At 40.5% G+C, this 72,089-nt stretch overlaps 1 protein-coding gene across 1 annotated transcript; it reads right to left on the bottom strand.

Moving 5' to 3' along the window:
• Window positions 1-28,961: 28,961 nt before the first annotated feature.
• On the bottom strand, window positions 28,962-50,809 carry OLFM4 (olfactomedin 4). The gene is made up of 6 exons (XM_066571444.1): window positions 50,729-50,809; window positions 48,443-48,520; window positions 44,697-44,849; window positions 38,464-38,676; window positions 37,408-37,561; window positions 28,962-29,755 (listed from the first exon to the last, which is right to left on the bottom strand). Exons 1-6 carry the CDS (start codon window positions 50,807-50,809, stop codon window positions 28,962-28,964), a joined length of 1,473 nt encoding a protein of 490 aa, XP_066427541.1.
• Between the last annotated feature and the right edge of the window lie 21,280 nt (window positions 50,810-72,089).

The raw sequence follows: 72,089 nt of genomic DNA, 5'->3' as shown, positions 1-72,089 counted from the left end.
AGCCAGGGGCTGAACCCATTCAGAGGCTGAGCAGCCTGCAAAGCCCGTACCCTAAAGGACACAATAACAGGAAAATAATGCATAGGAGAATGAAGGAGCAAGGACAGGAGTGCATAGGAGACACTGTGCTGATGCCAAAGGGAACGTGATTGTCATAAGGGTGGTTTTTTGACCTCTAAGCTATCAACCTGATCATTTTCTCTTGGGCTAAATATGCTTACAGCTAGTTTCAGCAACAAGCAATTCTCGTGCCAACATCTGTAGCTTATAGATATGAAAAAAAAAATAGCCTCCTTTTAAAACATTGATTTATTCTCCACAATAAAATAAAATTATGGTGTTGCTGAAAATAACAGCAGCCCACAGTTCTCAAATACCTGGTAAAAACAATTTGGCTGGCTGACCTCTCGCCTGTGTTTCCTGATTATGCTGTTACTAAAATCTAGTTATAATGATATTTTCTTTATTAAATTATGTGCTCCTGGCAGGTGTGCTTGCTTTTGTAAAGGACAAAGAGTATAATGCATGATCTCAATGCAGTTAAACATCTAAATCCTCTTTAAAATACACATTGTATAAAACAAAAATAATGCCAAAATGAAAAATGTACATGCATTGAATGAACTAAGTTTAAAGTAGGGGTTGGGGTTTTTGTTTTCTCTTATCATTATTATGTTATGCTGCGTATAATGATATTCCAGACATCATCAAGGACTTCGCACAAAATTCTGCTTTTATGGAATAATTTTTTTCTACCCTCCAGCTGAGAAAATGTCTTTTAGTTTCATTTAAATCTGATCATTATTTTCCTTCCCATTCTGCATACATACTCCCTGACACAAAATCTCTCAACAGAAAAGTGAATGTACAGACAATTGCAGTGTTTTGTTTGAAGACTTATAGTACATAATTCAAGGTTTAATTCTTCTAAAAGGCAAAACTGACCAATTTCCAATCTTTGTCTGAAAAATCAAACTTTTTCTCCAGAGTGGTCTCTATCAAAGAAGCATCAAAGGCAATATAAAGCAGAATTTTTCCTACCAATGTCATCTATTGTATAACAATTCTCTGTTGGATCTATATATACAGGCATGTACATATGTATAGACAAATTCATACCTACTAGAAATGCTTTCAGCAAATTTAGGAGGGTTACATCAGCTAAGATCTTGACCAACAGTTTTGTGTAATGCAAATTCAATATTCTGAAATTGCAATGATGCAGGCTCTTCTAATAGGAATAATTATGTTGGCAAGCCCTTCCTAAATGGTAATGTAATAATAGTTTCATTCTGAAATCTGTAAGAACTGTCCTCAGGGGAAGATCAAGGATTCACAGCAGCACAGACAAAATCAAATTTTACTGTCCCAGGAATGAGGACAAATTCTTGCAGTCTCAGTAGCGGATAAGGAAATGCAGTGCCGCAGTAGCCCCGAGCCCCGCCCTGCCGCAGCCAGCTGCTGAGGATGCAGAGGAGCTGGCAGGTGGAGGTGGCCATGCAGGCAGTGGGACCATGGCTAGCCACTGATGGGGACATGGATGTCCACCAGTCACAGCATTCTGAGTTGCTCAGGAAAGACTATACCAGCAGGAGAAATCTGCCCTGCCCCAGGTGAGCCTGCATAACCTCATCTTATGAGTCCAGCAGTGCAGTAGCCACTATGACACCAAAAACATCCTTCTCATTCCTTCCCTTGCTTTCCTGGCATGATTTTTCAGCTCCCATGCCAGTCCTGGACATGTCTGACCCTGCTGAAAAGTGCCCCAGAGCAGTTCTGTAGAATAGCTCTCTGGCAAACTGAAGCATCTTGATCAAGCAAGCACCACTTCAGATGAGAGCAAAATGCTAAAAGCATTTAACAGCCAAGCAAGACTATCAGACAAAGCCATCTGACAGAAGTGACCAAAACCAAAGCACACACCAACCCTGGAGGAATTTATTTCTGCACTGAATCATCTCACTTGCCTACATCCAACAATGACATAAACCAGAGCCATGAAAACAAGCTTTCTTAGGCCTTCTGAAATGTTTGAATCTCGGGGTTTCAGCTCAGTCTGACCCTTGGTGAAATCTTGACATCTGCAAATACAGGCCTTTCACATGCAAATAGAGGGATGTAAATAGGGAGCACAAGCATTTTGGAAATGCTTTGACATACTGGGCCCTTAGACCAACTTTTTCTGTGGTCACTTTTTTCTCAGTAGTTAAGAAATGTTAAGACATATGCCATGCAACATTGTCAGGGATTCTTCCCCTCACTACCCATGTGCCTAATGATTTAGATGGAAACATATTCAAAAGGGTCATTCACCAATCTCCCTGCAGGCTTAAATATTTTCAACTCAGTGTCAAAGGGTACTTGAATGGGAGTGATACTCTGTCCAGTCCTTTTCACAATACAAATCATCCAAGCCATGCAAGCAGAGAGTGGGTGAAAAAACACAGACAAGCCTGATTTTATTGTGAGGTTTCTGTGTTAGCACCCTTGTGCTGGGAAAGGGCTCTGCTCAAGTTCTCCTGTGGTGATGAGAGTTGCCTCTGTATAGAGCACATTTCCAGACCCTGTGTCCCTGTAAAGGCAAGTGCATGCCTTCAGCAGATAATTTAGATTTTCCCTGCACAGAATCCTCTGTGCAGCCCTCACACCCCACTCTCATTCCAGGTTACAGTCCGAATGCTAAAACGACACCCAGGTCTTTGTATGCTGGTTTAATTTTGCTCTTTTAGATCTGAAATTGTCAAAGAGCACTCTTAGAGACTTGCTGTAATCTCATAAGCAATTATGATTTGTCAAAATTACCTTGGTCCTCTTTTTGGGATACTGGCTTAAGTTACTTTCCATCTCATTCCAGCTGATTTCCTTGGTCAACACATGGACCTTATTATTCAATAACTCCTAAATCTAGTTAATTTAATATTATTGAAGTGCTGGGATTGGCCCAGAAAAATTATATAGTCTGATTTTGACTTGGATTCCAATTTCCTCCTTCATGGAACTCACAGCACTTATGATTTCACCAGTTGAAGAGCCTTTGGCAAGTCAGTTTATTTTTGTTCTTTTGATATCAGATTTATAGTCAGGTCACTAAGAGCTTTAATGACTACAAGGTCTTCTCCAGGGAAAGTCTCTCAGTAAGAAAGATTTCTTGGAAGAGTTTTAACCTTTCTTAACCACAAAAGCATTGTAAAATTTCATCTTAAGGCAATATGTGACTGACAGTTTTTCCATTTTATTGCAATAATCTTGCAATCCTGCTTTACAATACATCTTAATCTTCCACTTCCTTCTGCACTATTGGATTGAGATCACCAACATCAATAAAGAAGCAGAAACAGCATCTACTTATATTTATCAGGAGGAAAGAATTTCTGTTGACAGTGATGAAGAAAGATTAAATTCTTGTTCACTTTCAGCCTATTCCTAGGGATTTTCTGATGTATTTTAATCTGATGGATTTTTGCAGGACCTATAAACAAACCAAACTAAAAATCAAAACAAAAAATACTGCAAAGACCCTACTTAACAAAGTTTTTTCTTCAATTCACTTGGCATGCCCTGACCCTTTCTCCTTCCTGCTAGCTCTGCTGTGATCTTTTAGAGCTGGTCAAAACATACAAATTTTTATAGCACCCAAGTTCAAAGAATAGCATGAAATTTCTTTAAAGTATTTTGTTTGCTTGCTTTACTTTCCTTCTTTCCTTACCCACTTGACCACATTTTCATTTTCTGTGGAAAGCTTCTGTGCAAGAAGAAAACCAACTTTAAAGAAAGTTGGTTTTCCTCTTGGTGGACTAAGGTAATCAGGCCTCTTGTCAAAATCTGGATTTATTTCCCAGGAGACATAATTTCCCCTGCTGTGCGTGATCCCATAAGGATGAACTGGCCTGATAATTTTATGTTCTTATTTTACAGAACACTTACCACTAAGGTAGAGGGGCAAAGTGTAATTTTACTGTTTCAGTCTTGCAGAAGGGGAATTTAGGCCAATATTAAATATCATCTTAGAATATCATATTCTGTTGTAATAGCCTGAAGAAATGTGCAGTTGGCTTCACAGTCAAGCCTTAAGACAGCAATACTTCTGTTGGTTTCACTGGTGCAGCAAGCAATAGATACAGCTGAAATCAGGAGTTAAAGTCAGCGAAAACACAGCCTGGAGATTCAGTGGGGAAAAAAAAAGTGAGCCTGGCTCACTGCAACTTGCTACCTCAGGTAATCATTGTCATTTCTACAGGACATTGTGTAATAGGAACATATGACAATGGAGTGTCCTGACCAAGAAACATTTTGTACCCACATTATGTAAATGTCAGACAGAAGAAACTGTGGCTCCTGCATAGCCAAAGTTTGTGTTCAGGCCAGAGGATCTCTCCAAGGGCTTTAGAAAGCCTTTTGGACCACTAGAAGTGGACCTACAGGCCTCAGGGGTTGGTGCAGAAGGGTTCTGGCATCCCAATAAGCATATCTCTCAGTATTTCACTTACAAAGAGTTCTAGTCTGGTTCTATGGACTAAGTGCCTGTCTGCAGCTCGTCCATTAATAGGTGATCTCCTCAGTCATCACTTCCAATTCAGTTCCAAGCCAAAATAATCATGAATTGATCATGAATGCTGAGATCACTTCACGGTAGAAATCAAAGCACAGAACATGATGGAGAGTTTGCTTTTAAGGTTATGGAGAACTGTTGGAGGTTCCCAAGCAGTAGAAACACGTTCAGCTTACTAACTCCAATAATGTATTTACAGTAGGTAGTGCCTATCACACCAATGACTCCTTCAGTGGTATTAATTGCAATTTGTTATGCATGCATTCATTAGGCCCATTCCTCCAGATCTGGCTGTGCTCTGCTTGATTCAGCACCCGGGTGCAGCATAATTTTCCTTGCACTTTCCGGTGCCTGTACTCATCATTTCAGCCCCTGGCATAATTAGATTCCCCGTTGAGAATTACTGATTCAGTCAGAGATTGCTCAAAGCAACAATGATCCACCAGTGCTCTTTCCTTTAGGAAAATTTATCTCAGGGTAAGCTTGGTTCTGCACCAGCCAGGGATTACTCCCAGCTTGGGTAACCTCACAGCAGCTTGAGAAGGACAGGATCAGTTTGATTGCATATTTCCAGGTTATCATACATAATATGTCACTAGCTGTCGTTCTGATTTGTTAATCACTGTATATCAGCAACAGACATTAGGCTTGTGTTCATCATTCCAGATTAAATCTAGCAACACACAAAGTTCTAGTTTTGACTTTTTTTCTTACAGCTTGTTAAATGTCACAACCCTGTGTGAAACACTCCCTTACTTTTTTCTTTTTTTTTTTTTTATTTTGTCTCTATTCTATTCATGGGATGATGGGATGATTTCTGTAAGAATGTAAAGATGCAGCTCAAACAGAAAAAAGTGCCTAGGAAGCTCAGAGCATTTGAAATCAGAAGATGAGAAAAGAAACCATTCTGCAGACTTAATTAAGGCTTTTGCTAGCAGCAAAAACTATAATGCAACATGACAGTTATTTGAATGATTTTGCTTAAGATGACTATTGCTTTTCATTATCTAATTTGACATTAAGGTTGGTGCTGTATGTCTAGCCTGCAAAACAAAAATAAAAGTTAATAAAACACATGCTAGAAATAGAAAACAAGTTCAGAGGGAATGCTCTGGGGGTTAGGCCTTTCTCGTGCTTTAGGGAGAAATATACTACCATACCCTTGTCCTAATTTTTTCAGTGTGGTTTAGAAAAGGCCTTATGGCTAATATGTCACATCTAATATAATTTGCTATTTCTGCCTTGCATATTATTGAACCTTACTTTTTCATATTATAACTGCTCTGCTAGAAGGGCTATAGATAAAGTTGTGTCAGCATTTCATTATTAACACTGGCTTTTCAGTGCTTTTCAAGTCAGACATTAACATAATTCTCATCCCTGGCTTTAGACTGGTAGATATTTCAAACATAGGTGAGAATCATTTGGAATAATTTTTAAAGAAACATTCTGGCCTACTTTTTATCCAAAGATTCATTTTTTCCTCTCAACAGGGAAAAAAAGCAGGATTTCTACCAAGTGCTGGAGTTTAAACCACAACAAAGGCAATTTCTCCTGGTGGTTTAACCTTCCAGGATCTCTTCTTCCTAGTTCTCCAAAGTATGCCAAAAGACTTTTGAATCATAAAGTCTGCCCTTTGCAGGTGCTGAGTGCACCTCACACAAAATGAGGAACTAGTGGATCACTCAGACTCAAGAGTGTGCTTTCACAGAACAGGGAGCTGTCTCTGCAGAATCTGTAGATCCACACAATTGCCACACAGTTTAGTTTCAGGCTTGAAATTAAAGATTAAATGCAATGTTGTCCTAATGATAGCACTTCTAAATAAAACTGCTCATGAAGGTTTCACTGCATAGGAATAAATGACCAAATCTTCTGGGACTTTTACTTAAAACACAGCAAGAAATAAATAAATAAACACAGTAATTCTCCCTTGAATTATTGAACAGTTGAATTGGTTAATACCATCAATGCCAGCTGCATGAAGAAAATAAATAAAGAAGTATTTTTAATGAAGAAAAAAGGCTCTTGTCTCAACTGTGTGCCCTTCTCTTGAGCAACGTAGATGCTGAACTGGAATACTGATTGATAGGTAATTAACAAAACATATCTAATTTAGCTGATGATTAAAGATCTAAGTATCTCTTTCAAGTGGATTAAAAGAAATTCAAATATAAGTATTTCATTTGTGAAACTGTATTGCTTAAGTAATTCTGTATTAATTACTTGCAAATGAGGTATTTTTGTTTCATATGCTTTAAACCTCAACAAATACCCTTAATGAATTAACTGATAATAAGTGTCTTTTTAAAGCAGATCAGATACTAATTTGAAGTAGCTTAATAGGTTCTTACTGCTGATATTGTCATTACCTTTTGCAAACATCAGCAAAATAAATTTTTTCCGTTTTTTTTACTGTCGCCTTTTACTATTTTCCATTAATGCATTAACATTAACCCTACATTAAGGAAGATTTCATTAGTTTATGTCTTCAGTATGATATTTTACAGGATAATAGCAGGAGGCCTTTGTTCACATAATGCCAATGAAAAGAACTTGTGCCCCTTATTGAAGGACAAATTAAAGAAAAAAATACCATGTCTCTATAAGTGAGTTGGGAAACAAGGTATGAAATAATAGAGTGGCTGAAGTTGGAAGGCACCTCTGAAATAACCTCATGTGACACCCTGATGAAGCCAGGGTTGACCTAGCTCAGGGTTTGAGACTTCCTCAGGATTTGAGATCTGAACACCTCTGAAAACAGAGAATCCTCAAGTTCCCATGGAGCATTGTAAGAATTTAATCTTCTCTGCCTTTCTCCATGTATTTTCTGTCTTCCTTTGATGGCTTTCACTAGCCATCCTGCACCTTCTGAGGCAGACCCAGAGTATTCAGTGCCCAGACTCTTTAGATGTTCCATTCACCGATGTTCCATCTCACCTTTCTCTCATCACATCCCCCTCTAAATTTCACTGTTTATGTCTTGGTTTCTGTATCACTTCTGAGTAGGTACTATTGCAATTTCCTTAACTGGAATAATGGTTTTCTGACATCTTTCACACCCATTAGGTCAAGGTCAGGATACTTCTAATTCTGTGTTCATATTTTTCACTGGGGTCCTCCTCTATTGTTAAAATACCACATATTCATATCAGCCTTTCTCATTCTCAAAGTTACATTCTAATTTGCAATTAGATGTTGACTTAAAATGCCTAAAATGTTATGAAAAAAAAGAAAAAAAATTAAAAGAAAACAAACACAAACCCCCCAAACCTTCTGGCCAAAAAACCAACTCTGAATACTGTTAATGAAAAAATGTAATTATTTTGGTGAAACCAAGTAATGCTGGCACATGGAATTTAAAGCCCCAGTGTCTCGTGCTTCAGTTCATGGCCATACTCTACTTCCCATTACATAAACATCTACTTTGAGACAGCTATTTAGCCAACCTTGATAGTTAGTAGAAAGCTATAATTGCTCCAGAGAGGGATCCAGCCATTTTACGATGCTTGTCCCAAGGTGCTATTACTACATATGCTTTTCTCTCTTTGTCTCCACTCATGGGCATCTCCATCCTTTTTAAGATCCTGCTGTCTGTCTCTGTGCTTTAATAGTCATTGACTTCCAAAGATCTTGAGAGGATATTTCTAACAAGAAATATCTTGTATCATCAAGTCCCTTGGACCATGCTGTTGGCTATTGTTCCTAAACACAGCAAGTACAATCTGTGAAACTGGTTTGGCAGAGCAGATATGTGTGAAATGACAACTGAAAAGTCATTCTGCTCAGTCAGGGAAACTTGGGGGAAAGAGAATCAAGGCCAAGACAGAAGAGAAAAGGAAGGTGAAAATGCTGAAGGTGAAAAAAGAAGTATGGTTGATGCAGACAAGCAGAATAGTCTGAGCAAAGAAAGACATGACAGCAAACAAGTCTGAAGTGTGCAGAACAGCTTTAGATCAAAAGAATAAAACAAAACTCATCCATCAACACATGACATGACAACTGCACATGGAGAGAAGGATGTGCAGCCAGAACAATGAAAAATTAGGCTGAATATGTCTAGCAATTATTGCTAATTATCAGTATATCACTCCTAAGAGCACCACAGTGATTACACACAAAGATGTGATAAATTGTTTAGCACAAAAAGGAAAGAGATGAAGCAAAACTGTTCATTACTGATCCTATAAATATAAATTCCTCATATGTCAGTCTGTGTCCTCTGACAGACTCAGCCAGAAGGTGCATTCAGAGCAGACAATCTCTGAGTGCCATCAGACAGGCAAGATACACTGGTTGGAGGTAAAATGGGACCACTTTCCCAAGACCTCTGTCTGGTACAATGTGCATCCACCCACCCTCCAAAAGAAAGTGAATATAAATCTGCTGCCAATAGACTGCTTCTCATCTTTCATGTATTCCTTCACAGGCAGGATACGAACCTCTGGGATTCTGTGGCACAAAGATACTGATTAAACACCTTTATTATGTAGCTCACAGGCACCCCTTGGAGAGTAGCACTTAATTGCATGGTGCAAGAGAAAGAGGACAGAACAGGCTACCAGATAATTTGGGAGAGTTTGTCTCTGCCCCCCCATTCACGCCAGTGAGAGTGACAAAGGCACCTCCCCACTGCCATGGGGTTCCCACTCTGAAGGACAGGACTGTACACTGCATCCTTTTATAAGGAAAGCTAGACAGCACTGAAAGAGCACAGTAGAAGGGAAAGAGAGTATTCAGTTCTCCCCTCATTTAATACAGTTTATCACATGTGCTGTCTCACTTGTTTACTACCTGTATCTTCTGGAGGAGAAGATTCATTTCCAAAAAACTACATAGATAAAAATATGATACTTTTGAAGGGGAGATATTAACTACACTTCTGATAAGAACATATATAAAAACCCCTTTTACACTGATCTTCCTATGATTTCATTGATGCCTTGAGTGTTTTATTTGAAATGTTAGACGTTTCTTAGACAGAACTATAAGGTTTGGCTTTTAGCAAGACAACCAAGGTTTTATTCTTTTAATCACTGTCTGTTGTTCAATAAATGTCAAATTGTTCCTAACGCTATATTCTAGCATGTGAGTTTTTCATTTGATTTTGTGCTCTGTGTTCATTACTGGCAACTGAGAGCTTGCCATGTAAGATTTTCATTCCTTACACTGTCTTGATTCCTGTAGGAAATAAATATACACATGCATTTATACACAGACAGACAAGCATGGAAAAGATGGGCATGCTTTTCAAAGGAGAAAACATACAAAATTGTTCTTGCAGTGGTCACCGTAACTGAGGACCCCACCAAGAATATAAAAAGAACAAGATAACAACAAATCCCTGCAAGACTTTTGAGAAACAGAATTGTTGTTCTGCATGTTTCAATCAGAAAGATAAAAAGACATTTTAGATGGATATACTCTGTATGTTGCAGTGAGGTTCAGGGTGCAACCAGAGGACTGTGTCTGAGCCACTTAGAGAAAATAAATCAGACATTGACTCAGAAGGTGGTTTGGAAGTCATGGAGAAAAGTCAATACACCCTGAAATACCGTGTAAGTCCAGATTGGTTGGACTGTGATATTCAATATAAGAAGGTTTTCCTCTGATCACAGCGGAGAAAGCAGAAATGAACTGCCTTTGATGAGCTTCTGCAAATGTCAATAGAGAAAGCAGAAATTCTATGCTGCTCCCTGATGTGGGACATCAGGTCATCTGACAGTGACTGGTTAAATAATAGGAACACACTGTTTTCCTAAAGAGTTTTACAAATATTTCAGGACTCCCTTTCTGAAGAATTTTCTTTGCAGTCATCAAGGAGAGGTGAAATACCTTTCAACTGTCGGTGTGCTGTTAACAATTTGAGCTCTACATGACACATTTGATTGCTTGGGTCAATTCTGAAATACCCTAAAAAGCCTTGGGAAACTATATAAAGCCAGTTGGGACAGATTCAAGGTTAGAAATACAGAACACCATGATGGGTCACTATAAAAAGCATCACAACTAGTCAGGCTGCTACTGTTTAGATCCTCTGTAAACTGATTAAAAAAGAAAACCAAGATGTCTTGTGAATGTATGCAAGAAAGTAAATGCCAATTAGCAAAATTCAGGGATGAAGCTGGAGCTCAGTATTAAATCTAATTCTGGAAATTGATGCAAGTTGGAAAAAGGAAAACTTACTGCTGAGCTACCAGACAGGAAATGGATGTACAAACATGAGAACAGGACTTCTGGCATGACAAGAGACTGTTCAGACTAGAACCAGCAGCACACCACAAACAATCCAGTCTGTGTTGTTCTTCACAGACATTTGTACAGCCTTGAAGATGCTTTTATCCTCATTCTCTTAGGTGTTTGACTGTCCTTCCAGTCAGAAAATCTTCCTAACTCCTGATCATACTGGTTGCTTGCTGTAACTGAAGGCTGTGACTCCTGGTGCTATGTCCTGCTGACGTGTAAAACAGCTCATTCCTTTCTCAGCTGGTACAGCCCTTTGCCTCCTCTCAGCATCATCTACCACCAGAAAGAAAAGCACTGATAGAATATGATTCTTTTCATACATTTGCACAGCTAAGTCATTCTGAAGTTATTCAGGTGGGCCGCGATAAAGCAACACTTTTCCATTGTGACATGGAAAGAAGCACCAAACATAGAGATAAGAGAATAATAGCAAAGCAATTTCTCAAAGATAGCCAAACACCCCAGCTATTTTTTTACTTGCCACACATACAACTGGTCATCAGATCAAAAGGAAAGGGATTTGATATGCCACAAAGCACAGCCAGGTGACAGTAGCCGTTGCACATGCCAATAGCAGCAATGAAATGACAATTGTATGGTACACACAATAAAAAGCACCATAGAAACAGAAAGCACCACCAGATAAGACTTCATTCTTTTCCCTGCCTTTGTAGCTGAAGTGTAGCCACAAACTAGAGCAGGCTCCTTTTGTACTGCTGTAGGAGCCTGCTCCAAGGGTTGGTATATTCAGGATGTAGCAAAATCCATGTTGCCTTACCTCTCTCCAGCCACAAACTGTTGGTGATTTCTGTCCAGGTCAGTTGGTGGGCAGAACTAAGTCCTACAACATTCCAGAAATGCTGCTATTCAATGTACACAGCTGCTGACTGGAACCATGGCCAAGGTTTTGCTGAAAATATGAGCCAAAATTCCAATCCAGCACCTATTTACATTAAATTTTCAGAAATCTTCCTGAGGCATCTAAACACAATGATGGTTTCTGAAATGAGAGATTGCATGGGTGGAAATAATAGTGGCAAAGAGGAGGGGAAAGGTCCACAATTATTTTACAGGAAGATTTTAACATGACCTGTATATTGGGATTTGGAGAAAGGATCCAGGTGAGATAAGTATGATGCCCAGTGGCAGACGAAATGAAGAGAGCTTTAGGGGTGGCACTAAAAGCTCCTTTTTGTCTGCATTAAGCTTACACTGATGGCTTCAAAAACATAATTGCTTCTAAAATAGTCAAATTATGCATTATCTCATAGATTTTGATTGCTTTTTCTGCCGACAAATAATTCACAAAACAATCCAGATTTCTGCAAATGTACCCACTCAAAGCTTAGCAAGTGGTCTAAAAACAGATCTTTTCAGCACAGAGAGAAACCTCTCAGCCAGCTCAGGTCCATTGGTAGGTCAGATAGATAGATCTTCCACTAGACAGTCATTCTCTCTCACACACATACACACACAAGTCAGGACATACTATCCAGCTCCTATATTATGGCAGCCTCCTGAACGTTTCTCAGCTTACAAGAGCAATTGCCATGGAAATGTTGTGACAATCCCCTCAAGGCAAATGAGTGGTCTACACAACAGCATTTCTGAGCTCAAGAGGTCCCTTTTCAAGGCTATATTGAATTGAGTAAGTCACACCATTACTGAGGCAGTCTCAAGACTGGCAGTGCAAAACTATACAGTGATTTGCCAGCCTTAATCGCTTTTCAGCTCTATGCAGCAGCTCTCTGGAAGTCCTGAGACATGCTTTTCCAACACTTCCACACTATAACTGAAGCATCCATTGTTAAGGAGCTGTTTTCAATTTTTTTTAGCAGTCCCTTTTGTGGCAGGGTCAGCTTTTTAAGGACGGCTAGCACTCCTTTAGTATCAAAAGGATCCCAGTTTCCAAGAAAAAGATCTCACAAATTAAAAAGAATTAAAAAGATTATTTAAATAATGTAATACGGTATTATCACAGCTCAGATTACGTCTGTCTTCTTTCCTCAGCAGGGCTAACCTCCTCTGCCATTTCACATGGCTTTCAGGGGTTTAGGATTCTCTTTATTCTTTCCCTTCTCTACCTCTTCATATCCTTTCTTCACTCAAGGTTTCTCCCTCCTGTCATTTTTGTGATACGTAAGTGTTAAAAATTACTGCTTATTGTGACCTGCTGTGCAACATCATCTTCCCACTGCCCTAGGGCTGTTATAACCTACCACAGATCAGAATATTTTCTTATGACTTTTATATAGGAGAGACTCCAGTTTTCAGTCATTGCTTATAACCAATACTTCTTTGAGATCAAAGGTCAGGAGCACTTGAACTGAGGAAGGGAAGCTTGCCAGATATATAGACCAATTGCAGGCTCTAAGACTCCCCTCTGGGGTCTGGTTCAGTGCCATCTCTCTCTGTAAGGGAGATGCAACTGCTCTGTAACTGCTCAACAGAAGAGCAAGAATGACAGTCTGGGAATTTAGGAGACTTGCTCAGGGACAGAAATGATGTAGGATAAGCAAGAACAGGACAAGGACTTTAGTTCATGGTATGTGTCAATGCTGAGTTTGAGGAAACATACCCATAAAAGACATTCATTCTTCTCTGATGTGTTTGCTGATGTGCCCAACAATGCAAAGCATTACAGTGACAATGTTGATGTGGGGATAACCTTTCTGTTAAGAGCCAGGCTGAAAAATAATTCATTTCCCACTGGCTGCCAAATGGCCATTTCCACAGTCACAGCCCATAGTATGTAGATGGAGACTTTTGTATTCAAACAGCACTTGCACACAACCTGCTCAGCCCTGTTAGGAATACATACTCTCTTAAGGAGAAGAACCATGAAGATGACAACAAATGTTAGTAACCTGCCCATAAGAAATTGGTTCTCCTAATTCACTCCTTGAAACTGCCTCCTGCATTGTCACCAGACCAGTCCCTCCTGACCAAATGACAATCACTTCCAACACCACAGCCCAAGCAGAAGCTGGCTACCTCTTCCCACTCAACAGAGTTACTCTCACCCCTCCAGTGCCTACAAAGCTTGTGTTTACCCACATCAAGGTGGGCAGATCTGAGATGGTTATGATAAGCTCCATGATGCATGTACCCTCTACCCGCACAAATAGAGATAGTCTCAGCTCACCAGGTCCACCACCATTCCCTATTTCTCCAAGCTGTCATATGCCTGGTCCCAATGTAGCCAGACTCGTGAGGAAAGTGCAGGTCCATCTTAAAGTTATAAGCCTTCTCAGCTGTCCCTTCCTACAGAAATGTGTAGCTCTGCTTGCTAATTATAATCAACAGGCGTGGAAAGGGAAGTGGAAACTTTTGTGACCAAGCTTGGACCAGTTTCAAATTTGCCTTGCCTGCCCAAATGCAATACTGTTTTTCTTGAAAGGCTCATTGCTAATATTATAATCCACACTGGCAAGTAAATGTACACATCGCATTGATTACTGGAATGACTGAAATGAAATTACTTGCTCATGCCTTTCTTTCTTATCTCCACACATGTAATTTTCCACTCTATTGTACTTGCTCTGAACTCTGCTTTGAAGAGTTTTTCCATTTACTGAAATACTAACCAGTCACAACAATTTATTTGCACTTCTATTGTGCCTGCCTCCCCTCAGAGAATATCAACACAAATTACAAACATCAGTGATTTTAGCCTCCATTCACTCCAGCAACATAATCCCCAGCCTACAGATGAGGAAACTAAAGCGTGACTTGTCCAAAGTCATATAGGAAACTCACTCCAGAAATCCATGGTGTCTTAAGGATGCTGGAGGCCATGGCTACTGTGGGCATGTGCATCAGAAACACTCTCTGTACGTGCAGTGAGGCAAGCTCCCTGGGCAGGAGGTGTGGATTCACTCCATCTGAGTCTCCAGTCTTGCAGTGCCACTGCCCAGAAAGCCCGACCTATTTGGCTGTCAGACTGCTTTTGAAGGAGAGACACAAAACCTGAGCCTTATGGCATCATAACTAAAGAAATCACTGCCAAAAATAAGAACCTAATTCCTGCACAGGTCCCTGCCAGCTGAAGTTTTTGGCCACACTTAAGAAAGTCATGTGCACATCAGCAGAAACTTCATTTCATTTTCTTTTTCTCCTAGAGGTGTCTATAGTCCTTCTGTCCCTAACATCACCAGTGGTCTGGAAGCAATGTCATTAAACAATTAAAACAGAATCCACTCAATCATCTTGGCTCATATGTTGAACTTTGAATGTTAGGCTTATGATGAGGCAGATCTCCTAAATTTTGTTTCAGTCCCTAAATAACAAATATGGAATAGTGAAGACTTCAATAGAGAAGTTATGCACCCAAATCAAGTGACCAAATATAGATGGACTACATAACTTTTTAGATTTTTTTCAAAAACATTTATCATTCCCAAATATTTACATAGATGTCAGCTTTATAAATACTTAGATAATTACTATGGAAGGATCATTTAAACAGCAGCTTAAAATATAAGCTAAAGTTAAAAACATAAAGTAGGAGAACTAGACCTTATCTTCATCTTGCATGCCAGGTTCAGCTTATTTTGGTTTTCCATTCAAGCAGAAACACTGTCAATAATTATTTCCTTAGAAGTCAAAATTATTTCCTTAGAAATCAAAATTATTTTCCGTTCATGGTCTATGCAGTAAAAATCATCATACAGCCAACATTTTTAACACAAATACCACGGGAGCTGAATTTTCAGTCATTCTTTTACAATGTGGAGTCACAGGGAATGAGTTGTCATCTTCCTCTCACAACTGAATTCACACTGTGCTAGTTTTATAAGTTGCCTGCTCACACATCAGACATGGATCTATCCTGAAAATATAGGTGAATAATAGATTTGATAAAATATGTTGTTTTCACATGATAGAAACTGTGTAAATTTGATTTGCATTTATTTGACATTTCATTTGAAAAAAACAGGAGTGAAACTTTCAAAATGGCACATTTCATTTCAACACTTTCAAAAGGAATCTTTTGCATTTTTTATTTCAAAATCGCTTTTTCATATCAAAATTGACCTCATTTAAAAATAAGGCTATAACTATATAGGGAATGGGTGGTTTTAGTTAGCTACGCATTTTAGTCATGTCACTATGAAGCAATCATTGTTTTGGGGTCCTGCATCTCCCCCCAAAAAAGGAGACATGCTCCAGTTTGATGTGAGTTTAGCTAGCTTTTTTTTTTTTCCTCACAGTTTTTGTCTCGGCCTTAGGTAACATTAATCTCATTCAACTTAATTCCCCCCAAAAATGCAACAGTGGAATTCAGATATCTATGTGCAGGTGTCCATGGCGCCAGTGTCTGCATCTGAGGTGGGTTTCATCCAAGAGCAAAAGAGAATAGAAGCAACAGAAACCACAAAGGTACTGGGCACAACCTAGAATAAACATGTACACCTGATTACTAAGGAAATCTGCAATTTCAGTGACCATGACAACTGAGGGACCTTTGTTTAGGTACAGTTGCCACCCACTGTAAGCATCTACAGAATGTAAGCATCTAAGCCCTCTGAAGTGCCCTAGGGTACATTGCCTTGCCTCTATCTGTTCTAGGCAGATGCATTTCCCATGGCCCCTGTCACAAGTACCTCTTCTAGGGCACCTCAAACAGCCCTAAAAATATCAGGGTGGGACACAGAAGTAAACCCCACATGTTTAATCTAACCTACCTAACATGAAAGAACACTCCAGAATGTTATCTGGCCTACCTATTTTAACTATTTCATGTTTTCCTTAAGGAGAAGGTGAATCAGCCAGGCAGTGTCTAACTCTTTCTATGGATAGTGCATATTCAACTGGCTTAGAACAATATATGTTTTAGATTGAAAAGGTGCATAAAATAAACTTCATTCCATTTGACTCATGTGGCTTTGCAGTACAATAACAAGGGTGAACTTTGAATGTTCACAGCAAACTCGTCACACTGAGAGGACCATGAATGTTACACAACCAGTCACAACAAGCACTTCATGAGCTATTCATTAATATTTTGCAAAGAGGAAATGTGGGTTCAGTTTTATAATTAAAGCATCCATGCCAAATCATTTGCTGTGTTATAAGAAAACTACTCATTATAGAGTCATAACAGCACTTAGTTTCACTTGTGGAAGCCCAGGCACTGTTCTAAATGGCACTTGGGGGATTCATGTTGCCAGCTTCAGGCATCCCAGCGAAGCTCCTAAATTAGGAGCCCAGTTTCCCTGGGCTCTTTGCATAATCCACAGGGAGAAAACAAATGGAACCAATCTCCCTGTAGAACACTTCAGTCTCAAACACCAATCCATTCTGCAGGCTTTTGAGCCCTTCCAGCCCTATAGATGATTAAAATCATTCATAAATTAGTTTGTGGTTGCTCTCACATGGGTATTTAGGACCTTGCAACACACCCTGGGGTATCATGACTATCAGATTGGAAGCACAGACTCCTCTGGAATTGCTGTGAGGACCAGGCACAGCTCCTCTGACAGCTCTAGACCTAAACTACATTAAAGTCTAAGTGACTTCCCACTTCACCTCAAAGTTCCCAGAAGTTTGTCCTTAATTACCCATGCACACTAAAAGGGAACTCTGTTTTGAGGCTAAGTATTTATTGACTGCCTAAAGCTCTATTGCAGTCCAGGATTAGGCAGACAGGTGACATTCAGGAGACTAAGTCTCTTGGAAAAGCTCAGTGTGTGCTGGTCTGGCAGAAATTCCATGGGAAGTCAAAGGTCCCTCTTGCTGAAAAGGCTCTTTGGTGGCAGATGAAAAATGTAATGTAACGATTTAACGGTAATATTTGAAATTCACTTCACTGTGTTTAGACTTGTTCCCTCCACAACTGCCTCCCCCTTGTCTGGACTGAACAATCCCCATGACGTAACTATGGAGGTCCTTGAGATGTGTACCATATTTGGGACAAAACAATGCTATTATCATACAAATGATTCTGAAGAGCCTGCCTCTTGTGCAGGCTACACTAAAAAAAAATGAATGAAAAAAAGATTAGATTCTGTGAGATCCTTCCTCGCAGGAACAATGTATTGTAAAGCAGATTTGCTTCATTTCCTTCAAAATCCCTCAGATAATGCAGGACAACGCTTTTCAATGGTTCCCACTATAAGCGCGGCGTGTCTGAGTAAATGGGAACATGGTACACTTCAGAAATCATTGTAAAGAATTACTGTTTATCTGGATAAGGAAGGGTAGTCTTAAGACCTGATTATGCCTACTGATCCAAATGCATTGAAAACTCTGTTCTCATTTTCACATTCCTCAAGTAGCAAAACTTGACATCTGTGCAAAAACTGTCCCACCGAACAAAAAATATGGCTGCTAGTGCCACTAAAACAGCTAGAGTTTGTTGCTAATGAAACTTTCACCACATTTTTATCTGTCCTTCAGAGGAGTTTGTGGTTATCGTTTTTTTAAAGTTCCCACAGGAAATCTCTGTGGTTTTATCTGCACTTGGAGGGTCATGTAAAAGGTTGGAGCATGTTTGAATGCTGAAGAAATTATTCAAAATGCAGATTTGTAAACTAGGGCTGTTATTTACTCAGAACAATTGAGCCTGGGCATAAAAGCCAGGAAACACATATACAGTGAGAGGGCTAGATGCCAGCTCTATGTGCTCACTGCCTATCTGTGGTTCTGAGCACCACTGAGCATCTCTCAGTCAGTGACACTAATGAGGGATGAGGATTTTCAGCATCTCACAGGCTCTGACTGCTGCAGGGCTGTTTGGATGGACCATTCCAGAGTGTGCATGCCTGCTACAGTTCATGGAAATACGGCAGTGGGGATATATTAGCTTGCACCTGGACTTCTGCTCTAGCTTTAAACACATGGCACTGGTTCTCAGTGCTGTTATTTGTTCATCTCTTTAACACTAGAACTGCCACAGTCACAGTTATCCTCTGTAATTTGATAGTATCCTGGCAACTATTTTAATTGAAGGACGACATCACCAAATGTTCCTAAACAGTCTTTCCATCCTGTAAAACACAGCTGATGCATCCCTGAAAGATTTGTACCTGTTTCATGGAGAGAAATGCTGAAGTCAATCATTTGGTCATTTGCGTAGTGAAATCAGTTGTCGACTGTCGTAGGGAGCAGGCTGCAAACGGTGCTGATTTCATTATGCACAAAGAGCAGGTATTGAAATGATTCAGCATTCAGGCTCTGCCTCCTAAAGATTGCCCACCACACAAAGCAGAGCAATATAATTGTTAAGAATGGAGGGGTACATTTTCAGAGTGCTTTGCTCAGCAGTTTATTCTCCTGACTCTGATTAAAATTAATGGGAGTCATGCAGCTGAAACCCCATGGATTGCTCATGGTTTGATGACACAATGCAGCTGCAAACGAAGGCAGGATTGTGAAGAGTCAGGTACAAAATGGCAATTTTTGCTCCATTTAACCATAATCTCTTTTCCAGCTCTCAGCACATTAACCACTTTTCTGCTGATCATGTCTGAAATGTCTAAAACTAAGTGGTGCTCTTTAGAGTGCCCTATTTCAGCAGTAAAACTGAGACCTTGTCAATATAGCCACTAATACCTATGGTAACACCTATCTTGTAATTCATTCCCCAAAGTAGAAAGAATTTTACAATGTAGATTGATGCAGGATGCTTTTCATCCTTTTGCAGGCTGCTAATAATTCCTTACTAAGATATGTGAAGGATTAACTCCTGGGAATGCTCCACAGGTGCTACTGTTAAATCCTGTTTAGTGCATTGCTCAATTAACAAACAGTATTTTTCACTGTGTGAAATAAACTTGTATGATTTATGGGTACAAAGTAATTCTTGGCCAAATATACACCATGAATGTTGTGAACAAGCAAGCTATAAACACACACTATTTAAAGGTAAAATTTGTAAAAGCTTTCTTAATAAAGTACTTAACTTCCAAGAAATTTTGGTTAAGTCTTATTTCTCTTGAAAACTGAAAGACCAGAAGCCTTGTGGTCTGCCCTTGTTATGTGTTCACCCCCAAAAGCTTCTCAAAGCCAAATAATTCAAACTCTTCCTTCCCATTTTATAACAAACCTGTGTCTGCCACTTTCACTTTTATCCTGTAAATATCATCTTTAGACTACCTTGGACACAGCACTTAGGACACTCAGCCCAAAACCCACCACAGGCTGGCAGTGGAAAAACTTCTTGCACATGTTTTACAGATACATTTCATATGGAATTCTGTTTCCCAAGATGGAAAACAAAACAAAACAAATAGTATATCCATATGATATTCTTTGAGCCATAGAAATCCCAATGTTGGAAGCTGAAGCTATGCACTAACGGAAGATCTCTACTCATAAATATCCAAGGATGAGAAACCATGCTGCACTGCTATCATCCACACAGCGTTTCTTCACTCCCTGTCTCTGCTCTCCAAGCAGATTTCTTCAAAAATTGGTTATGAAAGAGCTGGGGATCTCTCACCAGTGTGTCAGTCTGTGTCATTTGAACTCAGCCCTATTCTTCTTGCAATATACATAGTGCCAGTTTTTTTCCTGAGGGTTGCAACAATGGGTTTCTGTGATCTGCTTATGAATCCACCTCCATTCCCAGGAGGAACAAGTGCACTTAAAAAGCCATTTATTTATGAATCTAACTACATTCAAATGCTTTTAGGAAGGTTGCTTTGCAACAGAAAGACATTCCTTGCTCATACTTCTCCATATAGAAACATGAAGAATTAACACTGGATTAAAAAAAAAATCAACAGATAATTTTTTTTGTCTTAAGGCTCTTATGCCATGACTATCACCCCAGATTCCAGACATCACTCCAAGGATCAGAATAAGAAAAATAATTTCCAACCTCCTTGAGCCTTTTTCTGTGCTACAGATGCACATCTGAATCTCTCTGGGCCACTTCTCTTACAGCTGATACAAAGGGAAAAGCAGGAATTATTTTGAGCTACAGAAAAGGGAAAATACTTTCCATCTCCAGCAGAGAACAGACACACAGTTAAAGCCCCCAGGCCCTCAATAAGAAGACATCAAAGAATCACTTCCAAAACATAATCCGTTGCCAAAGATTTGCACTAAGAAATCCCAGGAGCTGGTGATGCCAGGAACAGTGCCATTCCCCATCCTGGATCCTGTCCTTCGTGGCAGGGCATGGGGTGAAGCTGCACAGACTGCACCCCCAAGTTTTTCAGGGAGTCATATTGGTCAAAAGGGAAAAAAGTCTCAGTAGACAAAGGCCCAGGTGCACACACTTCTTTTGTCCTACAGAAACCTGACTGTCCCCCATTCTGGAAAACTGCAGATTCTTCCAAGGAAGAGAAGCAATAAAAGGAATGTTTTGCAGATAAAGAGATCTTTCACAACTTACAGCTGACTTTTCCTCCTTCCCCATTTTTAAAGGCATGGAATTTTGAATGAATATGAGGATTATTATTATTATATCTTCCATTCCTCACACTGAAGTTTCCAAGTTAAATTACTGCTAGTGAAAGACTGGGTGGCCCACAGAGGAAAACCACTTTATGAAGAGCTAACCATTATTATTCCTATTTTAAAAGCCAGACTAATCTTTTCCTTTTTCCTAATCTTTAAAATAGACCAAAATGGAGATGCAGAAAATCTTAAATCAAGCTGCATTTTATCACTCCAAACTTTCCTGAGTTCCAAAGACTTGGCATCTTTAACACCACTGTTACTTGGGGGTATTTTTCATCACAATAAAACAATTCAGCAGAGAATGTTTCCATTCAAAATATTTCAAATTGCATTCCTGTCAAATATATAAAATGTCCTGCATTATGCATAAGAAGGATTTGTACCTCAGCTTTACTAACATAAAACAATATTTCCAGCATAGGCAACTAATAGAACAGGTTAATGCTCTGAGATCTCTTCATAATACAGATGATAATGATTTGAGCAGCCTGTGTATGTGCTTCCCACATAAACATCAAGAACCTGAGCTCTTTTCATCAATCTTCCCAACAATGATCTTCTATCACATGGACAATGGCAGCAATCTTCCATCATCTCGGTCTTTCCAGAGTATTCTTGGCCCTCCCTGATTACAGGTCAGCAGCTAATTAATTGAGTCACACAGATGCATGTAAAATGAGCCAAGAACCCAGGAGGTTAGCCAAACTGCAGCTCATGAGGTAAAAGCACAAAATTTATTCCCACCCACAGCTGCAGAGTGTCCGGCACTGAGGAAGTCACCTGTCAATGCACCCACACCACACTGCACTGAGGGGGGCTCATCAGGAATTTCTAAACAAGCTGGGTCATTTCTGTGGCAGAGTGCTTGCACTCTGGAAGCCAGTTAGCCACATTAGCATAGCCTGCTAGCCAAGTGCTCATGTTAGCATCTGCTAGAACAGCTATCCTGTTCTTCAGCTTCAAGAATCTGCCTATACTGCCAAATGAAAGACAGCAAAGAGGATTCTGTCCTTGGTCCAAAAGGCACTGGCAACTTTGCATCATCACAGCTGAGTGACTCAAGTGTCACTATAAGGATTTGCACTGCAGGGCATAGACATGTCTGCAGCTCCCCACGTGATACTGTGAGAGACCTGAGCTTCTCACAGGAGGATGCAGAACAACCAACAAACACACTGAGCCAGCCAGAAGAAAATGCCAAAGAATGAAATCTCCCAGCAAGCTGGCACTGCCACACTAGGAGTCAGAGCCAAACCCCATACAAATCCACATATCCTTCAACTCTCATTACAGCACAGAAGGGAATAATACAGGTGCTGGGATTTGGGTGAAAATTCTCCATTTCCCCTCTGAAAACTGTATTACTGTGCAAGCAGGAATGCAATATCCCTGGGTCCTAAGGGATAATGACTGCCCAATTCTTCTGCACTTCTCTGAGGAAGAAGTGCTGGGCTGGTTCCTCTACAGGGCAGCTTCTGTGTATCTCATGCACACCATTCATGAACATCCAGTGCAGGAGGCAGGCCATGGGACCCTCCATGTTCAGGATATTGCTTGGGCTAGGGTATTAGCCCTATCTTCTTGGGTTTTTTTTCTCTTTACATCTCCTTAATCCTTTCCTTTCAAATCAGATTGGGCCAAAACTCATCAGCAACAGAAAAGACGGTGCCAGTTCAAAGTGTTGTAAACTATGAGATTACAGGTAATTGGTCCATTTTCTTAAAAGATGATTAAAGGAGTTGTAGCTCAACTGAAATGAGAATCAACACACATTTTATAAGGTTTAGAAAACTTGACCAAGGTGGAAGAGGCAGGAAACAGGACTTTCTTTATCTACAAAAGAGAAGATATTGTAGCTTTGTGAAAAGCATTATCCACTACAAAAATGGTTCTTAAACAGAAGACAATTGAGAGAGTTGTGCTTTGAACCTCTTCCAGACAGACCAAAGAAACATTCTCAAACTTCAGGCTACAGAAGTCCAGTGGCAGGATTATCACTGTATCCTTGTCCTGTTGCTATATACTTCTGTGAGGCCCCTGTTATTGGCCACTGCTGTGTAGAGATGCTGGGGCAGCTGAGCCTTTGGTCTCAGCAACATAGTCGTGCTTACCTCCTCTTAAATCCACTTAATTTTCAGCAGAGAAGGTTTATGAAAAATTTTCTACTTGTGAGGGTAGTTAAGTGCCAAAAGAGGCCACTAGGGAGACTGTGAAATCTCCATCATTAGAGATTTTAAAGAACAGATTACACAAACAGCTGATAAAGGCAGCTCAGACATAACATGCTCCTACCTTCGAGCAGAGGGGTAGACAAGGAGATCTCCTGGGACTTGGGTCTGGGATTCTGCCCTCTTTTGCACAGCTCTAGCCAAAAGCAGTACACTCGAATGTCTTCTTCCAGTGACACTTCCTGCCATCAGCAGATCCACTAGCAGTACAGCACTGTTGTCCAACACCTTCTCTCTCCAGCATAACACATGGACCCAAGGAAGAGAGATGTACGTGGGATATGGCTGCATCCAGTTACTCCATAGGAATCACACTTAGCAGGCAGAAGTTAAGGAGTTTAGGAGCTGCTGAGCTGGGGACTGGGCCACCAATTTCCAACCTCATTGCTGAGGAAGAGCAATGGGTTAAAGCCAGATTTGCCTTCACATGTGTTCCAAGGACAAGTACAGCCAACCTGGCTGAACATACTGGAGAATATAGGCCAGTGGCAGGAGCCATTCCCTGAAGGCCTGAAAGAAGGGTTGTCCATGCATCCTCCCTCCCTCCATTTGCTTCCCTGTACATGGCTGACAGCTTGCAAACTGGCAGCAACCCAGAAAGCAGAGGGGAAGACACACACATTCACCCTCACACATGCTCACTCTTACAAACCGTCATGTTGCAAGTCCTTAATTCTCATCTCTCCAAACCCAGCTCACCAAAAAAGCAAGCATTTTGTCCTATTAGGAGAACTCCTAGTCCTGCAAAACGACAGGTTGTTTGGCAGTATGAAACAGGTTGTGGCTGCAGACTCTGCACATGGCTCACATTTGTGCCATTGGTCTGTGGCTTTCAGGGAGCAACTGTTGTGCAGTGACAAAAAAGCAAAGAAAGAAGGGAAAGAAACCAAATATTTACAGGAGAAAAAGTGATTCTACCCCACATGGTACAAATTTAGGGATGCATTGTAGCTACATCATGTGCTATAGCTACTGAAACAGTTTCCAACAGAATGTTTACGCTGTTGTCTGGAAGCATATTGTTTGCCTACTTTTCAAAGCCAATTTATATGCAGCACACATCGCAGCATGCACGAAAATTCAGACAAAAACACAGATGCATGCAACAATCCCTGGCCAGCTCTTGTTGTTCCTTATTGTTTGTTTCTCAGAAGCGCCCAGGAAAGAGGAGGAAGGTAGTAGCCCATTATGCTGGGTGCTGTACTACCCCAAACTCAAAGACAGGTATTTCACTTGAGGAACATGCAGTCTCTGTTTAAGACAAGATATAACAAGCAAATGTAACACAGAGTGAGGGAGTGACATACGGGAATGAATAATAAGAGAGTTTCTGTGTGCCAGCTTTATGCACTCATGTGCCAGCTAATTGGATACACGATGCATATAAATACCAGTCTATTGAAGGCAACAAGTTAACTGTAGCCAGTTAGCAATTTATCAGGAGCTTCAAAGAGAAATTAATGAGGAATTTGAAGGAGTCCAGGCAAGGGCATCCCAGAGAAAAGTGTCAGGTGGGATAAACAGAAGGGTATGTAACAAGGGAGCAGGAGGATGAAGGAGGTTGGCATTGTTGCATTATTTAGACAGCAAAGCAAGAAGGTTCGGGTAATTTGGTTGCTGAGAGGAAAGGATGTGGAAGTCTTGGATCAAAGAATAGAGAGTTTATATCGAACCTATAAAAGGAATAGTGGGAACAAGGAGGACAGCAAAAGGCAAAAAAAGGATGTCACTGCACTTTGAATAGATCAGGCAGAACAAGGTCAGTGAATGTAGGAAGGACTGAGCGAAAAGGATCAGACTGCAACTCCTGTCATTGCAGGCAAAAGCCTCCTCAAGAAACAGTGTAGAGCCACCATACCAGTAAGAGTCCATGCTGGGAAGTATGGGGTAGGGTCTTCTCCACATCCAAGGAAGAAGGAAAGGAAGGAACACTTCCCAAGCAAAGCAGAGCTAGCGCCAGCAACTGGAGAGGGGGCAACGGGGCCAGCGAGTGAGGCCTGCCCAAGGCTGTGTGCCATGCCCAGCTCAAGAACACACTTTAACAGCCAGCTCTACTGAGCCACCTTCAGCCAAGGCCTGAAAGGACAAGTCTAAGAGAAGTGAAAAGATTTATTACTCCCACTTCTTGAAGTGCTCCTTTGCAGAAGATCCCCTCTCCCTGCATGCCATCAATGCATGGATCAGAGCCAAGTCTCCCACCTTAGGTGTCTTGAGATAGGTGGTGTGAAAACCACTCATCAGCAAAATTGCCTCTAGGTCCCTGTACTGCAGTTCCTGTGTCACCACACAGACAGATGTCCTCTCCACCTACCTCTGTGGCAGGAACTATTTATGTTCAATATTGTTTATAGACCCCAAAACCTCCATGGGGAAATGCCAAGTCAATAGGCTAAGACCTGAAATAAAGTCATTGTGTGCTTTTATTTTTTTCTGCTTTTAAAAGGACGGTGACCTTTTTACAACTCTGCAAAGCCTCTTATGAACAGAGGCAGTGCCAATGCCCCAAGGGCACTTATGTACCTCACTTCCCACCATGCCCACTCACTGTGGCTCCCCCCATCCTGCCCTGGACCCCATGTCAGCTCCCAAGGCCATCAGCCCCCAACAAGTGATGCCACATCCAGCTCCCCACAGCCCTGCCCAGCCTTGGACTGTCCCCAGAGGAGTGTCCAATGCCTGGGGCTGCCCCCCAGCTGCCCTGATCCTGGTGGGGGCAGTGGGATGGTCCCTGGCTGCCTGGCCTGCCCTGACAGACCCATGGGGAGTCCCCACTGCACCCTGGCACCTGCCACTGAGAAATGTTAGCGCAGGACAAAAATCAAAGGACAAGCTCAGCCTTGCCAGCACCAAAACATCCCAACCCAGCCCCTCTACACAAGACATTTTCAAGTTTTGAAAGTGCAGGGATGTTTCTGCTTTCTTTCTGGTACTGAACTACCAAGGGCCAACCCGGCTGTGCTTTATCTACTCTGTAGTGACATTGAGAGGCATCCTGAAGAGATGGCTGCTGCCACAATCCTCTCCCCCTCAGTGGTCACAGTTGGAGCCTGGTGCCAAGCCACACAGGTCAGGGCCACACTACAATTGAACACGGTGGGCAGCCAGAGCATCCCCACCTCCAGATCACCATGAAAGCCTCCAATCCTGGCCAAATGTGGTTTCCAAAGGGGAGAAAGCTGTTCCCAGGAATCACAGAATGATAGAATCATAAAAAAGTTTGGGTTGGAAGAGACCTTAAAGATCTTCTAGTTCCAACCCCTCTGCCACAGGCAAGGACACCTTCCACTTGACCACAACCTGGTTTTGAACACATCCAGAGATGGGGCATCCACAGCCTCTCTAGGCAACGTGTTCCAGTGTCTCACATCACTGTCACATAAAGAATTTCTTCCTAATACACAAAGCAGAAAGCCATTGAAACGATAAAGACATTGAAGGAAGGACTTGAGAACCACAACCAATTCACTAGAATCTATTACTTGCATTTTAATATCAACTCCCTCCCTAAAAGGTGGTGAGCTGAGGAGCCTCAAGGCCCATGCTGATGACATTTCATGATAATAAGTGAAGAGCTAGTCACATTCCGTGACACACACACAGATGAAGAGGGGAATTTATTTTTTTTTTTTAGTATTTTCTTCTTTCTTTCTCAGCTAAATCCTTATTTGGTCTGTTGCAGATTATTCACACAGCAGCCCTGCCTGTACTGCCTGATCTGATTACTGCACCAACGCCTCCATGGCTTTCAAATTTATTTCACAGGTTTCCAAGAAACAGATGCTGATACCTGATAAGTGGCAGCACCTGGATTCAAAACATGTTATCAGTTCATCTGCCTCCAATATCCTGACTAACATCTTGGCTTGGTGAAGAAGTGTTGCCCTAACCAGCTAACATATTTCCATGCAGGGAAATAAAGCTCCTCTTCCATACTTGTTGACATACAGATTCACACCTTTCATTGCTCCTACTTAAGCACACAGAGCCCAAGTAAGTGCAGTGATCCTGTTTCAAATATTTGGCACCCAGGGTTCCTGTTTCATCCCAGAAATTACCTATTTGTCACACATAACTTTAAATGGCTCTATAGAACAGCTGAGATTCTTTGAAACAGTTTTTTTATTTAAAAAAAGCAATCATTTGCATACATGTTGATTTTGATTATCAGAGGATACAGACACAGTCACATATGTAACAGAAGAAAATTAACCAATTAACCACATGAACTGCTTTCTTTGTCATTTCTAAGCTCTGAATTTCAGTATTTTAGCTTGCTTTCTGATGTGATGAAAATAAGACATTGTTACAGTGCACATATTCAGAAACTATCACACAATACCCACTTAAGAAAATTAAAATTATATCATATATTCAACTAGTTTGAAAAGACTTATGTTTTCCACAAGACCTCTTACCTTGCTGTGAGACAGAATTACCCAGGGAACAAATAGGAGCCTAGATTAACGAGGCTCTCAGGAATCTAATTATAGAATGGCAAAAATGTTGAAAAGAGGCACATCAAATAACTTGTCTGTTATTCTATGGCAGTGTGTTATACACACCGCGAGCCACTCATGGCCAATAAAGTCAATGGGAGGATTTGCATAAACTTAGAAGAACATAAAGAAAAGGAAAACAGTGTTCTTTGCACTGCACTGGCTGGAAAATGGAGTATATAGCTAGATTATAGTAAGACCATTTGTAGGGCCAGGTTTAGACACACAGAATTAAAAAGGGAAGCAGAGTGGGACAGAAGGGAACATTGATGAAAACCATACTGCCAGTTTTGCCTCCACAAGCACTCCAATAAGGCAGCCTGGTAGTATGGTAGCTTGGGAGTGTGAACTGCTTGGAGGCAGCTAGAGTTGGGGGCCAGGGGCCAGTATCCCACTGCATCACTGCTATCGAGGGCAGCGAGCCCTGTCCCTTCCACAATGCCTTCCCTTCCTGTGGTAGCACTTACACAGCAAAGTGCATTTTTACCCTCCCTCCTGAAGTCTTGAGCCAGATACCACGGCTTCCAACTAACAAATGGATTGCTGTCTTCCAACCAAGTCTACTCCCTAATCTATTTTAATCCTTGAATTAATTTCTCTGAGGCCACATTTCACTCTGATGAAGATCAGTGGAAATTCATTCTGTTTCTGAGTGCCTTGCTTGTGTTACTCTGACAAATGCAAATCAGTGGGTAATTAGCTACTCGGTCACCAGATAGTCTGTGCCCAGCTATTTCTGCAAACAAAAAGCACTGAATCTACCCCCCAGAAAAAGTACAATTGCAAAGCACTGAGCACCAATAAACACCAAGAAAAACCTAAAAAACCCCATAATACCAACTGCTGCCAGCAATATTAGTGGTCAGAGTGGGCAATTCCTTTAAAGACTTTAAGTACCTGTAAGACACCCCCACATACAGGTCACCAGACCAGATGAACTCCGAACTGGCAGTAGCATTGTCTAAACATCCATTGGATCTCTCACATTGGCTGCTGCCAGTTCTGTCATACCTGTATGTCCCTGAGGTACTAAGGCTGAAAAGTCACATCGTATCTTACAAGGTAACTGTCACTGTAAACGTACAGTTTCTGATCTGTGGGGCTGTAATCAATACTCTGGATTGTATCTAACTTTTTATCCATGATGATACTCACTCTATTTTCTCGGCCAGTACTTGTGTCATACATGTAGAAGATCTCCTCTTTCTTAGTGTTCAACGGCCTTGTGGCGTAAAGAACACCACATACCATGAAAGCGTTGGAAACAGATGGCTTGTACTGTCTCGTTTGCCAAGTATTTAGCACATCAAGTGTGGTCTCATTGAGCTTGCTAATCACAATGTTGCCCACATTATTTTCAGTTGAATATATTACCCATAACCCACTTTCATCCACGGCAAAATCTATGTCCTGCCATGCTACACCTGCATAAGAGAAGCGGTTACCAATAGCAGCATTTGGAAGCTCCTTCCTCAAAACCTCCGTGTTTGTTTTTACATCGTGCTTCACCATATATCTGGAACCATAACGATGATAGTACAAGTAATTTTTATAAAGAGCAGCACCACTTCCTTCCCCATATACTATTCTCCTTTCATACGTGTATTTAAACAGCAGCAAATCATCAAAGGAATTATAAATTCTGAAGTATTCTAAGTATCTGCCATCAGTGTTCAATGGTGCAACCCAATAGACATCATTCCCTGGGTTAGAGGGATCGTAATCTCTACCCCAGGAACCGTATTTGTAGGAAAATCCTCTCCAGTTCAGCTTGGCAACATAAGGCTGGCTAACATTCATCGGTCCACGGTGAACACAGGTACCTGCAAGTAAAGAGAAAAAACCAAAACAAACAGGTTTTCCAAATGTCATTACTAGGCAAGAGGTTTTGCAGACCGTAGCCTCTAGACTGTGCTTAGAAGGGAATAGCTTTGTGACCAAGCACACCCATAAATGCACAGTTTCGTGTGTAAAAGGCTCCTTTTGGGCCAAGGTCAGCAACTGGATGGCACCCACTGTTCCAAGTTGACTCAAAAACTCAGAAAAAAAATTGAGTACATTATTACACTTATTTTAAAGTGGAGGTGGGAGATTAATTCACAGAAAGTAGGTGCTCGCTGTGCTGTTCCATACAAGGGACAGATTTCTGTTTCTACCCATTTGAGTCAGGCCAGCCTGATGCATTAGGAAATCCCCTGGAAAATAAAATTTCAGAAGCATTTTAGGTTATTTTCTACCTCAGTGGAACTGAAAGCATGGGAGTTGGGGGAAAAAAAAGAATGAGGAGCATCTGATTTCTCTGTATTTCACTGTGAAGGGGAAGCAAGGAGCAGAAGCAGCAGTAATTCCAGACCCACATTTCAGATTAGCATTCTGCTGTCAGAATCACAGCTTTACAACTGTGTGTCACAGCCACATGGTGCCTTCCACCTCAGGCCCTCAAAGAAATCTGCAGACAGTAACAACCACAGCCCAGGAAATGTACACTGATATTACTCTGACTTTTCATGTGGGGCAACTCTAAAGAAAATATGACTTCAAGCTGAACCAGAACAGCTCTGTTTTACACATATCAACTGCAAAACCATTTTCAGCATCATGGAAAAAATAATTCAAATACAAAAAACAGTTTCCTTTTACTCATGCTGAATTAGTGACATTCCTGTTTCCAGATAAATTCTCAATATTCTAAGTCACTTGTAGGAAAAAAACTCCACTCAAAAATGTCCCTGGGCTTTTGACGAGTGTGAAGCTGCCACTGGCAAAAACCAGCATGCACTTTTCCAAGTGTTAACATTAGCTTTTTGTATTACTGCCACAAAAGTGTCCCAGATTTTTCTCTGTAAGGTTTTCTTCACCTGAGGTAATGGAGACAGAGATACCAAGTGGCTGGCACCAGCTCACAAGCTTAGTAGTACTCCAATGCTTCCCATTTCAATGGGGTGTTGAAGCCATTAGATAGCCTTCCTTATTAAAGGTGGAGTACAATAGGAATAGACCCAAGTCTCACACATAAGTTAGTGAATAAATTAACGGCCAGAAATTTTGGTGTCAATAATACCTCCCTCAAAACAGGAACTCTGTGCTCTAACAGTTATGGTGCTGGTGAAAGTCAAGACTAACTTTTGAGGTTTTAATACTTGGAGTGGGAACCATTTCATGATTTCTTGCAGCTTCTATGACAAGAATGGCTCATAAGCTCAGTTATATGAAGGAGTGTCAAGCATATAAATAACCTCTGTCTTAGAACAAAGAAGAAAGAAGAATAACAGAGAAAGATTTTTTCCTTTTGCCCTCAAAGCTGAACATCCCTAAGCATGGCCAGACAATACTTATGGAGATGAATTGGAAACTCCTGAAATCACAGACAGGAAAAGTCCAGGAGACATTTTGTTCTCAAAGGCTTTGCAGTCTACCTCACAGAAAGAACGAAAATCAGACCAATCTGAAGTCTTCTACTTGGGAAAAGACTGGGAAACAAGATAATTAGTGAAAGAAATGCACAGTTGGAAAAGCAGAGAAAATTCTTCTGATCTGCTTTGCCTAGGAGAAAGGTGCTCTACCTGTAGGACTAGAAAACCTGTGTCCTGAATGTTAGTAGTGTCCAAGCACTGACATTTGTGCCAATGTGTATAGTTGTTTTGCACAGTGAAGCTCTCTGAGTCTCCCCCTTTCTCAAAATGTATTATTTCTCTGCTTCTGCTGCATACTACCTTCACTCCTCAGTTTTGTACTGCCTGTGCTAGTGACTGTGACCTGAGGGACATGTGATTCACCTGCATTCTTCTCAACATCTGTGGGGAAGGTGGGGAGCAGTTTTATATTAAATATAAATCACTATAATGAGATAAATCCCTACGTCCCCAGGCCATGTTGGCAACTTCCTTGGGGGCAGTACTGCCCATGGGAGTAGCTCTTCATCACTGAGTCTCCATCTCATCTCTGATGGCAGAGAAGGTGGCACCTCCCATCTCCTCCCCCAGACATTTTTGTGTCCTGGGTTTCTTGCAGCTGAAACATGGCATGACCCTGGTTGAATGCTGCTTTCCTTCATGCCACCAAGAATCCATTCGAATCAGAATTCCTAGCTTGGAGCAGATAAGCATTTAAGCATGCACTTAAGTGCTTTACAAAGGACGAGGCCCTGGAGCAGAAACCTCATTTCCAAATATAGCACACAAGGCAGGCACTGCTGGATGGCTGGCCAGGCTCGATCTCCGGAAATGGCACATAGCATGTCTAGTAACATGGCCTCAGCACTTGGCACAGCTACCAGCATCTGGAGGTGCTTGCATGTCAGCTCATGCAAGGGAGGAAAGGTAAGGCAGCCAGTGCAAAATGGCTTGCAGCCTGCCAACTTCATAAATCAATTTGAACTGTTTTTTTCTCATATCTCTAATATGTATTGTTACCTCTGGCATGAGGACTTCTTTAAAGCTGGTGACATATTGAATATATTACTGTGCTTAAATCACAATAAACTTATCTCAGAATTAAATGGTTATTAAATGCTCTAAAACTCTTCATTTGTTTAAAAAAATGTAGCACCAAAGCTTGCAGGTAGTGAAGCACTGCTAAGCTCATCTATATGCGACCTCGAATAATTTTTCATGTCATTAAGCAGAACACAATTCCAGATTTATTTCAATAATTTATACATTGTTTCATAAATAAAAAACAAACGTGTGTTCAGCAGAGAGACCTTTTTTACAAAAGAAATAATAAATTATTATTTCTTCCCTTAAAGAGATCTCTCTGCTGAACACTTGTTTGGTTTTTATTTATGAAACAATGAATTATTAAAATAAAGTTAGAAGTGTGTTCCGTTTTAATGACATCAAAAATTGTCTGAGGTTTCTATAGAGTATGTGCTTGATTTTTATTTCCTTGAAAATTCTCCCATAATTTATTTTTTTTTTACAAAAATCCTCTGTGGTAGTTGGGGGTGATCTGTCTTTCACACAGGTTCAGAAGAATTCATTGTTGTTTATTTAATCTAAACTTGCCTCCCGTCTAGATCTTGTGGGAAAAAAATGCACAAAGGAAACAAAGTGTCATGTAATTTTGTAAATATTAGAAGGTACTTGAAATAAATCCATATGCATTATTCAAACTTCCAAGTTTTTAACTCCTTTCTCCATTGTTTTGGGCCACAGATAAATGACATCCTGGTATTTCTGCCTTCCTTAATCTCGTGCTTATGTAGCAAACAGAGAAGAGAAGGACTAGCACAGGTACATACACACATGCTTGTCCCCACATAAAGAACCAGTATCTCAGCTCAATTACATACCAATCCTTCTGATTCATCAGAAAAGAGCTAACACAGAGATGTCAGGACTGCAGGGATCCTGACTTGCTTGGCCAACAGGCTGCAGACTGAGCAGGAGGCCCATGCTGCTGGGTCTCACTTTACCCACTTCACTGGGAAGCACTGGCAGAGCACATCAGCGTCTTACTCCAACAATGCAAGAAAACGTTCCAGCAGCCTCCTCCCACCAGGCAGCTGCATCTGATTGCAGAAGAGAAGGGACCACCCTTGGCCTATGCAGACAAAGGTCACAAGACAAGGTGGAACCCACATTGGAAGGAACTCCCACAAGGGGCACAGACACCAGAAGCAGGCTGGTGCTACATTCTCACACAGGCTCCCAAGCACCAGGTGTGCACCCTCCCCTCCCATCAGATCAACCACTGCATCCAGATGTGGGAGCTGTTTCCCAGCTTTACTAGGGCTTGAGATACCAAAGACTGAGCTCTAAAGGAAAGGCTCATCCTGGCTCCTACTGTCTCACTGACACAAAAAGACCACAAAGACACTCCAGTCTTCCTCCAGTATCATGGGAGACAGAGGCAGGCTTGCAGCTGCATAAAAGACCTGTGTGGGCAACATCTAACAGGGGATGGGGTGGAGGGAGGACATCAGCTCCCTCCAATGCCAGTGAATAAATGCATGTGTCTCCAGGGGTAATTGAGGGAGTTCTGGGGAGGACAACTGGCCAGCTCTTTTCAGGTGCCTCTAGGCATATCTCTCTCTTTGTGTATGGATGCATTCACTTCAAAACACAACCCAAATATTCAAAAAAACACAGACAGCTTAGGTCCATAGGGGGTAAAACATAAGCTAAGAGTGAAATCACTGTAAGACTCCAATAAAATTGCCTAAGTTTCAGCATTATGCTACTCCAGGTACTCCTCCTGCTGAGACCTACTCACCAGTAGCTTGAAACCCTAATTTCTGAGTGTATAAAATCCAGGAATAAAAAAAAAAAAATTATTTTCCTTTCTTTCCATTTTGCCTTGGAATTTCACCTGACTCACTTCTCCCTGCTTCCTCTCTCTGATCATTTCAGTGAGGTGCAACACAGCATCTGCTGCAGAGTCCTCAAAAGACCATCCTGGTGTCTTTTCTCTCTATACTTACACAGTGCAGCTACATGAGATCAGCACAAAGTAAAACTAGTGGATAAATATTTCTTCCCTCTGGAGTGGTGAGGAGAGCGATGCCATGAACCACTGTAGATAGGAAAGCCAGTGACACTTATGGGGATGACTACCTAGATATCAGCCACTCAGACACATCTCTTCAGTCAGGGTAAGGCAAATGGAAACCAGTGATTTCTTTCTGCTATGTTATTTGAGAACAGGCCTGCTCACTCAAAGAAATACAGCAGCAAAAGCCTTGGGGGACAAAGTCAGAGGGGCTGCATACTACAGCAGTGTGAAGCAAGAAGCTTTAATTAAACTTGCATTTAGACTCATGATCCTAGCTTGGGGATTAGCCAAGCTCTCTCTAGTTCATGCTGCCTACCCAAAATATGCAGGAGAGAGGATGAAGGGGGGAAGAAAAAGCAATCTGAAAACAGGACAAAGAATGAGTTTAATACAAACATTATAAATATAATATGAACTAAAATCGGGGCAAGGCCAAGAGGTTTGGCAGGAATTCAAGACATTCAAGCTTGCAGAGAAAACATACTGAAATTGTATTCAAACACACAAATGGGTGCTAGAAAGCTCCAGAGGCTTAGCTGTGAGAGTCTATGCAGCACCTCCAAAATGACCAGCTAGAAGATGCAGCTTTCTCACATACTTACTCCATCTTCCCAAGAAAAAATATCTTACTGCTTTTAAGTGTTTTCAGATACAGTCAGCAGGACATGTAGTTGCTCTACAAAGTCCTCTACACAGATGTTAACTGCTCCCCATGAGTCACACAAAGTCACAATATGCTAGTCCTCTGTGAATTAGAAGGGATCTGAGCACACCACCTAAGTTCATCTCCCACATGAAGAAATCTTGCCAGCATACAACAGTTTCTCTGCCAGTCCTTTCTGCCATCCTCAGAGACCACACTCACCCTAAAGGAGGCCATGTGCTAAGACACCCACACACGTCCTCCAACCCCTCCTAGGTTCCTATCTCTGGACAGAAGAACTCTCAGATGACACCAAAGGTTGTCCTCAGCTAATGTCAGTGCTGGTAATTCTCTGGAAATTGTTATACCAAGTAGGGGTTTTACCTCCTTCATTCTTTTCTGCTACAGGGCAGTGTTGCCTTATGCAAAGGCGCCTGAGCTGTCTGACCAGTCCAGAATAAGGCAATGCTGAAGCAATACCATTTTGGGACCAGATAAAGACTACCCATCTTCCTACTGTGCCCTGAGAAACAATGCTGAATAAGTCTATTTCAGTCACAACTCCATGTAGTTCCATTTACCCACCCCGGAGCTACCATCCTCCTCTAGACCATGACTTGCCTATCCCTGCGTGGAGCTGCACTCCAAGTGTGGTTTCCCCTTTCCTACCCAGTGAAAGCTGCTTTGTCCCACAGACACGCCAGCCACCCAGGTGATAAAAGCAGCCCCTCCTCCATCACTCATGGAAGGAAAAACTATTGTTCTGGAGCTCAGAACTTTCTCACCAAAACAAAAGCTTGCTGTAGGCTTGAAGAGAACGAGATTGTTTCTTTCCACACACCATCGCCCTCAATAAATCAGTGAGATGCCCTTCAAGTACTTCTAAAACATTGTGCAGTTTTTTTTATTGAAATATTTCAAGCCCTTCCTTAAGAAGCAGAGAAAGGCCTTGAGATTTTTTTTACTGCAGGTTTTTGTTTTGGATTTCTCTCCTGTCTGATTCCCAGACAAGGTGTTACTCATGCATTCTGTCAGAGAAACACAGTAACTGCTTGCATTGCCGTGAAGCCCTAAGGAGGGACTGCTCACCCCAAGGGAAGCTTGTATTTCTGCCTCTCACCTTTCAAATGAGATGTTTGAATTAGCTGACCTCAAGGTGATGAGAGCTAAATGCTGAGAGGGCAAATTTGTGCTCCTTGAAAGCAGGACACAGCTCCTCCTTTACTATAGGCTCCTCTAGCTGATTGTTAACCAGCTTATGGGAAAAAGCAAGAATCTTCCCCTGGGTATTGTATACAACACAGCACTTTTGCTCTTACAGTACTCTGGCTAAAGGATGCCCCTGTGTATAAAACACTCAAGGGACCAATCTGGTTTTAGAAATCCTCCCATCTGTTAGCAACTGGGATTCTTGACCTGGCATATCCAATCTAGTGCTCCCTAAATGTTTTGCTCCAGTATGTCATATCTGACTCTCAAAATCTCTCAGACTATGATTCACTCACAATGTGATTTTTCAAACTGAACACAATGTCCAGACCAAAGTTCTTTCAGTTATAAACTAATTACCACACACCCTGTAACTCAACACCATTATATGAACTGCTCTCTGAAAGCCATTGATCCAGGTCCCAGAATAAAACCTTTCCTAGTTAAGAAAACTGTAAAATCTTAGTTCCATTGAAATCAGTAATACAGCTCCTCCTTATCTTCCTGAGATCAGAATTTTTCCCCAGGTCCCTTGACCACCTGTTTTAGAAGGATCTTTTGCTTGCCAAGCAAAAGTAATCTTCATGCAAAGCTCTCCTCTGGAGCTTACATATCTACAGCTTTAGTACATTAACAGTTGCTCATACATTTTCCAAGCAGCATTAGAGCAATATTGCCATCAACACAGGTCACTTTCATAGGAACTACTGAAATCAAAGCTAATTAGTAAAAAGACATCATTTGCCACAGGTAATTGTTCGGAAAAAAAAAAGGCAAGAGGGATAGAATAGAGATTCACTTTTCAAACTATTGGTAAGAGGAAGACTGAAACTTCTTCTAGCTGTAAACAGGTGTTACAGTGTAAACACACAACTGTGTTTGTAAGAATTTGAGTCCTGCCTTCATTTTCCTTTTGTACCATTGATGAAACATTAGAAGCTGTCAGCTCAATTTTTCAAGAGCTAAGGAGCATCCTTACAATTGTATGTAGTATTAACAAAGGGAAGTTTCTGCATTTATAGTTATCATTACAATTGTATTTAATATTAACAAAGGGAAGTCTCTGCATTTACAGTTCTAACCATGTATTATATTACCTCTTATGTGTTACCCAACAGAAATGTTTACCTGGTGGGAAATAAGGAGGTGGTGTAGTTTTGGTTGCGTTCTCTTCACATTCTTTCAATCGATTCTGCAGGGAGGCAATTTGTCGACGAATTGCAAGGACATTGTTTTTGTCCAGTGACTCTAGTTCATTTACCAGTATAGTCAGATTGGTGATCTAGAGGGGAAAAAAGACAGCAAGTTTAATGCCAGCATTATTTTACAGATATTTGCAGGCAGGGCTGACCACAGGAGACGCTACAGAAAATGGTTCTAAGAAATAGGCCTTATCCTCGTAGCCTCAGCTTGACATTTCCAGCAGAGTACATAGCCACAAGGACATGCATTAAGACTAAGTTGTGTAACAGTGTGCAAAAAATAGTGTTATTTTAGTCATAGCGTAAAACTATCCAGTGAGTCTTGGGCACGTAGCTGTTAAACATAAAAAGTACTTATGCCAGCCTTACAAAAGTATCTGCAAATTTTATTTGCAAAGATAAATAGTTTTCTTAATCACCTGCTTGATGATATAGAGGACATTGGAGCAAATGAGATTTCACTTTCCATCTTAAGTAATCATTCTCTCTAGGTGAGTGATTAACTACAATTTTCAAAATGTGATTTACAGTCTGCTAGGAAGGTGATAGTCTTTCCCACGTCTTGATTTCTTATTGATTGAGCCACTGCCTTAGCAACCAGAAGCTAATTTTTTAATTATCTAAATTAAAGTGCAGAGGCTTTCAAGCATGGGGGTCTGAAAATTAATATTTATTATAGTAATTTAATCAGCTTGTGTGTTTAATACTATGCAAAATTTTAATTTTCAGGCAGATATTTGGCAAAACCAAAATGGACTCCATTTGCTTTGGGATTGCTTTACTTTTCTGTGCTCTATACCAAGGAATAAGATGTTAATACATTTAAGGTCAAGCTTTCTTTTAATTTATGCTGATGAAATGCTAAAATAATTCCACTAGCTGCAGTAGAGACAGACTGCATTTTCTCAACCTAAACACTAAAGAGAGAATGGACTATCTGTGTACTTGAATCCTCTGTGGCTAATCAAAACCTTGGCAATACCTCCAAATATATTTGCTCAATGATGGCATTGCTTCCAACAAGGCTGGGTTTCAGCTGAGTGACCAGCCTCTCCAGGTCACTGATTTCCACTTTCAGTAACTGGAAGTCCAGCTCCGTGTAAGATACACCACCCGTCTCCACCAGCTGCACTCTGATGGTTAGATTGAGGATTTGCTGCTGATACAGTTCAATTCTTTTTGAGTACTCCCTAACCTGAAAGAAAGAAAACAAAAGAGATGCGTATTCAGGTTAGCAAACAAGACAAGGCTGGCTCGCATCCTTATTGTATTTCTGAGAAATATATATAAAATAGATATATTTCTGAGTACCCTATGCATACCTTCCACATACTCGTCATATATATTATTCACATAAACTGCATAAATGTAATTCTCATCACATCCATTAAAAATATAAAATTTAACCCACATTTATTGTCAGCAGTTTCAAAAAATACCCTCAGAAATGCCTGGGGATAACTGAAGGCAGAATTTTACTCACAGTCTTCCATTTTTTTAATTCATTGCCAATATTTTCTCTGTGAGCTAATTTTATCCTCAGTATGCCAAGAACTTACATTGGTGAAAATTTTATTAGGAAATCCACAGTGTATTATCCCTCAAAAGCAACCAGAGAAGGCTGCAAAATGCAATAAAGGATCCCCAAGTTTTTCAATTTCATTTCCTATTAACTCTGAATCCAAATAGGACTTTACCCTGTGTACATTTGAATTGTGTCAAACATTGGCAGAACTGATTTGATGCTTGTCTTTGGGCAGGAGGAAACATTTAAACACAGTGTTAAAAACCAAATCTGGTTTAAATGAAAGTGTTAAATTTATGGCAGGCATTAGCTGGAGTAATTTATATAGCAGCCTTTTCAGTCTTTGAAGCATTAAATAGTTGTCCAGATAAATATATTTTCACACATATATCTGCTGAGTTAAAGGTCACAGCACAAGCATTGTGAAGCAGAATGTTAAGAATATTATATGGATTTGGGACTTCCCTTAGAAATGTTAGTTCCTTGAAATTTAACACTTTGGTAAAGGCACATCATTTCTGTCCCATATGCTTCGTATATCATTATATCACAAAGATAAGTAGGAATAAATGTAAATAGCTTGTTGCACTAGTAACTCCATATTTATACCCTCAGATGGTATTTGTGCCTCTATCTACAGCACTGTAATTTACATTACTATTATTTCTTCAGCTGAAAGACTTACCCTACATCTTCGCATGCATTCTTGCATTATCTTAACATTAAAATAAAGTCAAGACTTTTTCCCCATTGTCTGAAATCCTGCCATGGTGTGAACACCACAGACTCCCTGTTTTTCTGCTCTGGCAGTAGCCCTTGAGACAGGGACCCAGAAAAAAACCCCACATTTCTCAAATAATTCCTTTCAATCTTGATTGAATCGCTTGGGTACCAAAGAGGAGATGGGAGCTCATGGCATGGAAATTTATAAGTTATATAGTGAGGTGGATTAAGGAGGAGAAGCATAAGAGTAAATCCTCTGTTCAGAAGGATAATTATCAATAATGGCACAACTACACCATAAATCTTAAGCCACTACAAAAACCCTGCATGGACTGCATAGTATACACCAAAACCAGGCTGCTCAGTTCCATGTATTTAAATCTGAGTTGGAAACAGATCTTCTGTTCTAAATGTGTGCAGCCAGGCTTCGAGATACTCAAAATTGTTGAGTTTCCACAAGCTGTAGCAGAAGCACCCTGGCTCACAGCACTGGATGCTCTAGATCTCCCAGATCAAGCCAGGACAACTTCAAGTCATTGAATTAGGAATCAAAGTTATATAATTCAAGTTACACAATTAAGAATCAAAAAATAACAGCCTGAAAGACCTAGACCTAGCTCCTTGTTACTGGCTAGCAACAGTGATAGCTGGGATCTCTTGCCATAGCTGCCACCATCATCTGATAGGGAGTAGAAAGAAGAACCAATCCTTTTGGAAAAGTCAGCAGTTCTTGGACCTCACACTTTCAATGATTACCAAAATGAGTTTGGTGTTGAAAGACAACCTGTAAAAAATCATTTGGAAAAATTATTCAAAGGTGAATGTTTAAACTGTGGGTCTAGAGTTTGTTCAACAAAAACAAATGTAAGAATATTATTACAGCCTGAAAAGTATGAAGCAAGTCCATTTTTGAGCAAAATTGCACTGCTGTGTGAAGCTATGTCTATCACAGAGGTATCTGGAAATCTGTCTAGGAATTAATAACCTTTCTCACAGTAATACTGGAAATAATTAATGAACTTTCTCACAGTAATACTGGTAATAATAATGCAATACAGACCAAATCTACAAACCACTGAAATAAACAGGCTGCTGGAATTAATGATGGCTACTCATTAGTGAGTAACCTGTGAATTTGAAGTATTCTCCAGGGTTTTCAGAGCCTGGACAAAATACTGAGGGCTGGAACAAGGCATACATAGTTATTTCAGCCCTGACTGCAGAGTGCAGACCTGAAGTTCTCCTCCCATATTAGAGGATTTTCACTCAGTCAGCCATCTAGGTCATTTAAGGACACATCAACACCATCCAGCAGAGTATAGCTGAGCCTGAACCAGCACCATCACTCTGCAGTGCTCTGCACAGCCACACCAGCGTCGCAGAGAGCTTAAGCTAATAGCTCCCCTGGCGAATTATAGGACAAATACAATTTTCTCAGCAGTGCTGCACTAACAGGTCTACACTGCTTTTGCAGATAAATCCAGCACATATGTTAAACACTGCAATGCTCTGTGTGGAGATTTCCACCTGCTCAGATCTGGTTTAGGAGTTTCTGTGGGTTAGAAATATTAGTTGAAAAAAGAACACAATATTGCTCTGTTGATTGGCAGATAGATTTAAGCAGCTTGTAATCCCTGCTCTTCTACTGCACCTACCTGCTAGAGACTGCCTATAGTCTCTTGACAGGCTGGCACAGAATTTCTGTGCATATCCTATTTTTAGGGATACAGATCAATAACTAGTACTGATTGCTGCTGCATTTGTCATAAAAGCCTCAAGTAGGGTATGATGAGTGCATAGGGCCTGGATTAGCCCCTTATGGGAAGAAAATGGAACCATGTGAGGAACATGTAAGGGGAAAAATCCGCAGTTTCAGTTTTTCCTCATTCCAAGCATTGTCACCTTCATTTAATGAAAAGGGCAGGAAAAATCTGCAATGCTCATTTAGTGTGTCATTTACCTGCAACTGGTATTTATCAAAACAGGTTTTGCAGCATGCAAGCAGACACTTCTCCAGCACATATTTGGAGAGTACAGAAGGGGGAACGAAAGTGCAAGATGAATATGTAAAAGAAAAAATGTGAGAGGAATGAGGGAAAATAAGAAAGAAATTACAAACCCAGCAACTTTCTAAAATCATTCAGCCCAGGACACTGGCTTAGAGCAGGTTTGACCTCTACAGATCCATAAGGAGTATGGCTGGCAGTCTGCCTTCTGAGATGGAGAAGAATTCCATTGCAGGTTAACCTGTTTTGAAAAGCAGGGGGTTTTGCCCCTGTTTCTGTTAAGTGACAATGTTGTGGCCATCGTGAGCCATGTTCTGAGGCACTTTCTTTCCTTGTGATCATGTGCTGATCCACTCCTGTTACAGAATTGTCCTCTTCCCCTTCCTATTGAGAGGAACAGCCAATTCCCACTTTGCTTTAAAAGGTTAATTTTCTTCTGTAATCATAATTATGCTGGCAAAGGTTGATGTGACAGAGGAAAAATTAGTCTGGTATTTTCAGCCTACGGTTTGTACTCACTTGGCACATGAGAGCATCTCTTTATCTGCAAGCTTCCTTGCCTGCTGATTCTATAAAAGGACCCCCTTGCTTTTTGAATTAGCCAACAATCAGGCAAAAGGTTAATGATTCAATCAGGTTGTTTATCTGGGACTTTTAGCACATGGAAAGCATGCTTAAAAGGGTCCAATCCTGCAGCTCCAATCCAGGAAAAGTTCCCATGAGTTTCAGAGGGCGTTTTAGAAGAGCAACAAAAGCATGGATTCTCAGAGCCAAAAAAGGAAGCATTCAGTAGAAAGTCTCACTTCTGTGGTGAGACTGAATTACGTCTGAATGCAATTCCCTAGGAATTTGCTCAGGATCATTTCTAATAACGATCAATATTGAAAGTTTAGGTTTCCTCCATTTCATTATTTCCTGGTCTCTATGAATATTATCATGACTGAATTAAGATACAGGATTGCATAAGAAGCATTTTTTATACAATTTGAAAGGTAAAGAATTTTTGAGCATGGAGACTTATGCATGACAGGATCTCAGAATACTTAAGTTCAGATATCAATAAGGTAATGCTCAAAAGCTCTCTTCTTTCTATAAAAAAAATAGAACATTATAACTGAGAAATCTTACACACATCAATTTACACCAAAATTCAATCTGTTCATTTCAATTTCTGACCTAAAGTGTCTCTCCTAAAGTGTCTCTGTGCCCATATCACACCAAAGTATATGTCACACTTCAACAAGATGCATTGTAACACTGCTTGGCTGATTGGTCTCGACAGGATGAAATTCAATGAAGCCTGAGTTAGGTCAGGAATTTTTACTGTCTGCAGCGAGAATTGCAAGTCGAGGTCAGTGTCTACACTGTGGTACACTGCTGGCATGGAGGGGTGAGAACAGTCACAGCACCTGACACCAGCTGGCAACCTAGACATTAAAGTCTAGGGCAGGGCTGAGTGCTTGCCCTGAATTTAGAGGTGAGTTTCAGGTACAAATCTGGACACCTTATTTTAGATATCTATAGCAGTAACCTGTGTTTTTATATGAGCAAGATGTTTTTATATGAGCAAGAATTCATTGGAGAGCTGAGGTTGTCCACACAGAGAGGTCAAGCAGCACTTGAGATGCTCTCATATCTGCCTGGCACTAGCCTAAAAGGAACATGCACCATTCTGAGTAAAATACCAGTAAGAGATAGGTTACACCAGCACGAGAGACTGGGAAAGGTAATACACAACCACCTTGAAGAATCATGCCAATGATTCTTTGGCTAGGAATCATGCCCTTCATCCTATCCCCCAGCACAATTACTTTCAAATGCTGGCACTGACCACAGTGGGAACAGTATGGGGGCCTGAAATCTCAGGGGTTTTCATGGCTCATTAACCCTGAGCTGCACTTACATGCTCCAAGGGATCAGGTAACTCCTGCGCTTGGAGGCAGCAGGACTTATGTCAGTTTGTCCTTCGTATGCCTGCTGACAGCTGAATGTATTTCACCGTTAGCTCCAGCTCTTTCAAAACAAACTATTTGAACTGAAAGATCTTACCGCAGAATCCTACGCCTGTTGTTGTGGGTTTTATGCACAACTTCTTATCTGTTCTTGATTATACCAGAGGAGGGTTATGAATATTTATGATTAGAATTTATAATTTAATGCTTTGCCTTTTCTGCTGATTAATTCAAGGACACTTCGTTTCTTAAGATGCTTGGTTTCCAAAGAAAACATTTTCCGCTGGTCACCCAATCTGAATCCTGAATATTTATCCACCACAAAAAGTCAAAAGCAGACTCCTGTCTTCACAGGCAGCTTCACCCAGTGCACTTCAGCATGTGTAGGTTTGCCCAAGTTCCTCAAAAAATGGATCTCAATTCATGCAGCAAGCAACCAAAGCAGTGTTTGTCTTCAGCAGAAATGCATAATTCAGCAGTCTCACTGCCACAGCTTCAGATGTTGAAAAGAATGATTTTTTTAAAATTTATTTATTTTTCCCTGTGAGAGAAGAAGCAGTGAAGGGGCAATTATTCACCTACTTCTTCACTCTGGACTGTGATGACCTTTCTCCTCTTTCCCTTCACTGCCTTCTCACAATCTGGCTGGCTTGATACAAATAATAACACATGAAAGAGCAGGAGGCTTGGCTTCCTATAGCATCGTGTAGCAATCACAAACTAATAGAACTGAGCCAAAAGAGGAAAAACATAACCATTCTTCCAAAACATACCATATGCCTCTAGCTGAAAAGGCCTAGAAAAGAGACCTGAGAACATTCAAATGTATGACATGTTACAATGTCAAAGATTAGAGATTTAGTCACCTTTCTCCTTGTTCTTACAGAGCTCTCTTTCCCACTCTTTTAAAGACACACCACAGAAAAATGCTCACTGCTGTACTTTTTTGTAGGCAGCCATTCTTCAGAAAAGATGCAACTGATATTTTTAAGACAAAAGAACACCTTACTTTAGAAAGCTCTGCCTCAAACTTCTCCGAGAGCGTTGTGGCTATAATTTCCAGTTGCTCAGCCTTCTGCACTGGAAAGGTGGTATCTGGCAAGTACACAGAGCACTGACAAGTTCCCTCATCATTCACAGAGCCGGACACATTGGCAAACAGCTGCAAAAACAAATTGGTAAGAAATAATGTGTTAATATTCTTCTCTAGAATCAGTACCTATTAATGTCTGGCAATAATATGAGTTCTGTCAATCGTGAGATCAACAATTTCTTTATTAGTCATCTTTCACCTTTTTCTTCCAAGGAACTCAAAATATCTAGCAATTTTTATTACTCATCCTTACAAATCTCTCTAAAAATAGTTAAATATTGCTTTAAAGATTTACCATTGGAAAAATGGAGACATATAATAGTCCTTACTTTCCCAATCTTGTGGACAATGTTCCTAAGATAATGAAATAACTTTTCCAGCATATAGAAAAGCAGACAACAGCAGGAAAATAACAATGTAGTAAGTTAGGTCATACAGGTATTATTCTGTTCATATAAATTGGACAAATCATTTAGTCATTTACATCCATAGAGAAGAAAGCACTGAAATAGAACTAGTAACAGGGAATGTTAAAAAAAAAAATCATTCATTTGAAGATTTGCAGCCAGCCACAGCAAACAGACATGTGCATTTAATTATACACCACTGAAAGGTGATGAATTAAATATGCAGGTTTGACCTAGGGTAGAGATTTTTATTTTGCTACAAAATATTGCTCATAACACCCACACATCACAGCCCGCTCATCCATCCTCGTGGATAGCTGGCAAAGCTCCTGCCCATGAATTGCTTTGTCCCAGTTGTCTGCACTCTCACAGCATCATCACCAAGCAATGTGCATGAGGGACAGAAAGGTCAGGGCTGGCATCTCCTGATCTTGCCATAATTTACAGCCAAGGCACACTGTAGTCTATAAACACCAGGCTGAATACTGAGCGTGTTCAGAACAGCTCTTTTTGTTTGTACACAAAATGTTTCCAATTCATAAACCTATCACGAATTTATTAATAAAGATATTTGATGTTACTTTAAAATATTCTGGCACACACTTCAATGCAGCTGCATATTTTAAAGCTACAGACTTGCTCTTTAAAAACACTTCTTTCTATAATCTCTTCTGCCTTGCAGAAATCCCAGTGTTATTCATGTGTTTTCTCTTTTTCTTTCCCTCTTAAAAATAAAAAAGCAAACAACAAAACTATGTCCTGAGAGCTGACACTTCAGTACTTCTTCCCTTGCTTTTTCACAGTGCTTTTAACTAATGCTCTCACTGAAAAACCAGCCCAGAACACAGAGTGATGACCAGCACCAAAGTTGTCTTGATCTGTGAGCCCAAAGAGAGAAGAGCAGCAAGCAGGAATGATCCCAGTTCACACTCTTGGCAACCTGTTTACTGCAGCCACAACAAACAGCATGCATCTCATTTTGAAAGAAAGTGTGGAAAGTTGTTTTATCTGTGTTATTCAAGCACCATGGGTCTTAAAACTTCACTCAGACTGTTGAAGACATTTAACATGAAAGGAAGCAGAGAAGTATCTCATGGCATTCCAGAATGTCCCAGCACATAACTTGCATTGATTTCTCTGCCAGGCAGGTTAACAAAGCACTTCTGAAAATCCCGCTGAGAACACATTATGTCTAAGTTTCCACGTATTTTTGAAGATATGGCTACCAGTACATAAATTACTATGAAAAATTAGTTCCTATGTCACTTAGTCCTCAGTGATTCCTCAGTGCCTTGGAATGGTTGGGATGGCAAGCAAGTTGCTCAGCAATAATAAAGGAACAGATGGGAAAGACCAAAAGAAGAAATAAATGTGTCTTAGTGAGTATATGAGAGCTTCTTCAAGACTGTTGCATATTAGCATGCTAATTTTTGTGTGGAAGGTATTGTGTAACACAAAAATGAGTACGTGTCTACAAGAGAGAGTATGCTATACATTGTATAGCAATAGTGTGTGGTATACCTTTGTATGCATTATATACCCTGCTGTAAACTACAGTCTCAACTGTATTGTACCAATCAGTTTTCTAGACTTAGCCTGCCTATTTCATGAGCTAAAAAAACCATTCATAAATGTATTCAGATATATCCCAAAAAACCCTTGAACTCATCTTTTTAACCTCCCCGTGAAAAACAATCATTATATTTTAACATTTGAGTTAGGAGGGAGCTTTGAGTTGAAGGCAGAGCTTCACTGCAGTAAGTGCCACTTATATTGAAGCCAACAGTTTCCCCAAAAGAGCGGAAACAGCCTGGGCAGACAGAACTGCTTCCCTTCTTCCATTGACATTACAAACATTAGGATCACGATGTTGACAAGACCAAGAAGCATTGTTTAGTTAAAAGCCCCTTGGGTCAATAAGTGCTTCAATCAAAATATAATACCAGCCAAATGACAAGCATGTAACAAAAATGTCTTTCGTCATCCTGTAGAAAAATACATGAGATAGACTGCTACTTTTGATGGAGTTGTACAGTTTTTAAAGTTTAATAATTTATACAGAACGCTCAAAAGAGAGCAAACTGTCCTAGCCTACAGCAAGGACTTGACAGCAACATTTCACTCTGCAAAACTGTTACATATATGTATTTGAAGCTATGAGAAATGTTCCTTGTCCACATCCCTTCAAATTAAGAAAGGGAGTAGGAGCGAGCAGTTACTCAGTTTTCTGAAAATCAGGAAATTTGTCACTGTAGCCTAGCAATATTTGCAGTTCTAAATTGCAGCTCTAAATCAGCTGTTTGCTCATCCTAAGAGAAAGAATGGGATCCACACAAAGAACGTAGCAGGGCCACAGTAGGGACAGAAGCCACCTCAGCTGGGCAAGGAAATGGATAAAGTTTGGGTCCTGCTAACCAGACTCTGAAAGAGAGCCCTGACTCCATTTAAATTTCTAAATGCTCTACTGGAGCCAGAGACTCAACTCTGTCTCAGAAGAGGTCCCTCCACACACCCTATATGCCACACTGGGCTTGCCTGGACATAAAAAAATCTGCTGTGAAGCTGAACCTGTGCTTTAGATGAACTTTCTTTTTGACAACAATTTGCAGGGCCATAGAGATCAATTGTGACCCACTGAATCTGCTCCAAAGTGAACATGTTATTGAACAGTCACTGATAGAAAGAGGGAAAGAAACTGAACTCTGAAATCTGCAGACCATGAACTTAAGCACTGTACCAGAAGGCACAGAAATAAGATTCAGGTCCCTCTATCATCAAATAGCTAATAATATTCGAACTAGGTAGAACAGGAAGAATCAAGATTTTCTCACTCCCAGCAACCACAAGTGGGCACTCTCCTCAGAAGCTACTTTCAAGGCTCTCTTCTAGTTTATGAGAGAAGACTTCCTTGGGGAGACTGTAATCACCAAACTGTTTGCCACATTGGCATTAAATCCCCAGGGCCCCATCTGTTTCATGTCTGTGGTTCAGTTCAGTAGTTACAAGGTTAATGCCAAAGTTTTGGATCTGACTTAGGCATTGAATGACATGGTAACAGTAGCAATGATTTTGGAGATTCACTAGTTCCTAAAGTACTGGATACACAACACGTAGATGCCTCTTCCAGGCAGTACAACTGGTTTGCCTGTGTCAGAGTTAAATCACTTAGCAACTGTGAAGCATTAAAAGAAAAGTACATAATCTCCTAAATTTTATCTTTTCTGGACTGTATTGGAAGAAGAGTAATGGTTATACCTTTGGGGAAGGGAGCAATTTGCCATTCGTATTCCCAGGCTGAGTCAGATATGGAAGCATCGTACTGAGATGAGCGGTCTGAAAAGCAAAGGAAAGGTTGTTTTAGTGTGATTTTCTACATCCCTTCCCCACCAGATAGCCCCCATCCTGCAGCTCCAAAGCACTTTGATTTTATTATGGGAGCTATTCTGAGCAACTGTAACATTTCTGATCTGCTGCTGAGGCAACAGTTTCCCTGGGCACAGTGTCACTTCACAGACACCTCTTCCTGAGGAAAGGCTCTGTGTGACCAGAGCAAGGCAGGGGACACATTCAGCCTGTCCAGAAGGTGTGAGCTGAGGAGTGACAGGCAGCCGTGGCAGATTGCATGGCAGTCTAAAAGGACAGTGCCGTGCCCCTCTGCCCTAAATCCAGAGAATACTGTCCTCCCAGCAGGAATGTCCCCTCCTCACCACCCAACTCATGCCCCAGCCTCTAAGCAGAGGACTCACTGCCCCTTTCACACCAAGCTGTCAGGCTGTGAGCTGTGATGGCTGGGAAGCATAGCATGTCCCACTCTGCTACTAGCACCATGGAGGTGACAGCATCCCACTGTGGAGAGAGAGCACCGGGAGAAGACACCACACGGCCAAGGATACAGCCAGATCCACCCTGGGAGCCTTTTATGCAATAAGAATATACACATTCCCTTTAATTTCCATCTGTGGCTAATGCCTGCCTTCCTGCTGCAGCAAGGACAGCAGCTGTCACCCTGGCACCATACTGGGGGTTACCACAGCCCCACACAGTGTGAGGAGCACAGTGCATTGCTGTGATGGAGCACACTGTCACCCGTAATGGGATCTCACCAAAACCTGTGCCAAACTGGGAACTGGAGCAAGACACCCTCAATGTCAAATGGTGCAACAGAAGGAGCACCAAATGGGCTTCCCCTGTAACAGGACACTCACTGCTGGGTGTTTCTGCATTTCCCAAATCCCACCTGGAACCCTGCTCCTGAGCCAGGGGATGGTGGGGATATCCAAATGGCTGGCAAAGGGCAGCTCTGTTAAGCAGTGTAAACAAGCTTTGTGGGACAATTTGTCAAATAAACCCTCTTGAACAGGTACTTGTGTGCTCATAAAATTACACTGAGCATGATGGGCAGCTGGTAGCAATTAACAGTGCTAGGGCAGAGAGCATCCCAAATTGTGCAAATTACACAAACTCAGGACTAGCTTAAAGCTAAGCAGACTAAGGAGGACTTTCTCCCCTATTAAGCTTTCTATCTTCAGTTTATCAACATATATTTACACCTCCATCTTGAATTTTGCAGCTTTTCATTCCTTGAACAGATAAAAGCATCTTCCCAGGAGGTGCTAACTTCGCTGCCTGCATCCACAACACTCCCAAACTTAAAAAAAATGTAACTAGGGGCGCACAGGAATTTTCTTTGTTGGTGAATAAACCAGATAAATTAGAAAGAATTATCAGGAGCCAAAATGTTTTTTTTTCTCAAATTTTAACTAATAAATACCAAAAAGGCAGTCATTTTTGATCAAACAAAACCAAAATGCTTTGCTTCATTTGAAAAATTTCTTAAGATATTCACAAACTCTTTTCTTGAAAAACTGAAGCCCCATTTTAAATTTGGAAAAAAAAAGGACAGTACAAAATCAAAACTATCTTTCATTAATATAATTTTTTGCTTTTAAAATAAATATTTTTCAAAGTTTTCTCCTTCCCCCCTGAATTTGATGCAGCTTTTGGTTGGGGGTTATTGTGGGTTTTTTCTGATTGATTTGGCCTCCTTTGAATTTCTCTCTTGCCCATCCAGATACAGTTTTTTTAGGAAAGAGGGAGAGTATCCAACAATAACCAACCAATATGGCTTTCATGTGCCTGGTCGCAGAGTATGACAGCAATCATGCATCTGGGAAAGCTCCCACCTCCCAGTTCCTTCCACATCAAAGATGAGGATCTGTTCGTGCTATAAGCCCTTGCTAATTAATTAGAAGCTACACAGAGCATTTAATATCCACTCAGATCCTCACTGGGAGTTGCACTCATCTAACCAAAGGCAGAATTTGACTCTGACTTTAAACTTGTGCCTCACTTTTACATTTATTACCTAGTCCCTGTACATTAGCTGGGGGGAGGACAGAGGAATACTTTAAACTTCTCTATTCAGAGACCTCAACATTTGTATAATAATTTTCCAGAAACCTTAAAATAATTTTCATCAATCTAAACTAGGTGAGAAGACAAGAAGGCACCAAGGCTCAGGTTGTGAAACCCCTGTCTTACCGCTCCTGTTGCTGCTGTCATCTCAGCCAGAGCACTCACACCCTGCATGAGGAAAAGCACAGCCACCAGTGTGTGCTTCATCTTCTCAGCCTGCAGATGTGACAGCAAAGGGAGAATGGGTGCCTTTTATAGTACAGTCTGGGGATTTCCCCAACCAAACCTTAAGGAACTTGTACGATATTTTTGCAGGTTTTGGATAAGTGATGTCATAAACTCATATAATAACCAAATTACTAACGGACAAAGAACATCAGTCACCATCATAAATTAACTATATCCAGTTTTCTAACAGGAAACCTTTTCCATGGAGTACAGTATCTGATCTTAATCTTGATTCTATAGAACATCAGGTGCTTATTTGCTATGAGAGGTAAACAGACGTTCCCCTTACAGTGACGCAATCATAAAAATCCTTGTAGATTATTTGAAGATTCCTTCAAAGTTGTGCAGACAATACACATCATTGTGGTATTACTTCTTACATGTACAGAAAAGAGCAGATCAGGCTAGACTGCTCACACACCAGAATCTTGTTTCTCTTGTCCCAGAGGTCAACAGACCTTTGCCAATAAGTAAAATACATGGAGGTCTCTACAGCTTTTCAGTTCCCTTGATTCTCACATAGCACAGGTGGGACACAGACTACCTCCCATTTCCTTCCCAGCAGGTTTGTGAGTCATATATTAACACTATGTGCCCATTAATGCTTACTTGTGCATTAACACTGTGTACCCATCTATGCTTACACCCCTGCTCTCTTTTCATGGGGCTGCATTCCACCTGACCACAATGATTCACTGTCCTGTCTCTAGAGCACTGATCCAGAGAGATGAAAAAAGGTCACACGCAATTAGCATGCCCCCTACACTCCCCAGCTGTGGCACACCACCCTATGAGAGCCAGCAAGCTGCCTGCAGTTCCCACAGCACCCAACCCACTGTGGGAATTCTCCACTTCCAACAAGCTACTGCCTTGATAGAGTCAGTTGCAAACCTCCTGTGCAGAGGAAACTAAAATTTCTCTGCTGAGTTCTTTGGATCACTGCAAAAATGAGTTTGGTGTTTGGAAGAAAGGTTCTAGTTGGGACTAAGGGAATGGCTACATCTATACACTTATAAAAGTCAAGAAGTCTCTAGACCAAAACATGACCGTGACAAAACATCATTTTCCTTTTCCTTCTTCATTCTATCAGGCTTAGTTGTTCTACTGAGTCAGCAACAAAAGGCTGCAGCTGTGCCTAAGTGAAGAAAGGGGTTAGGAGACACTCCTTTCCAAAGCTGGTGGGCAGAGGTCAGGGCAGGAGCAGCAGTACTTCTGAGCAGCAGTGCTGCCTCATACGAAACTCATCTCCCTGGTAAGGAGCTCTTAAGGCCTCCTTGAACTACCATAGCATAATCGTCTCCAGGTGGCAATGGGAAAGCTGAGGCTTAGGGCAAATCCATACTAGAAAATTCTTGAGAGAAGCTATGTCCATTGGAGTAAGTAAAGTTTTTTAACCACAGCTTTGCATAAGCATAAGCTTCCTGACATATTCACAAGGTTGGCAGCAGCATCTTGCAGGGTAACGATATAATAACTTCTTGCAAAGACATTTTTTCACAGCAGAAGCTGCATCTCTACTGGAGAATTTCATGGCTAATAATTCAATATAAGATAGACAAGACCTGGAAGGCATGTGATAATGTGTAAGCAAAAAGAACCAGAGCCATGCTGGTAGAGCAAGAAAATGAATACAGCTTTCTTCCTCTCAGTGTGCTGTTACAGCAGTTAGAGCAGTGTGCTTTCCTGTGTAAATCACAGTGCTGTCAAGGGAAGGGAGAGACTGATGCTGTAAGTACAGTCAGGAATAAAGCCTCAGCTCCAAGAGAAGCAGATTGGCCTGTCAGAGCAGCTGAAGGCTGTGAAATATCCTTTACACTATTAAAAAAACTCTTTGGCCACACCTGAGCACAGTTTAGGTGCAAACCAGCACATGCATATTGCAGACAACTGGTAAGCCTATGCTGCCCACCGGAGTGGCTCTTCTCTCAGGTTGTGATAGCCTGATATTGCAGAATTGCCACTTCCTTCCCAGAGTTTGGGGTTCTTTTTGAGTGAACCAACAGATCTCCATACAAAACCAAGGGAAACTCTGGAAACAGATCACTCCCAAAAGGTGTCATGGATGAGGGTTTGTTCCTTATTGGCCTCTGCCTGATGCTAACCAGTTCTTCAATTCCTGACATCAGCCCTTCTATCACATTCACTCATTATGAAAATGCCACCCTGATAGTCTTCAATCCACACCTCAGGTTCTTTCTGATGCTCCAAACAAAAAGAAAGACCCACACCAAAAAGACCTACACAAACCCACACAGAAAAGTAGAGCTCTTCTGGTGCTAAGATGTGATCACTAAGAGGACAAGTGTTTCACCATGTGGATACAAGGGAAACCACTGGGCTGTTGCAAGGAAACAAGCTATGAGCAGCATACCAACAGGCCACTTTTCCTGAGGCCCAGGCATTATTCCAAGGGGTGAATGCATTTAGCATGATAGATGAAGCAGCAAGGGAAAGCACAACACAGAGACACAGGTAAATTGAGCTGACAGTGCAGATACATCTATGTTTACAAAGTCTCCAGATTAGTAGCAGGCACCATGCTCCTTGTCAACTTGCAAACTGCCTGAAGGCAGCTGCCCATGGCACCTACAACCCCACTGGCCTTGCTAAGGCACCACAAGTCCCACTGGCTACAGAGAGGGCGACTTTGCAGCACACATGGCCACGCTCACAGGCTCCACTGTGTAGCAAGGAAGTGAAATTTTCTAGGCAGGTTTGTGCTGTCAACATAGAGCATAGAGTTCAGAGCCTGATATCTAATCAGGATAAAAACCCATTTTCTGAGCAGAACAGTGAGTCTCTGTTCTTTCCAGAGGCTGGGACTGCAAATCACCCACAAAACATGAAAGTTTCTCAATAGTTTTATGTTTAAAAGGCAATTCCAAGACAGGAAGCAAATATTGGCTAAGTAATGACAGTTAATCGGTTGCTTTGTCATTTTCCGCAATATTTGTGTTTGCACATGACCTTGCAGAGACAATGGGGACCTACATTTTTATTCCTAATTGAAGAGTAATTAATGCTAAATAAAAGTACTTTCTCTGGATCTGTGTAGAACTCCTAATCTGAAAAAAAAAACTTAGATTCATTTTCTACATTTTAGAGGAGAGAAACTTTATTTATACCTCATATAGGAAACTTGCACGTAGGAATTTCCACTTGGGAAAACAGGGAAATAAAAGGATTTTCTCTTGGTAGAGCTGCACTCTCACCACAGTTCTTCCTTGTTTGCAACTGTCCTAGTGGGCAATTCAGGACAAAGTCCTTTCTTTTGCAACAGACCTTATGTTTGATTTCAGTGGGAGGTATACAAAAAATACCTTCTCAAAGAGCACACTTATGTCTCTCAGACACCTGTTCAGCAGAGCCCTTCTCAAACCAGCCTAACTTATCACTACTTTTATTACAGCACAGATTAGCATGTTTATTATTTAACAGAGAGATAGGTGATTTATATCATTTGCTCTCTAAAGCTTGATCCAAAGTCAGGGAGTCAAGTATTACTTGCTCATGCTTGGTGGTTTGAACATAACCTTTTACATCTCAGTTTCCCATCAACATTTGGAAAAGATAGTATTTTCCTTAGAGCCATGTTTTGCAATCATATGCATTAATAAGACTGAGAGGCATTTAACTATTAGAGAACAGCAACCACATTAAACATGCAAAAATGCAGGCCAAAAAAAGATACTTGTCTCAGTTTATTAGGCCAAAAGCAGGATGAATTGAATGTAGGTTATGTATCTTGGTGGTTCTATCAATCAAGTAAGCATCCACATATATGTTTACCCTAGCTGATGTCACAATGTCAAATTCTTTCTGAATTGTTTACTACATTCCCAGGACAGGTGTATGACTGCACTTTCTTAAAACAAGAAAATAAAAACCAGTGGATCCAAAGTGGGATATAATACCTCACTGTGCTAACTTGCCAGAAAGGTTCAGCCAGCAAGTACTGCACTGCACATTACATTTTGCAAGTCTAATGTAAAAGAATTTCTCCTGTTCGCCTGCAGACGTGATAAGACTCTGAGCCTCATGGAATCAGCATTTCAGTGCATGTCGTCCAGTACCCTCTATACCATGGATTTAGCAAAGCTTGCCTAAAGCTTGTTAAATCCCTCCTCCCACCAAACTATATATTCCTGAAGTAAAGCCAAAAATATGGAGAAAATGTTAATTCAAATTCATCCTATGATACAAGAACATAGGAGCTAATATTCCTTTTTATTTTCTGAAGGGGTTTCTTTCTGGAAATAATGAGTCTGGCCATCTTTGACTATAGGATCGTCCTGTAGTGAAATAAGGAGTTTAGGGGGGTCAGCTTTCTTAAGTAAGGTGTTGTGGAAAAACTGTCATCATGAAATCCATCTATTTCATGATACCAATGTTCAACATAGACCTGTTTTACTCTGCTAATCCCTTTACAAATTGCTCGCATTTTTTCCCTCTCCAAGTGATTCACATTTTTATGCAATATATTTTGGTGTCATCTATCATAAAGCTCATCTATTTGGAAGACATTATGCAAATACTTTCATTTAATCCCTTTATCAGTAGAATGTCAGGTTAGTGTTTTAAAAAACATCCCTCTGGGCCATGTTCAAAATAAGAAAGTGTATGGGAAAATATTAACACCTAGTTTAAAAAATATGTTGGTACGGGTGAACCTCAGTTTTCTGAGACTGTAGGAAAAGGGCATCTTCCTGGAGCAGAATGAGAAACAGAATAGAATTTGCAGAAAGGGTGAAATTTGATTTGTGTCAAATCAATCTTAAAAAGGCCACAGACACCAACTGGGCTGATTTGTCCACCAAGAAAGAAAGAAAGAAAAAATTAACCATAATGTCAAAAAAGAAAGACCATCACTAAGAAAGACATAAGACCACGACAACAGCAGCTGAGATGCCACTAGCCAGAACAATGAGAGATTATTAACCACAGATTCTGTGGCTTAGCAAAAGAGCTTTTGACTCAAAGCAATCCAGAGAATCTGGATAATCTGCCTGAGTTCAAAGCCAAAACACACCAAGAAAGTATAGTCCTGGTGTGGAAGAACAGGAAGACAACAGGCAAAAGGGAGAGTGGATGCAAAATGGTAAGAGCATACATGAAAACTGACATATTTTGTTAGAGAACATCAAAATGCATGAAAAGCAAAATCTAGAAGAGGAGTATAAGGGTGTATATATGAAACACTGACAGCAGTATCAAAATATGCTGGGGTGGTGAGAATCAATTCCCATTCAAGGATGCTTAAGAAGAAATAATTAATTCCTCAAAAGAAATGAGAGCAAACCCAGAGAATAGTGTATATTCATACAGGATGGCAGAGGAAGGCAGAAGAAAACATCCAGGAGAAGGAGCGTTAGAGGACATTTTGGTTACGAAAGAAGTATACAGCTGCCTTGGGATTATGATAGATTTTCATGGACAGCTAGCCACATGTATAAAGGCAGGAGAAACCTGCATGCAATTTTTTTTTAAAAAGAAGGAATAATTGCTTAACAACAACCTGGGGCAATGACAAGGCAGGGGACATGTTATTGCTGACAACAGAAAACTGCTCCTTCAAAAGGTATCTTAGAAACAGACCCAGCATGACATTGAAAGAAATTATTTACTTTGCTATTATGTTGGGGATAAATAATTTTCAAAAATAAAAGTTGACACAATTAGAAAAGACCTCAAACTAATAATGGTTTTCTTCTCATCTGAGCAGCTATTCGTTCAGCACTTTGGTACACTGCAGTTCAAACTCTCAGAGTCTTGCACTCATTTCTGTCCCTTCCCCCGAAAATGCATCCCACGAAGAGAATTCTTACTCTCTCAAAAAAATTTGTCTTTCATACATATGTCCCAGTCCCAAGGAACACACAGGAACATGGCCTGGATGTAATCTGAGTCACTAATATGAACCCAAACATTTACAGGCATCTATATAATAAAGACTTAATACAGAAAGGTCCTTGAAACATCTGTTCCACATACCACCATATCAAAGTCCCAACAAAAATAAGATCTTTATTAAAAAAAGAAAAAGCCATTTCTTTAATGCATGCACATGCCTGTGGCTGGTGAATATAAATGCAGCCACTTGGCCAGAGGGAAAAGGTTCCCAGATGCTTTTTACAGCTTTGCACATGGCAGGCAAACTGCTGCCTCTGTCAAGTTGCAGAGCAGCACCAGCCTCATGCACCAGCAGCCCTGGCTGTTCTGTGACCAAGGAATGCGGCTCCAGCCCAGCCTGGAGGTAGCAAGTGTTAGCAACCCCTCTGCACCTTGATATGCAGAGCTAAGGGACAAGAAAGAAAAAGAATCTTCTCCCTCACAATAACCCCATGTCTGAAAGCTGTGGCACTCTCCTTTTTACTCCTCCTACTCATTTGGAATCTCAGATCAGGGTTGTCTTGACCAGCCTGAGGAGGTAATGAGAGAAACGTGTTTTCATGATAGTTCTATAAATAGTTGCCTTCTAACAGATACAAAGAGACTCTCTTCCCTCTCTAAAGGCCAAACAACGTAAAGTATTGAGTCACTTTCTCTTCAATTGACAAAACCTTCTGGGCTTGGCATGGTTGCAAAAAAAGGTGCTCCTTCAGGTTTTCATCTTCAGCCAGATATCACAACAAGGACAACATGGAAAATATCTGAGCTGAAATAAGAGATGAGGAAACCTATAGACTATCAGCTGGATACAGCTGCAGCTTTGTTTAGCCTTTAGCATAGTGAATATTTTCACATTAATATTAGATATCCCTAAAGAGGCCTGTAGTATGCATTTCAAAGGCCTCTGATCCCAGGCAAGGAGAATATTCTCATCCCTTTCCTGTGGCATGCACACAAAAGTTAAACCAATCCTACACCTACTCACCCTCCTCAGAGCACTGCATCATCATGGCATTATTACAACCAGGATCGAGGTATGACCACTTTATCTTCAAACCGCCCATCACTTTGTGGCACAGACTTGACCTATTCATGTCAGATGGGCTTGGTTATACAAATAGACCAGACCAGCAGCTATTCTCTTGATTAGTCCCTTCATTTCAGCCACATTCATCATTCAGGGAAAAGAAAGCTCACACCCAAATAACACCTGATGCTGGAAAAGAAAGTCATCATTTGATTTTATAAGCTATTCAAATGTTCTGTTTTGCAGTACCTGTAGACAAGGACATGTGTGCTCTGGGCTTTGCCAGGACGCAATGATCCATTCTGACTAGATACATAATTTGCATAATGGTAACTGTAAGCAATGCCAAAACAGCCCTTATTTCCCAGAAATAAATAGATGGACCACACAAGAATGTGCTTCTTGGGCAGCACAAAGAGGAGTCATGCTCAGAGATATTCTCTGCAGCTGATTGACCCAAACTGTAAATATAGTGGCATGCTAGATTTCTGCAAACCTCAGGATGGGATAGGCACTGTGTCACCTGCAGCTGCTCTTATGCAACTCAGACTACTTCTCAGAACAAATTAACATACCAGCTCTCAACTTTTCAGAAAACTGAAGGAAATAGAGTTGCCCAAACAGCCCTGGGGATCCTAGAGCAAGGAAAGCTTTCCTCCAATAACGCGCACACTATAACACACACCCTGATTGCTTTCTCCACTGTTGACTACTGCAGACTTTCTGTGGGCTCCAGAGTTTATTAGTCCAATCCATCCTCAGCTGCAGTGGGTTTAATCCAGTCACACAGAGAGCACAGGTAATGACCCCTCTATTAAGACATTTACTAGGGCAAATGTCTCATTTTCAGTCCTTTGTAATACAGCCAAATTTCAAGTGTCTGAGCTCAGTGCCTGCCTTAATGATTTTTTAAGACTCCAGGGGACCAGAACAATTTTTTGTTGCTGTTGCTTTGAGAACAAGGTTAAAGGAGAACAGGCAGTTCTTCTGAATGCTATTTTTTAGCAGAATTCTGAATAGCCTCACTGGCAGCCAGAGAAATCTGATATTCAAATGAACCCAGTGCAGGGGTTGAAAAACCTTGCTTGTTGACCCCAAGAAAAACCTGATTCCTCTATAGAAAAATATCAAAGATACCATGAAAGATCACCTCTACAAGGAAGAAGAAAGGAGGAGTCGGAGGAGTCTATAATGCCCAGATCCCAGGTGAGGTACTGAGCCACACCACCTCTCAGGCACCTTGACAAAGTGCTGCACCTCGTTAATGTCACTCCAGCAATGCTGCCCTGCAACAGCTTAGCAACCCCAAAACAAGAGTCAAAAAAACAGAACTGCATCCTCAGTCACATTCCAGTGTAACTCATGAGTGAATCCAGGTTTGTGTTGAGAGAGTACACTTCTCACTGGAACTTGAATGAGCTGGTGCTCCAGTCCACTATCTGCCACCCTGGCAGGAACTTCTCATGGACCAACTGTGATAAATAGCAGAGAAGTTGGGAAGTGATAACATCTTGAATTGCTATAGGTTCAATTGCACGCGAATGTGAGTTGGAGTGCCCACAAGAGCTTGCAAATGTAATTCAAAACATATGGTATGCTCTCCCGGGCTTGTTTACACCACAAAGTGTGTTTAAACTGAGATAGTGTCAGTTTTAAAGAAAACTAAGTTTTGCCTCCAAATTTGGGTAGGCTCTCTTATTTCAAAATAGGTTTAGTCTGAAATAGCTTAACTCCAGTAGGTATGGATTTAAACTAACTTAAAAACAAGACACTCAATCAGTGGAAGTAGTGCACCTGCCAAGAGAATGCATTGCTCTTAACAGATATAGACAAGCCTGAAGAAATTTCTAAAAACACATATCAAAAACAGGTAAGACTAGAGCATCAGGTGAAATTATGGCCAAAAGAAAAGAAGTAGGAAAAATCAAAGTTGATTTTAGAAAAAGGAATTATAATGATGTTCAGATATTTAACCATTAATTTCTAGAAACACACTTTATGTACCATTCTGAATAGTCAAAACAAATCTGAAAAAAAAAAAAAGCTGGTTTTTTTCCCCACAGATCCAGCCTCTGGAATCTATTTTTTCTTTACAGTCTGGATTTCAGCTTCTCCCTGAAGGTAAATGAATGTCACACCATAAACTCGACAAGGACCCATCTGCATGTCTATGTATTAAAAACTCAGTCCTCTTCCCATTAGACTCGCAATGGCTGTTTTAGCAGTACAGCAACTAATTTCCCATAGCCTGTGAAAGTTTGCCATTGGGTTTGAAATTTCCTGCCAGGCTGGTTTCTGCCAGTTTGTGACAGTATTTATGCAGCTTTATCATTATGATATCACCAGGAGTCTGAAACAATGGTAAAATGTATTTACACAGAAACAGACTTTACCTTGTTTCCTCAAAAATACACATTCTATCAGAATAGTTCAATTAGTCCACAAGAAAATTATTTTATCTTCCATCATGAATGATTCTGTGCATTCCTTTATAATAATCATAAATCAATCCTCTATATTTTTCATCAGCAGTTTTTAAAGAACAGCATTAACATCATAGTCAACTAGGATCTCTGGTTTGATCTCTTCAGTTGTTTAATTAAAAAGCAGATCTTCACCCTTCTTATATATAAAGTTATAGACTCAAAATGAAAGTAGAAAGTCTGCCCCTCCTTTAAAATGCAATTAAAGTTTCTCAACTCATTAGTTTTCATTTTAAATGGAGTAACATTTCTCCCTGGGTTGTTTAAAAACAGGAGTGAAACATCCATCCATCTTCTTACACCACTTGTTCAGTTTCTGCCCATCTGGACTCTGTTCTCATTATCAGAGGCATGTCAATAGAGCTTCCCCAGTGCAAGCCTGAGGAGAAAGGAGGAAAACTCTACCATCTTTATATACCAAGACAACCCAAAATCCAAGAGGCAAGTTGTGGTCATTCTTGGCATGACATTTCTACAGGTTCTGCCTCCAATTGTCCCCTACACCACTCTGCTGGCAGTACCAACATGGCAACACAGCAGAAAATGTGACCCTTTCCAAGTCTTCTCTGCTCATACCTCAGCATCTCAGCTTAAATGGCTGGAGGAGGCAAAGTCTGCATGCAGGATGTGTTACCCTTTTCTTGCTGCCTCTTTGGTTTGGAGGGGGGAAGGAGAGCCTCAGGCAGGATCAGCAGTGAAGAACTGGCAAGGACTGCAGCACCTCCCACGTGGCTGAAAGCAGCGGCCCCAAGCTTCTAAGAAACAGGGTGTGCAAGATGGAATGGGAGAACCTGAGGCAACACAGCTCTCAGAGGAACAAAACATAGTGTGAAATGAGTCTCAGAAGGGGACTCACTTCCCCAGCTGGTTCAGCCACCCAACCTGAGGGTGAGGGCATCACTGCAAGCCCAGTAACAGCACTAGCTGATGGCAGAGTGTGTGACAGGTCTCAGTACCATGGGAAAACCATGGCTGAGAGATGCTTCCCGTTTCCCTGCTACACTCACTCCAAATGCGCTATAGATATTATACCAGCAGCTTCACTTCCGTTGGATTTGCTTGCACCTGTTATAATCTAATTAGGAGGAAATTGGACTTCCTTTGCTAGCATCATAAAAAGAGGCAACATAAACATATAAATCTTTCTCTCAAATTCCTTTTTCTTCTTTTTGAAACGCCAGAAGACTGCCCTGTGAACCCAATGTGCAATTCTATTTTGCATAACATGTTGAATAATGGATCAAGTTTATGCCTACCACAGATGAAAATCATGCTTTTTCTGAAATCCATTCACTGCTTCATGAACCCCAAATCCTCTAGGTGCTACACATTTCAACTGCCATAAATTCATGCAATGCTGCTGTGCATGACACTATTCATTTAGACCACCAATTTAGTTAAATTGACAGATGTGAAAAAAACCACATGTAACCAAACAGCTCCCCAGTTATCATACAGCTGCTGATGCTGAAGGGACTGTATGTTTAATTCAGCGACAGTTAGGCACTTCCATCCACATTTGCCACCTGCTGTCAATATAATGTCAGGTGGAGCTGTGCCACTCTCACTAAGCTTACTTCTATTCAACATTCTCAAAAGCTTTCCCAAGCAAATTAAGTGCAGTAGGTGGGATCCTGCACCCACTTTCCCTGTGGCTCATAAGAATCTCCCCACTGGTTTGATCAGGGCCCAAAGACCAACTCTTAAAGATGAGGAAAATTAGCATTTGGTCCTCTTCCACTTTCTTTGCAAAACACCCTCGCATGTATCAAAAATAACTCCATGAGAAAACAGACAACACACTGAGCAAAGGGTATTTATTACCCTTATCTTTTAAATCTAGATCCTGCCACTCACACTACACTTCAGCAGTGAAGTAGACTCTGCTTGGAGCCCTGGGCACTCTTAAAGTAGTTTAGGAACCTTCTCAAACTAAGCCAGACAAGGTATATCAAAGCAGATTATTAGACCCCAATTCAGCAATGTCTTTAAGCAAATCCTTATGGCCCCTTAATGTAAGTAGCCAAGAGCTTTGACAACTCAGGTCTTAAAACAACAAGGAAGCCACATTTTAAAGCAGCACCACATCTCTCTAAAATGAGCATATGGCTCTTAATGTTTTCTGAAAGGCTTCTGTTTCACAATATGCATCAATTTATTGTGCAGCATCCAGTTTTCCACAATTTTTAGCATAATGAAAGTCATCAGGAAAAACTAAGTTTGCTTTTCAATAGAATGAACAAAATGTGTTCAGATTAGATTTCATTTTGGCATACAACAAAGAACAAATGGAGGATGCACTTTCTTCACACAGAATTCACCATTGTCTCTCTCCAAGCAGGAGAAATGCCTGCTTTTCTGTTCAAATCACTATAAATCAGCTTTCATCATGAACTTTCTGCATAATATTAGCCTGCCCAACCATGTAAATAAATAAATGAATCAATGTAACATTGTTTTTATATGGCATATTGTCATCGTTCATTAGTAATTTAATTCTGCATGTGTTCAGCAGTTTGATAGACAAGTTGTGCATGGGAAAAAAACCAACATTCTTAAGACTTTGGCACCTACAGCAAAGCTATTAAATTCATATTAATGCATCAAAATAAGTAATCAGCAACTCTGAAATCAGGTCATTCATTTTTGTGCCTAAATTTAGATCTAGATGATTAACTTTAGGCATTCACAGTTGAAAAATGTTCATCCAAATGTGTCATCAGGGAGGGTTGAATAGATTTCTAGAAGAAACACTTGAGAGAAAAATTCTAAACGATAACAATTTAGATGATAAACAGTATTATAATTTATTATTCATATAGTTCTATTGGTGTGCCTGGCATTCTAAAGGCAAGAGAAGAAATACAGCTAAATATGTTATTCTAAATATACTTTAAAGGCTAGAACTAAGGCTATAAAGATTTAGAACACAATTACTGGTGTTTAGCTGATTGTAGTATTTTTCAAAGGAAAGGATTTAAATAAGAGATTTTTCTCCTCTGCCCTTTGAAAAGGTAAGATAATACTTGTGAACTTAAACGTCATAAAACAAAGTTTTCCAGCTTTGACCTATATCCATAAAGATATTTAGATGCTCAATTTCTATGCCAACATCCAGCTTCACCTTGATATCAAGGGATAAACAATAGGAAACAGGGATGGGATTCATCTCCAAAATAAGTAGACAGCAAAGTAATTCCAAGGAATGACATACATTATTGTTCTAAGGCAAGTGTCTTGGAAAGATTTATGATATGACTCTTTCTGTTAATCAGAGAGGAAGACAGCTGGTTTCAACTGGACTTCTGACTTTCAGAGGTGAAATAAATCCTTTTATTGATGCCTACATCAAAGCTGGTATGCTTTTACAAAGATTTACTTATTTTGAATTGAAGCACACAAAAACTCCAGCGTTTCTAGATGCTGAAATTTAGGAATATTCAGTACCCAAAATACCATGGTTTTGCATAAAAATTCATGAGTCTCAAGGCCAAGAATAAAGTATTTTAGAATAGACTTTATAAGTGTCAACAAACTTTTTCAATGGGAGCAGTCACACTCTTGACAAAGCAAAAAGCAAATATTCACTTGAACAGAGGGGAGAAGATATGAGCACCAAGAAAAGATGTGCTTCTTTTTAAAGTTGTGTTAAACAACTCACATTCCTGGTGAATCCCACTCCTAGCAGGCAGGCAGTGACCAATTGACTTTCACTCTGTGACAGCTTCTGTGTCTGGCATCCCAGCCAGTTAGTACAATGGATTGCTCTTCCTAAGGATCTAACAGCATTAATGAAGAGGTACTGAACAAGTCTAAATGCAAAAGAAAATTCATTATACCAGGGGCATTCACAGAAATAACTTAATAAAAACTGCCCATTTTGCAAAGAGGAAGATGGATGTTGTTTAACAGGGTCTTTTTGTCAGTAAAACATTCACTTCTATCCCTCTAGCAAAATGTGTCACTGTATGTTACAGAGAACTCTTTCCTTTTGTGTCTAGGGACAAAACAGTTGCAGTGTAAAAATTTCCCATGAAGACAGTAATGAGCCCAGAACCTGGAAAGCACTTTAAATGTGGACACCTAGATTACACACAAGAAGAAATGCTTACAGATTCAAATCCCTCCTTGCTACCACTCCCCGAGATGACAGTGGCAGCAAATGACCTCTTAAGTCTACCTTCAGCAGTGACACTTGATTTCTTGTGAAGTGTTGCAGTGTTGGACAGAAGACATTTTCAGTCAGTACACATGGCAAAGGTGTGGCATGGTGAGGCTCAGGAATCTGTTAACTATCAATGATGAGGCCACCAAATCCTTTCATAAAGGGGGGAAGCATGAGCTGGTTCAGAGAGGATCAAGTCTGTATAAAACAGGCCAGCTGGATTAACTCTCTCTCTCCCCCCACTGGCAGTGGAGTCTAGAGGCAAGCTATCTACTTATAGGCTAGACACCTAATTTTTAGACAGTAATAGTTAGGTAAGACCAATGCAGGAAATAGCCTATAGCAACTTTAAATTAGGGTAGATTAAGGGTATGTTTTGCTGAAACAAAAGTAATTCCCATAATCTGCTTTCTGAAACAAGGAAAGTAATAAAAACACAAGCAAACCTCAAGCAGTAGCAGAGCAAACCAATATATGAGAAGCACACACTTCTCACATCACCACAAAACAGCATGCAAAGGCCTGCTACCTTCACAGCACAGCTAAACAAGCCATGCATCAGCTGGTAACCAAATCAGAAAAGCACAAGCTGTCAGAACTTTCCTGACAGCTCCCAACTCCTGCAGGACTCCTCCCATGCCAGCAGAGCCTGTCTTTGCATAGTGCATTTCCCACCAGCAGGTCATACAGTGGGGAGGGTGCCATGGATACAGTGCCAGCTCCTGATCACCCCATCAAAACACAACTGACTACTTTTTCAGTGCTCCCAAGCAGCCTCTGATGAGGAACTCCTACTGGGAGTTGTCATTTTGATAGAAGCATCAATGACCCACCTTCTCTGACTGACACCTCTGGCAGAGGTCCCACTCTTCCCTCCATTGTCTTGCACATCTTTGATGAGAATTATTAAACTCTCACATCCTCAGAGCCCTTCCCACTCAGGCCCTCCTTGCAGCAGAGGGAAATAGCAATAGTGAGACTGAATAAATCTGACACAGTGAATATCACTTTTCTTAGGACAGGTCTAGAGAAAACACAAAAAATAGTTTTAGATCAGTAGTCTCCATAAATATTATTTGGGTCCAGCTAATCTAGGCCCAAGACAAGTATTTTGTGTCTAATTAGGCAAAGTATCCTCTCCACAATAAAATCAATACAATAAAAATTCATCTTAGAAACAGATAGCATTGTTTGAAAATTGTAGTGATATTTTACAGTAACTCTATTACAAAGAGCATAGAGAAGTAAAGTTTAATTCATCTATGTGTTTTAAACAATTTTTTACTAACTTTTGTAATTTTATGGAAATTTTTCACCACTTACAAAGGCAAATATTCTTCTTTAACCTACTCAGTGTTGATGGGAAAACAAAATAAAGAGGATGTTTGCAGTTTATGGCTACATCTGGTAATGCTGCAGCTCATGAGCCAAATTGATATTATTTGAGTGTCATCTACCACCAGTTAAATACAATCCTCACAGTTCCCATGCTAAAGAGCTTGAGACTGGGCATATTTGAATGAGGTTTTAAGTTTTGTCCTTCTTGTCTTTCCAGACATTTAAAAAGGAAATGGTAACTTCTAACCATAATGAGTAATTCTGCTGCCAAGCCACTAGGATGGAAAGGAAGCAGTCTTCATACTTACAAGGCCTTCAGATAGTTAAGAGCATATAGCACCAGTGACCTGCAACATTAAATGAGAAAACACAAGCTCAGTCTTTCAGCTTTTTTTTTTATGCACTCTGAATCTACAATTAGCTCAATTCCAAGAATCTGGTCTTTTTAACCCCATACATTCAAAGGTCATTCAATCTTTTACCAGTCAAGGTTTGCTGATATGACAAACATCATTTCATGTTTATTAAAAATGGAGACAAGGTGGTTACATGTAAAATTGACTACCACAGGGTTATATGCTTTTCTGATTCTTCCTGTTATTTGCAATTACACTGAAATGCTAAAAATAAAAAGTTCTGTCCATTTGCATGACACCTCTTCTAGCAAACATGCAATGGTGCATGAGAGTTTACACACTGATCAGAGTTACCAATTTAGAAGTAGGCTCCAGTGGTCTTTTGTCTTTCTTTCAAGCATCTATCATAGAGGTTAGCTTGGAGTGACTGGTTTGGTTTGAGCCACTGCTGCTTTTCTAACTCCATTAGGTGCTGGCACAGATGAAAGTAGGTCTCTGCTTCCACTGAAGGCAATAGCAGAGTTCTGTACTACAAAAAACTGGCTGAGAGATGGTCATGATTCTATATTTTCATCCTAATATCCACCAATATCAATTATAGTGCAACTGCTTGGATCTCTGCTCAATATGAGTGAAAAAAAATAGGTTTCAGTCACAGATTTTTTGAATACAAAGCTTTTAAAAGAAAGTCTGAGAATCTTAGTGCTTGATATTCATTTGAGACATATCCTTAAATCTCCAATAGTATGAAAATATTTTTGTGACTGTTTCTAACACTAGATGAGCCAATTTGAACATCCATTCATCTTACCCAAGAAACAAACTCTTCATTTTATACTACATAGCTGGTAACTATAGAAGATCCATCTCCTATAAGTATTTGGATTTCATTATCTAGCTCATTGAAGTCAAAGGGACTATTAGGTGCACACCTCAAAGCACTTGAGTTCAGCACCCTATTTAGAAGGCTGTGAAAGAGATGAGGAAAAAAAAATAATCCATTTCACTTAATTTGAGACAATCCACTGATGTAATAAGGTAATAAATAGGGAATTCAATAATCTTAAGTGATTTTATGCAATGGATAAAGCAAAGACAGTATCTCCAGAGAAGAATTCTTGTTAAATCACTCTTAACTAGCATTGTCACACTCCCAGTCAAATACTTCAGTGCAGGATTCATAAATAATACCAGAATCAAGCCATCTTTTTCAGCTGCTTCTAGATTACCATTCATACCAGAATTAGCATATCAAGGTAGGAAGAAATGCATGAATATTTATTATCTCCATTTCTACATGGAAGATTAAATGAAGAATTTGCAAGAATATGAGGGGCAGACCTACAAATATTATTTCTATGTTGAAGCAAAACCTTTGAGCTAAAATTCTGATGGTACAGTAATGACTTTGAAGGAGTGAAAAAGCTGTGTCTGTGAGCATGTTATTTCTGTGAGATATCACTGAAATAATGGCAACAATTACTCTAATTGGCTGTACTGACAATGAGTAGAATTCATGGAGCCCTTGAAAATAGGCAGCTAGAAACCAGAAGAAGAGCACAGCTGAAGGCAGCTGAGCTATGGCAGCGCACATAAGCCAGGCAACATTTTGGCACAGTGAGGGCACATGAACTCCTAGTCCTTTCTCCTTTTCATCCTTCAAATTTTCAGTGGCAAAACCTCCAACCACCACACAGCAGCTCCTCCTCATTGCCAAGCCCTCCTTTCCCCTTGCCAGTCACTGCCCTGGACCACAGGGAAAGCTCTACCACTGTCCATCCTGCTATCAACAACCATCAGACTTTCCATGGAGAGGTTCAGGGTGGAAACCACCCTGTCTCCATTATTTCCCTCCTAGATGTCAGATAGCCATGGATAACTCTTCACACTGTCTCAATATCATGTGGCACTTCCCAGCATCTTAGAGAAGACTGGGAGATCTGGTGTACCACTATGAGACTCCATTTTCTTGAACAAAGAGAAAGATCTATAATCCATGGGATTTGCAGATGTGCCCACCTTTCTCCACTGATTAAAGAGACGGTGTCCCCTGCAGGGGGACAAGATTATCCCTTCCTCCCAGGTACAGGTAGCAAAAAGATAGGCACATTTGTACTCAGGTTAGGTAAATAGCATTGTAATAGCAAATCCCACCTCTAAATACTACACAGGGATGCAATAATGTTTTATTACATCATTTATGATTGTCACATCACAGAAAATCCCTAGCTGATTCCTGCATTTTGCCTAGTAACCTGCCAATGGACTAAAAATAATGCTTATGTATTCATCACATCAGAGCAGCTAGTCCACCTCAGACCAAGCAGCATCTGTTTTGGCTTCAATAGTGGAGAGAGTATGAGAAAAGGGAGCTTTGCAGGAAGGAGCAAGAAGGGGAAGACAGGGAACAGAGACAGCAAAAACAGAATAAGGAGGGGGAAATGAGAAAGAGCATCACTGAAAGCAACTTTTACTGCAGTTTAAGATTAATGACTGCTCATCCACAGGCACTCTACAATCTGAAGTAAGTGGAAGAAACTGGAGCTGCTACTCAATAGCTAGTGTAGCCCTTTGCAGACATAAAAAGCAGTACACTGATGTTCCCACTCAGACATATAAAACCAATGTGATGTATGTAGCTTTTAAGTGTTGGTGCAGCATAAAAGTTTTATTGCTGCTTTGGCTTGAAGAAAGCTTCAAACCTCAGTTTAGAAATTGCAAGCCCCTGTAAAAATGGTTATGAAAGGCATTTTTCCTAATCACGTTAGCAAACCCTTCTCTCCATTTTCCCTCTCATTAAAAAGCTTAAATATTTTACAGCTATAGTGTGCAGGTTTATGTCCAGATTACCCTTCATTAAATGACTTTTACAGTAACTGGATACAAGCCTTTTCTATTATTACACAGCAGCTAATTATGTCTCCTTTGTTTTCATTTCATCATTTTAAACAAAGCTTTTAGGGACCCAGCTACTCTATGAGAGGTGTTGCCAAGCTGAACACATTTCCAGCAAATCCCAGCTGGGCTGCATTCATTTCATCTGATGATCTTTGCAACATGAAGTAGCTTTTTGGAAAAGAGAAAAAAGAAAAAAAAAAAAGAAGAGGTAGACAGGAAGGAAGGAGAAGAAAAATAACATCCAACCTATAGTGCTCTTACACTGCTTTAGTGCAGACAACTCACTGGGGAAAAATCCATCAGGATGTTAGTGAAGAATGAAATATGATGTACAGCAATTCTAAACATCATAGCTAAGCTATGTGAATGATCAGTTCTATCAGGCATTTTCTGAAATCTGACAGCATTGCTGTTTTCAGATTACCACAGTAATGTTTCCAAAGTGTATTATTACATTCACTGCAAGAAAGGAAGGGGAGGAGGCCTGAAAATTACTTCCCTTCTGGCAATGAATTGTCATTCATGTCCCACATTGAGCCAGCTCCTCACATTGCCTGGGAAGCCAAGGGAACCAACAAAAAGATATGATTTCCCCAGAGATAGGGAGCCAAGGGAAATGATCAGGCATCTGAAGACTCCCTAGGGTGCAAAGAGAAATAGCAAAAGGCTTTGCTAAAGAGATACTTTTTCAGTATCTGTGCAAATAAAATCTACATTTAGATTTTATTTTAATTGCTCCTTCTCAGCCATGATACACTGAATAATCAAAGTAATTATATCAGAAATTATAAGATTTGTTATGTCTGTTTCCATGTACAAGGCTGTATATTGTGCCTCCTGAACAGTGTGCAAGATGACTGGCCCTTGCTCCACAGAGCCTTAAAGACCCATAAGTGTACAATTCTTCTTTTCTCCTCCTCTTCTCATGGAGATTTCATAACACTCCTTTAACTTCTTTTTAATTGTTCTTTCATCCTTTTAAGCCTTCCTTGACCAGGAAGCTTTCTAGCCCTCCTTGAGCAGATGGTATTCAACTAGCCCTCCAGGGGAAGCCTTGCATCTTCCTGCTACCAACATTCTTTGGGCCTGTGCATCCCACACTTTACTTGCTATATATCTGCAGTTTAGGTCACATGTAAATCTTTCTGGGATTTAGGGGGTATAAAATCCCAAAAGACAGTAAATTTGAAGATCTTCTATTGCTATGAGTCTAGAAGTTGATAGGATTCTTAAAGAAAAGTTAACCTTTCTAAAAGGTTCCCAAAAGATGTCACTGTAAGGAGCTCAGTAGGAAACTGAAAAGACTGAACACTTGACCTTACCTCTACAGAACAGAGTAGATGGTTCACAAAATATGCGATGCTTTTCAGTGACTTACAGTGCCACCACATATTTTCACTCCCAATACCAATAGGGAACCAATCCTCCTTTGCCTCCTGAGCACTCTCTCATGTAGACAGGGGAAGAAATGAGCAGCCAAAGGTAGTATATATAACAGCCCTTCTTCAACCTTCACATCTTGTAAAGAGGGTGTACATGGATGGTTTTGTTCATACTGTCCCATCTCAGGTCTCTCTTTAGCAAAATAGGAGCCAGGCTAACTAACCCCTCTTCCCAAAAATCACCTCTAGCTGCCTAAATAGTCCACTATAGCCCTTCATCCCAAATATCGCCAGAGCAATGTGACCAGCTCATGAGATCATTGGTCAGTGTAAAGTATGCACTCTACACCAGGAAAGTCCCTCTCTCCACCCACTCTTACTAACACCAAAATTCATGGATTCTTTCAGAAAGACCCATGAAGTGAGAAGGCACTTTTATCTTCCACTGACAGAAGGCAGGAAGCTGCCTCCTGTTCTATTAATCCACAGACCTCCAACCCCACTTGTTTTATACAACAGCTAAGAGGCACAATTCCCTCCCCTTGTTTCAGATGCAGGAAATGAAACAGGAAAATGAAAAATGGTTTAGCAAACATGCAGCCCTGCAAGATCCTAAGCGAGGTTACCTTTCCAAATCACATTTGTTTTCCAGAGATATTTGTTCATGCAATGGAAAAATATGGAAAACACCCCATCTGCCCACATGGGTGTGGCCTTCATTTTCCCCTTAAAAAACCCTGACATTTTTCTCCCTTTTCAGGCCAAAAGGAGAAGGCTAATCACATAAGGAGAGCCCCAAAGCCTGTCTCCTTGTTGCTGTTCCACTGCACGGGCTTTGGCAGAGACACAGCAGGGGTCCGATGCAGCTGTTGGAGAGCCTGCCCCGCTCTGCCTCTGCTCCTGCTATTTTGCTACTATATAAGCTGTATAAATACAAAAAAGAAAAGCCTGTCAGGCAGACCATTTCCCATTATTTGGAAATTAGCAAGCTTTATACTATTTCTAAAACTAATTGTTTCCATTATCAAAACACTGCAATGCTGTATGCATCCATAAGAAATCATCACACAAATGTATTTCTTTCTTCAATATACTGGGTTTGTTTTTCTCCTGTGAACAGTTTTCCTCCCTTTTTTTCTGAGATTTCATTCAAGAGAAATATAATAAAAAATCAAGTACAAACAGACTGTTGGAAACTATTTGCTTGTGCCTTTCAGTACAAGAAAATTTGTTCTCCTTAATTTCAAAAGAGAGCAACAATTAATTTAGCTAATGACAATTACAGAGGGAAAAAAAAACAAACACGTACTTCAAACGATTTCTAACCTATGAAAAAAAACCTTATTTTGGTCCTGATGCTAAAAAAAAAAGTTTTTGCATAAATACTCTTACTGAATCATAATCTTTGAAAACTTATCCCCAGGATGTGCATTTGGCAAATGCAGGTTTCAAATTGCTGTTGTATTGATGAACTGATTTGCTTGCAAAGTCCTTTTTTAAGGGAGGTATTGTTACCAAGCTAAACGCTAAGACATAAGCCCATGACGCTACCCAGGAGCAAATAGGGCAAATGTTTGTACTTTTTGACAACAGCACACATACTTAGACTTTTTGACTGTCACTTTACTAAGGAGAAGAAAAAAAGAAGTGCATTTGCCAGTTCAAACATCCCCCTTAGCAAAAAAAGGCCTGCAGGGAAAAGAAAACATAAAAATGCACTG

This window comes from Molothrus aeneus, chromosome 2 (assembly GCF_037042795.1).
Source record: "Molothrus aeneus isolate 106 chromosome 2, BPBGC_Maene_1.0, whole genome shotgun sequence".
In the NCBI taxonomy this organism is placed as follows: domain Eukaryota; kingdom Metazoa; phylum Chordata; class Aves; order Passeriformes; family Icteridae; genus Molothrus; species Molothrus aeneus.
Note: the sequence above shows the minus strand (reverse complement) of the source record. Positions and strands in the feature narration are given on the sequence as shown.

Bases quoted from the DNA above. Each gene is read 5' to 3' on its own strand.
- OLFM4 (XM_066571444.1), bottom strand. From the start codon at position 50,809: ATGAAGCACACACTGGTGGCTGTGCTTTTCCTCATGCAGGGTGTGAGT. The intron at 37,562-38,463 runs GTATTGCCAAGG...TTTCCCCTCTAG, and splicing joins TTGAGCAAATATATTTGGAG to ATCACCAATCTGACTATACT. The intron at 29,756-37,407 runs GTAAACATTTCT...CTTTACTTGCAG, and splicing joins ACCTCCTTATTTCCCACCAG to GTACCTGTGTTCACCGTGGA.